Consider the following 72,089-nt stretch of genomic DNA (forward strand, 5'->3'; position numbering starts at 1 on the left):
TGGGTCCCATATAAACGCGGCCAGAAGTATTTTCAATACTAAAATAAGAAACTAAGAAAAAGATTCCATAATAAAAAAAAATAAATAATTGTTTTATATATGTGGAAATGCTGCAATACGTATTTTTTTAAATTCTGCACTTCATTTACGTAGAATAACGACTATTTTAGTTAGAAATTTTGAAGAGAAACCACACATTTCTTATAAGCTAAGTAGAGCAAGCAACAGTCTTCTTGATTTTCTTTCGCAGTAATGTAATTTAGTATACTAAGGTCCAAATATCCTTACTAGTGTAAGAGGTTTTCTGTTATATTTATTTATATAAAAAATATGTTTTTTTTTTCTATATTAACAACAAAACACAAAAAAAACAACAACGCTTTATTGTACAAAAAGCCAAAACAGCTTCATCGACAAAGCAAAATAAAAAAAGCACAAAAACAAATATACAAATAATACAAAAAATGTCATACAATACAAATCAATTAAAAAAAAATTACGTCATAAAATTACAAATAAAACATATATGGACATTGCAGAACACAGGCGTATCTAGAAAATTTTACAAAAGGAAAACTGTAAATGGATAAAATCATGTTATATATCATAAAATCAAGAGTTATAAAATATTAAATATTAAATACTAGACCTTTAACCAGTGTGTGAGACGATCAAAATTTTAAAATTCAAAATTGTTCATGAATAAACATCAACAAAAAAGTCGTTTACCGCATATAGGGCTCTCTCCAGTAAGTATGATTTTAGAGTTTTTCGAAATGCGGGAAAGAATGAAAGTGACTTGATATTCAAAGGCAAATGATTGTACATTTTCTTCAGATTGTACAGTATTGAGCCCTTAACTAGTTCTGAGCTCGGGGTTGGCAGATAAATATCGTGCTCCGCATTCCTAAGTGGATAGTTGTGAGAAGGCCTTTCCGGAATGGAGAATATGTGCTTGCGGATTAAGCAAACGGATTCAAAAATGAATAAGGAAGGAAGAGTCAGTATTTTGAAATTTTTAAAGAAATTCTGGCAGTGAGTTCTACTGTTTAGTCCCAATAACTATCGAACTGTTCTTTTTTGAAGTTTGAAAATACGATCAAATTTTGTCTCGCAGCAAGTACCCCGGAATGGAAGGGCATAACGAAGATGCGACTTAAAAAGGGCATAATAGACCATTCTAGAGGTTGATGAGTTTTTTAGAAACTGATCTTAGCGCAAAACAGGCAGAGCTTAGTTTCTTTGATAAGGCTTCGATGTGCCAGTTCCATTTTAACCAGTTGTCTACAACAAGTCCTAAGAATCTCACAGAGTCCACGACGTCAATAGTGGTGTTATTAAGTACAAAAGGTTGTATAGTACTTTTATATGACAAAACTTTAGTTTTTTGAAGGTTGAGGCATAGGAGATTAGAATCGCACCAATATTTAATGGTGTAGTCACTGGATATAGTATTATATAGTGCCGTAACATCTCGGCCGCTTCAAGTGAAACTAGTATCGTCCGCAAAGAGGCAGATTTTACCGCTAATGTCTAGATTTACAATGTCGTTGATGTGGGCAGGAGAGCAATTGGGCGATAGTTCGAAGCTTGATCTTTATCTCCTCCTTTATGCAGAGGAATAATTATTGCTGTCTTAAGGCAGTTTGGAAAAACTCCTTTTTGGAATGACTCATTAATTAAAGTAGTAAGATAGATTAATGTGCATTCCGGAAGTTCAGAGAACATTTTGAAAGTAAGCCCATCAGTCCCAGATGAGAATTTATTTTTAATACTTTTGATTGTACTACGGAGCTCATCTAATGCTACGGGCGTGAAGAAGAAACTGTGTAAATTCTCATTTGCTTTAGGGAGATATGAAAATGAATCATGAGAAGGAGTTATGGTGTTCACTAAATTTTTAGCCACATTAACAAAGTAAGCGTTTAAATCTTCAGGTGAATTAAAGACTGTGCCAGACGAAGAAATCTTATTCCTTAAGTCATTTACAATAGCCCAAGTCTCTTTAGCAACATTATCGGATTTGGCTAGCCTCCCATTATAATAAATATTGTTGTTGTTTTGTTTCTGTTATATTTATTTATATAAAAATATGTTTTTTTTTCTATATTATTAATAAATAAAATGGGTGATGGTTTTTGGGTATACACATTTAATATTTCTAGTGCCTATGCCTTTGGTTTATATAAATAATGAGGTAACTTAATATTTAAATGTTATTCGTCATGTATGAATGCGATATTTATTTTTTTTAAATCGGCATAGGTACTGGCAATTTCTAGCCACAATTACATCACAATCCGACCGCAGCAATTGAAATTATATAGTTCTTCCCTTTTGCGTTTCCACATACGGCTGTGCGTTCCGATAATTGGACTTTAAACCGCTTATTTAAGCCAGCCGAATCGGTCATTTTCTCTGCACAAGTCCCGATTTCGCTATAGGGAATACCGCCCAATCGATGTTAAAGTTTCTGGAGTTTTCTATGCGGTGGAAAAAGGCGAAACTATTATATGTGAACCTGCAGTATATTCGTGTCCGATTGGTTATCGGTATAATTGCTTTTTCAGTAATATACCGTTAATAATATCTAAGTCCTTATCACGAAAAATGTGGTTGAAGTTTTTTAAAACGAGGCCATTATTTTAAGGAAACGTTGAAAGAAAGTCGTAAGAATAACATTAAAAGCACTACATTATTGGGCTAAAAATTATTCGAGATTAGATTGTAGCGTTTTTATTTCTTTTCTAAAAAATGAAATTTAAATATTTAGTTTTTTAGGATTTTTTCTAGTGCCATCTATTCGCTACATGTCGAACTTGCTAAACTTCATAATATATTACAGTTTACTTTTCTCGGTGATGTCACTTGTCATTGTATCTTCCATTTTCGTTTCATAAATACGAGAAGGGAAAGAAGTAGGAAAGACAAGAGAAAAACAAGAAGTAGGCTTTTCTTTCCTTTTGCTGAGAGATCGGATCTGTGAGAGACGCGTTGTTCGGCGTCCATACGATTCCTTCAGTAAAGAGCACTGTGAATCCGCTTTTTAACTGTAATTGCATTGGTATCCGATCTGGAGATTTGAAGACCTTTTTAAAGTATGCAGTTCAGAGTATAGTTCGTATTTTGTTGGGTTTTTCTTGGAATATATCACCGTAAGTGTATCCGCCATTTTGCATCACCATAACTAACTAAATTTTATTTCAGTTATTCCCGTTTTTTGATTTGTTTTGAAGGTTTTGATTAATATTTAATTACTGGTTTGGATCAGCATATGGTTTGAATATATTTTGGTTTATGTAAAGCTGTATTTCAGACCGTAAGCACAAATTACCTATAACAGATGCGAAAGAAAGCGACTGCATCGGAAACCGCTCGGCAAACTCCACACGCCTATTGAGTGGTGTAAATACACCAGTCATTTAGTCCGGAAACCTATGCTGTGTCGTATTCGCTTGCTGGAATGACATAGTGCGTGGTTATATGTTTCTTTTTAAAAACGGGTGTAGGATTTTTGTTGAACTTTTGAACTGTTATTTCTAAGTTTTGGTAATTTGTATACCTTATTTAAAATGGGATACAAATGTGTTTATTTATAAGGAAAAAAAATATATTTATAGTATAAAAAATTAATTTATTTAACAAAATTTAATTAAAAATGTGACAAAATAGTACCTTTCTATTGGTTCTATCGGACTTTTTTCGACTGTATAAATTTTTATTTGTAAACTTTAATACATCAAATATTTTCAATCTAATAAACCATTTAATGATGTAAATAAGAGGAAATTTCTCACATGGGTGGTCAAATTCTATAGTTTTCATTATATCAAACAGCCTCTGAGAAATGTTTTCAACTCAAAATGCCTTTAATTATGTTTGACTACATCATTAAAAAGGGTCTTCACATACATCAATGTGATATTTGTCTAAAATTTGCAAAAGAATCCGAATCTCTGGATAACTCGAAATTATTTACCCATTTAAAAGCCTTTGATCATGAAAGTGGAAAAATTTGTTCATTTTATTTACTGGAAATGGAAAAGTTATTTATATTAAATTTTGATGAGTTTTGCACTGAAGAAAACATTCAGAGGCTGTTTGATATAATGAAAACTATAGAATTTGACCACCCATGTGAGAAATTTCCTCTTATTTACATCATTAAATTATTTATTAGATTGAAAATATTTTATGCAATAAAGTTTACAAAAAATAAAGATTTATATAGTCGAAAAAAGTCCGATAGAACCAATAGAAAAGTAACTGTTTTGTCACATCTTTAATTAAATTTTGTTAAATAAATTAATTTTTTATACTATAAATATCTTTTTTTTCCCTAATCTCCTACGAACTGATATAATATGACGAGCAATCTATTAAATTACTGTGAGATTATATGCCTCGATAACATATTGGTGCAGATTATTTTCACCCAAACTATACATTGATGCGGATTGTCTATGAACTCTTTCTGAAGGTCACAGAAACCTGAACGCGTAATTGGGTGTTCTTTCGCATCTGTTATAGGTAATTTGTGCCATAAGTATCTGTTCTGAGAGCTATCTTTTATTTATAGAGTAATTATAGGGATTTAAGTAATTATACGGACATAAGTAATTATTATATGGACCAAAGTAATTGTATGGATATAAGTAATTACATGACCACAGTAATCCTATGAACACAGTAATTGTATGCCGCTTAAATTTCACCCACTTTCATTTTGTATGGACCTACGTAGACCTTAAGACAGCATTCATGACCTTACGTTTCTTCTACTGATATCGAAGATTTCTGCTGCCATAATCATCTGCTTTCACTTCTGTTAGTCTGAAGACTACCTATCTACATGTTTACAACATCATAAGGAACTATACAGATAAGTCCTAATTTCGATACACAAGGTACTCCTTTATTTTACAATTTTTGAGACAACAGTTTAATATCTCTAAATTATTACTATTTATCCCATATATTATAGTCAAAATTACCTTTCAGTTAACGTTATAAGTTATAATTTGGTTCAAACAGTATACTTTTACTTTGTTATGATATTTTATATGAAAATTACTACACGTATTCATTCATAAAGGTTTTTATACACGACATGTTTCGAAACATCATCGTATTGATACATATATAAATTTCACCTGTTTTTATATTAAGTAGGATAGTTACAGTTACTACAAAGAAGAATACAGTTACTAAATTCAAATTTATTTAAAATAACTTACAGTTTTATTGGGATAATTGAAACTAACTGGTACCTGTGTTCGTTTTTTTTTAAATAAATGTTTAAAGTAGGACAGTTATCTCTGACTTTTATTGTTGATGAACATAATAGACCCTTATTGCTGTTGATTACTTTAGTCTAGCTATTTTGTGTTAAAATATTTTTCATTTTGGTTTCTTACTTTACCTTTTTCATAAACAAAGTAAGTGGCGCCCTTTTTACTGTCTTTGACCTAACTAACTTTGAAACTTTACCCCTCTCCATCATCCATCTAACAGTTCTTTTTCTTTTTTTCGGCATATTGCAGTCGTTTTACCATATTTCTTTATCCATAAAAAACTTTGCTCATTTTTTATTCCTTTTTATTTTGGGGATACATTTTTTATCTTCTTGTCCTTAATTTGATTAATTTTAAATATAATTTTCTCTTCTATACTTTTCTATACAAATATTTAACATCAATATTAAAATCTTTGTTTTAGTTTTTTTGTTTAGTTTAATTATTGTTTCAGGTTATTTTACTTTTTTCCATAGCTACTGTTAAAATTGCCTTATATCTATCAAAAATAGCAGATAGAATAGTACTTTAACCTCAAGGGTACAATAAATGATACTTTAACAGCGAGGATAGGTTCAAAACATTATTTCTTCTCGCACGTTTTTAAATTGCTTCCATTTTGAAAATTTTGAAAATTTTTATATTCCTTTTCATAAGTTATTCAAGATTTAAGTGGAAGTAGTTTGGATATGGCGTTTGTCGCCTCAGCCTGAATATCTGTTGGTAATTTACTTATTTTGTTTTAAGCCATTTCTGGCTCCAACTCAATCAGCAATCGACACGAAAGAGAATTAAAAAATATTGACTCAAAACTGACAACTAAAGAGACAGCTTTATTTATTTGGCAATTTACATAGAAACCAACACCAACCCAGCACAATACTTTTTCTACTCCTAATAAATTCCTTGAAATAATAATTTCTGAATATTTTTTAAAACGTAACTCGTTATGGAAAAAAATATTGTTTTATACACGGCGATAAAATTGCATTATCGTCTCCCGAAATTAATTCACTCGCGAATTAATCTTTCCGGTCGACGATAAAATACCATTTTATCGTCTTGTATAAAAAAATAACTATTATTTCAAGACAAAGAGAAGAAATAAAATAAAAACATTTTCTATAAACTTGAAGGCGCATGTCTTGATGCACTCTGCGGAGCCTCTGAATGTGTGTATAATTAAAATACAACTTCTAAAACATAATTAAATCGTCTTGTAGCAAACGAAGAAAATAAACAGAAGAAACAGCGTCGAAAAACCTCTACAAGTACCCGAAACAGACGAGAATCGCCTAGAGCGACCCCTGTTTGCAAAACATACTTTCGATGAGGCTAGTGAAACACGCCATCTCGATTAGGTTGGGAAACTTTGAAACTTTACCCCTCTTCATCATCCATCTAACAGTTCTTTTTCTTTTTTTCGGCATATTGCAGTCGTTTTACCATATTTCTTTATCCATAAAAAACTTTGCTCATTTTTTATTCCTTTTTATTTTGGGGATACGTTTTTTATCTTCTTGTCCTTAATTTGATTAATTTGAAATATAATTTTCTCTTCTACACTTTACATTTCTATTTGAAACTTTGTATGTCTTTCTATTAACGGTATTAACTCACAGGTATAAAAATGGTAATACCATTTACCTGCTACTTCCTTAATATGGTCCACCGAATCTTTTCGTAGTCCTACACACTTTGTATGAGAGGAATATAGGGTGAGTCTTAAATAAGTGTGAATATTTTTAAGGCTGGTATATGTCGACCTCTTAACGATTATCTTAATCTTAACCATCTAAGATTCGCTGATGACATAGTCCTAATTGCCAATAGTCCTGAAGAACTACAATTGATGAACTAAATACAGCCAGCAATAAAGCGTGTCTCAAAATTAACTAGCAAAAATTAAAGTAATGTACAACGAATTAGTGGGTAGATAATCTAATAAGTAACACAACACTGGAAATAGTAGAAGAATATAATATTTGGGACAACTAATACAGCTCGGGATCTCTACTACCAGAAATCAACAGAAGAATTAAGTTAGCATGGAATACTTATGGAAGAAACTCAATCATATTCAAATCTAGAATGCCACTTTATTTAAAGAAGAAAACATTCGACGAAGAAAACACTCATGACCTATGCATGCGAAATCTGGACACTTAAAACGGACATCATAAGGAAACTGCAGGTCGCACAACGCTCAATGGAACGAAATATGCTGGGAATAACTAAGAGAGACCACAGTTGAGGGTTGGAACCTTTGACAATTACATCCAGTCAATATACAAAACACTAAAGACAGGGATGTGTGCTGTCTCCTTCGTTATTTAGTGTTTATTCTGAGGCGATTTTTCCGGAAGCTTTCTCTTCAAGAGATTGCGGTATTAAAGGACGCGCGTTTCGCTCACCATGTTAGCATCATCAGCAGATGATTATAAACTAAAGTACAATCTACAAGTTGAGCGTTTATATTCTCGCTCAGTGGGCACCGAGTGGGCGTGGCAAAATCCAGCCAACCGAGTCAGAGCCCACTGAGCGTAACAGTTAGATTTCTGATCTCCAGAGTTTAGTGGAACGAAAGAACCTGAAGGAATTGGACCGTTGGATCTGTTTATACTATCTTTACATTTATTAATTCTGATGCTTTCATATTAAATTGTTTAATTAATTTTAAATTATTAAGATCTATACAATGGTTTATCAACAAAATGTTTGGGATCCTGGAAGATTTATCCGGTCTACAATATCTTATCTGAGCTAAATGTTCTTTAAATCTAGTTAATATTGATCTTCTAGTTTGCCCAACATATTTCTGATTACAATCTCTACAAGAAATTTCATAAATACCATCCAATCCCTCATTACCAAAATTGTTATGTTTGGTCAAAATTATTAAACCGGACAAGTCTATGGACACTGAAAGTTCAAGAGATGAATCGCCTCGAATCGTTCGAAACATGGATATATCGAAGAATGCTTAAAATTCCATGGACAGCCCATATCACAAATACCGAAGTCTGCAGTAGGTTAAGGACTTATAATTTGGAAAATGGTTATCAAGGGAGGAAGAAAATTTACCTGATCATGAACCTCTTTCTCAGTTAAAAATAATATTGAATTCATTAACAAAATTAAAGATATAACATTGAACGATTTTGAAATTTGATCTCCTTTGATGTATCTTCGTTGTTCCGTAAAGTGTTTCAAGAAGAACCATCTTTAGATTACTGATGAGGAATTACTGAACGCAAATGGTCTCGACAACAAAACTACAATTGATTGAATATATTGAGCTTACATCGTTATGTATGAAACAAAATTGTTTTCAATTTAATAACAACTTTTGAACAACGGGAAGGAACAGCAATGGGTAATTCATTAACTCCATTTTTGGCTAATTTATTCATGATATATTATTTGAAGTGGATACTAAGAATCAGTTTGAGTATTTACAAGAGTATGGTTTAGGTATGTGGATGATATATCATTGCTATTTTTGACATACATTCAGATACCATAGATAATTTCTAAGTTAAATAATCGTTTTCCTTCCATTAAATTTACATGCGAAATTCTGAACAACGACAGATTACCATTTCTAGATGTATTAGTTATTAGAAATACTTATAATTGCCTCAATTTGATATCTATAGAAAAATACGACCACACGCAGATATATTCCTAATGAATCACATCATAGTGTTGAACATAAAATGGCCAGTTTAAATTTGTTACTTCACATATTCTTAGTTTCCCACTTTCCAACGAAAGATATGAAATAGAAAGAGATTACATTAGGAATGTAGCTGAGTGTAAAAATGGATATCTCCTTCACTAGTTGATAAATTAATTAGAAACGTAGGTAAAGGTTAATGATTTGAGAATGGGACTTTTCAATTGGAGAAAGATACGTCTAAATATTTTTCGATACCTTTTGATAGAGATTTATCCCGTGGTACAAAAAGGAATTTTAAGAATGTTAATTATAAACTTGTGTATAGTTAATAATAAATTACTGACAATTATGGTAATCCAAAGGATAAAACACCTCCACTGGAAAGGTCGGGTATTTATGAAATTTCTTGTAAAAGTGTAAAATAAATACGTTGGGCACAACTAGCAAAGATCAATTTAAAAGATTTAAAGAACATTTAATCTTCAGATATGACACCATAAAAGACCGGATAAAACTTTGTAGTAACCGAACAGGTTGTTGATAAAGAACATTGCCACCATAATGCCTCTTAATAATTTAAAATTAATTAAACAAGTTCAAATTACAGGCAATTAGATGCATAAGACAGCATCAGAATTAATAAATGTATAGATAGCATTGAACAGTAGACAACGGTCCACTGCTTCAAGTTCTTTGTTCTACTACTCTAGTGGCGGAAATCTCCAACACTAAAAAGTCAGTGGGCTCTGAACGGTTACTTTAGATTTTGCCACGCCCAATCGGTGCCCACTGAGCGAGTATATAAACGCTCAACTTGTAGATTGTACTTTAGTTTATAATCATCTGCTGATGATGCTAACATGGTTAGCGAAATGCGCGTCCAGTGCAAAAGTAAAAGTGTTTTGGTGTATTGTGGCGGTTTAGTGTTTTTAAGAGAGACCGAAAAAGAATAGAGTGGATACGACAAAAGACCCAGGTAATAAATGTCATCCACAGAGTCAAATCCCTCAAATAGCAATGGGCAGGACATCTGTCAAGAAGAACGGATAACAGGTGGACCACAAAAAATACAGCATGGTACCCACGAGGAATTAAGAGACCTACAGGAAGACCGAATGGGTGAGATGGGACCATGATATTAGGAAATTAGCAGGGATAACTTAGGTCCGCATAGCCAACAATAGACAACAATGGGCCCAAGTACAAAAGGAGTATGTGAGGCAGGCTACACCATAATTGGAAATAGTTGATTAAGCTGAAAATGATGATCACAAATATCATGAACTGGTGCGTGCCTCAATGTGAAATAATTAAAATGAGAAAACCGCCTACCTAGGGTATATAATGCGAAATCCAAAATATAAATTAATGCATCTGTTGATCGGAGGTAAGATCGAAGACCGGAGACATATAAGAAGGAAAAAAATGTCTTGCCTGGGGAATATCAGACAGTTGACAGAGCTACCCCCTGTATATGATGTATAGACTTCTCTTAGATCAAAATAAATTTTAGTTGGGTCAATAGTATTCGCTATTGGTTTAAGAAAAGTATCTCTTTAATCAAGAAATGTCCCTTTTCAATCAAGATTTTTTGCATGAATCAAAGAAACTATTGTTCTTATAGCAAGAACTTCTTTGCATATTCATTTTGGGTCAAGAATGAATTAATTTTGAACAGATAGATTTTCTATTCTCTAAAGCAATTTTTTGAAAGCTTATGAAAAGATAGTTAAAAATTTTGTTAAATAAACGTCGTTCTTGGCCCATTAAAGTTGAATCTTTTGGGTCAAAGTCATAATCATTTCGACTGAGAGATCCTTTTTTTCAGTGATACAGCAAAATAAAACACTAAATCACCACACTTGTATAGTCTATAAAATGAATAACATTTTGACATTATTTTTACCAACATGGCAAATATGAAAATCCTCTGTCGAAAAAGTTACTGATATTCTTTAAATTGGATGCCTGAACCAGCCGGGATCGAATCAGATAGGTACGCTCTTTTACTTTCGTGAAATAGTGAAAGGGGAATAATAAAACAAGTGACAATCACTTCCTATTCTTCTAAAAATCGTTGACGAAATGTCATAGTTGACAAAAGTAAAATGTCATCAGTCGCCTTTGACATTTCTAAATATTAGATCAATGCCGTCTCTATTAGAACAGGTAGGGTTGGCCGAGATTTATGACGTCACGCTAGTTGTGGATAATATGGAATTAATAAATATATTGGAGAATACATGGCCATAATTATTCCTCGAATTTTTGGTTTGTATTTTAAAATAATATAGTTTACATGAAATATACATTATACAGTTAATAAATACAGATTAAAAGCTATATACCTATTTATTGTAATAAATACTGTGGACTAATATTTTAAAGTTATGCAGCAAATGTTATACAATGTACAAATAATGAATAGGTGGTACATAAGATAATGGGTAAAATGTAAAATATATTTTAAATTTTGTGGTTTTGAAAATCGATCTAATTTAACAAAAACATTCAATATCTACTAATAGTGATGTATTATTATTTGCATTCACAAAATTTATTTATATATTATAATGTTTACTGCAATTAATAAACTAATATAAACTTGTCAATAATGACCACATATTTTTTCATTATTATTCTTAATGAAAAAACTATCTACATTGAAGAGGGAGCTGCGATTTCAGTTCATATTGTAAAACATTTGCTGCATTTGTATGGTTCATAGTTTATCTGCCAAAATATTTATTAATATAAATAGGTATATATATTGTATTCACCATTAACTGTATATTATGTATTTCATCATAGTAACTCATTTTTAGTGGCACAAACCAACAAATCTACCCGGAATAATTATTTCCCATGTATTCTACAACATAGTTATTAATCTGTAGTATGAAGGAAAAAAATGTCCGGGGCTACCCGATGTGACGTCATAAATCGCTCCACTGCTGTTCTATTAGAGACGGCATTACGTCAGCATGGCCGCAAGTTGCTAACCAAGTGCTAACCTAATAAAATTAACACTAGAAAAGCCCGCGGGAACTGTCAAATTCAAAGTTATTCGTTTCACAGACTATAACACCAAAGTTTCCAACCCTGAACTGTAATTTACTTGGACAGCAAAGAACAAGGTAGCTCTAGTTTTTTTACCAAAATAGGAAAATAGAACTCAAACCGGTTAATTTTCAGAACACTCACCTTGATATTGTCTAAAAAAACAATTTAAATGCACTTTGAAATGTTAAATCCTGCAAAAAGGTAACAGCGATAAAGAGAGAAAGATATATTTAGCAACGTGATTTCTTGGTCTGATTCGACGTATTTCCATTCTTTCTTTCTAGCTCTCTGTTTTGATGGCATGTCACGAATCCATCACAGGGCTTAAAATACCAATAAAGCCGCAATTTCGTTAAGCATCGAGCCATTACCGCCGACCATTTTACATTCGATAAAAATCGAGTACGGAATTTATGCCGCTTTCAACGTCGCCATTACCATCCCCACCTTGCGCGACGTTGCCGGCGTTGTCGCTAATTTTTCCACACTAAAAACAGCTGGAAAAGTTTTAAAATTCGACCGTTTTGACAAACAGTGTAATAAACAACCTCTTAAATCGAAACAGCTAAAGACGCGTTATTTTCACGAGTCGATTTTGGTTAAGAGGACTTGTTTTCATAGCAACTGTTAAAATTACCTTATATCTATCAAAAATAGTAGATAAAATAGTATTTTAACCGCAAGGGTAGATTAAATGATACTTTAACAGCGAGGATAGGTTACAAACTTTATTTCTTCTCGCACGTTTTTTAATTGCTTCCATTTTTGAAAATTTTTGTATTCCTTTTCATAAGTTATTCGGGATTTAAATGGAAGTAGTTTGGATATGGCGCTTGTCGCCTCAGCCTGAATATCTGTTGGTAATTTACTTATTTCGCTTTGAACCATTTCTGGCTCCAATTCAATCAGCAATCGATACGAAAGAGAATTAAAAAATATTAACTCAAAACTGACAACTAAAAAGACAGCTTTATTTATTTGTCAAATTACATAGAAACTAACGCCAACCCAGCACAATATTTTTTCTGCTCGTAATAAATTCCTTGAAATAATAATTTCTGAATATTTTTTACAACGTAACTCGCTAAAATTGCATTATCGTCTCCCGGAATTAATCTTTTCTTTTTTAATTTTTATCGTCTTGTATAAAAAATAACTATTATTTGTGAACCATGTTTTCAATTTAAGTTGATCAATTTCAGTTAAACCGAAAAATGTTTGATCCATTCAAAGCTTATCGATCAAAATGCTTCATAGGCAAATTTACGGACGAATTTCGACAAGCTGTAATGCATTTTGGCCCCATCAGTCTTACCTATGTGTTCACGTAGTCAGTCGAATTCTGTGTTCAATGTGTTCTGTGTTCTGTGAATCTTTGGTGTGTGTTTTGCGTTATCAAAAAGACGACAAAATGAGTATGAAGTGGCCTGAAACTATTCTATACATTGTATATGGAATACCAAACTCGAAAATTGTCGAAACAAAGTTGCTCAAGATAACGCTTTAGCCATCATCATAAAAGAAATGGAGAAAGTAGAAGAATTGTTCTTTAGACATTCTCAAATGATTTTTGCAGACATCCTTGTCCTGTAAAGCCAGTTTCTTGAGCAGAGTTCCTGAAACGCATAGTTTATTTCTTCGCGGTATCCAATTTCTGACCAAAAACCGACGTTTTCTAGAATTTCTGATAAATTTTGACAAAATATCTCTCACATATTCGATTAATAATTTTCAAATAGCTGCTAGACCTGCTTTAACAACCCTTGATCCCTTCAAAGTTATTATGGGCAACAACAACCTCCCCGGTCCTGTTTGAATAGTTGTTGTACGATTTTTGTGTCTCTTATACCGGGTCCAGACCAAGTCGACAAAAAGTAAACACGATTTTGAGACAAAAACAAGACAAACTTGCGACAAAAAATGGGGAATTCTGACAAGACAAACTTGAAACAAATTGTCCACACCGCAAGGACAAAAGTACAACAAAGTCAAAAGTTTAGTTGTTGCGAATTTGCGAGTTTTAATAACCATGTGTGATTTCACTGGTCTCCTACTGTTGGCAGCACACGCCATCCACACTGCGCCGACAACTTGTCGCAAAATATTATACGAACAAAACATAGACACTTTGATCTTTACCGACTCGAGACGGGACATTGAAAAGTGTCCGAATTTTGAAACAAAACAAAAATGAGACAAAAATGTCGCAGAAATGTATTGGATTTGTCGCAATTTTGTCGTAAAACATGAATGTTTCTGTCCTGTCATTTTTGTCTGCTTGGTCTGGACCCGGCATTATATTTCGAAGCCATAATCATTCAATCTCCAATTTTATCATGAGCTGAAGAAATCAAAAACAAGAAACTGTGATAAAGGATAAGGTTAACTGTGATAAAGGATAAGGAATACGATTTTTATATACATGCATTAAATATAATATGAAAACGAGGTCATCAGACACCATTTTTCGATAGACTATTTTTGACATTTCACATTTTGACATTGACACATTTGAATGTGATTTGAATTTTAGCAGATTTGTTGGGGTTTTCTGAATTTATTTTATGCCATTTCTTGTTTAATTTATAATTCTATTGAGGCAAAGTACATACATACATATACATACAGCCGCTACTCGCTGACGAGTATTCGACGCACATAAAGAAGATGGTCACGCAAGGCGTTTTCTTTCATGAGCTTTTCTGTGACTGAAAAGCCCGATACGTGATGTTATCTGCCTACCGCACTCCGGACATTCAAAAATCTCATTGCTTTGTTGCCTCTTTACTTTTTGGTTGTCGCTGTTAACTGAGTTTACAACTCTACTCCATTGAGTTCTATTGTGAGCTGCTTTTTCCCACTCATTCTGCATGTTAAGCCCCTTTAAGTTTTCGTGGAAAATCTCCTTGTACCTTTTCAGTTGTCCACCTGGCCTCCTCTTACCGTCTACAAGCTCACCGTAAAGCAGAGATTTTGGTATGCGGTTTTCTTGCATTCTGCATACGTGACCAGCCCATCTTAAGGGGGATGTTGTAACCATGACTTCAATACTCTTGCAGTTGGCTTTTTCAAGGACCGATACGTTTGAGACATGGTGGAACCACCGGATTCTTAAGAGTTGTCTAAGGTGTTGCAACTTGTTTCATGCCTTCATGTGTCGGCGGTACGGCATCCAGGTTTCACTCCCATATAACAATGTGGGGATTATAATTGCTCGGTACACTGCAAGTTTTGCTTTTGTACTCAAGTCATGATTGTAGAAAACCCTGTCTTTTAATTTCCAGAATGCTCTTGAGGCAAAGTGCACTATAAAAAGACATTATGTCAGGACTTGAATTACAGTAAGAATATTGTAAGCCTTACAATGGGGGGGGGGGCTTTAAAGACGAGATAAAGAGTAATTATACAGGGTGTCCCAAAAATAACTGCAAATATTTTGACTGGTAGTATAGTTCAACCCCAGAAACACGCCTATGAGATTTTTTTCGCCAAAAATTTTTTTTGAAAATTCGAAATTTTTGGAAATTTTTTTTTAGTTTTTAGTTAAAAAACATAATGTCTTGATAATATGGCAACATAGGTATTAGATAAAATTTACAAGAAGGAAAATCCAGAAAAGATCCAGTGGTTCTCAAAAGTTTAGCAAAAAATCATTTTTTTTGGAAATTTTTTTTTAGTTTTTAGTTAAAAAACATAATGTCTTGATAATATGGCAACATAGGTATTAGATTAAATTTACAAGAAGGAAAATCCAGAAAAGATCCAGTGGTTCTCAAAAGTTTAGCAAAAAATCATTTTTTTTGGAAATTTTCAAAGTAAAATAATTCCGATATTTTGGATTTATTTGAAAAACGATAAAGAGAAAATATGTTTCTTTGCACTTATTTCTGGGACATCCTGTATAGTATATGTTGCGTGTACTACTTAATTAATTTAGAATGAACTAATTGTGTTTTTATTGACACATTTTCTCATATGTTTGCTACATGTCAAATATAATTAGAATACATCAATTTGACATGGTTGTTTTAGCAGTGTACCTACCTGTAGTTCTGTTATTGAATAATTATAATAACTTATTTATTTCTTTTAGAAATATACTTTTTGATTATTTTAATAACTATATATAATAACATTTATTGACCCAACGCCAAACAAAACCAGTAAATTATTGTGAAATACCCCAGTATTTGCTTTTTCTTTGGTCATTTTGTTGTTGTTATAAAAATGTAGACTTTTTAGAGCCTTTTTATCAAATCTGGCAACGTCACGCTTATCTTGATGGTATTTTTATGAAAATATGTCCGAAGCACGGCGATAACGCCCGGCACTTAGAGATATGAAAATGAAATAAACACGGTAGAACTGGCGAGATAAAAGATAAAGTAGATCGCACAAGCTGCTGCAGCGCTTTGTATCGGTCAACGATGTTAAAAATGCAGCAATGTGCATCTTTAACAAATCGCTGTAATTTTTTTGCTATAGAGAATTTTGTATTTTTGTGAAAACATTTCCAAAGCACCTTTTTACGTAGATTTTAATGGTTTAAGTATAATTTTTTTAAATTAATAATTTAAGAATTATCAACAGAAAATTTGATTTTTTATATAAGACACCCTGTATTTTGAATTCATTGAAAATAATTTAAAATTACCTTTCCAAAAATATATCATACTTGATATTTTGCTCGATTCCTCTTCGAGATATAGAGTTTTTAATGAAAGCAAACCAAGACATGAGATTTTCAGGTTTTCAGGTGTTATGTACAGGGTGTTCCATTTTGGTTGAAATAATACGGTATCTCCGTTATTCGTGAAGATAGAAGGGTGCGGTTTTTACAAACCTGTGCCACTTTTTCGTCAAATGGAAGATGCTGTCAACAAAATTTTTATAACCCTTTTCGTTTCTGAGCTACAGGATCTTTTCGAAAATTTTGCAATTTGGGACCGCCCCCGTATCTCCGTTATTATGTATGATATCGAAAAGGTGAAAACTGATTCTTGTAGAACTTTTTACGTAGAATACAGTGGCGTAGTATGTTTTTCTACGAAAAAAATATTTTAAAAAATATGAACTAAAGTTATGTTTTTTCAAATGGAACACCCTGTATATTCATAAATCATATGAACCGTCTTGATATGAGCTTCTCAAAAATATATAACACTCTATATTTATTTTCACTATTAACTGCACTATTTAAAAGATACTATATGAACTAAAGTTATGTTTTTTCAAATGGAACACCCTGTATATTTATAAATCATATGATCCGCTTTGATATGAGCTTCTCAAATATAATATATATATATATATATATATATATATATATATATATATATATATATATATATATATATATATATATATATATATATATATATATTATTGCCTTAATATATATCACTCTATATTTATTTTCACTATTTACTGCAATGTTTAAAATATATCATTTTCTTATTATGATAAATGCCGTGATAAATAACAAAATCAAAATGGTATTTACTAAAATAGACATGCACATATTAAAAATTTATTTGGAATTGATATATTTTACTTTTGAACTGTTACCACTGAACCTCTAAATATATTTTTCTCTTTTCTATAACGGAATTTATTATAATGGGATGGGTTTGCAAAAATATTAAAAGCCTGCATTATTGAAGCATTTTTCAGGTGTTCAACATAGTATTAGTTGCCACGATATATTTCATATTTCAAAAATCCCCAAAATCAGAGATCGAGAACAGACAAATCCGGGAATCAGGGAGGCCTTCATATGGGTACATTGGTTCCAATTCATTGATTTGAGAAATAATAATTTAATAAAATTCTAATATTTTCGTTGTAAGTTAAGTTGTGAGGGGGAGCCCCATCTTGCTGAAAGTATATTTCACGTAAATTAGCTAAAGGAATATTTAAAAGTTCCGATACGATAGCTTCCAAGATTTACAAATAGCGGTAGAGATTTAAGTTTCCCTAATATACAAAGAATTAATTAGTGGCTCTCAAAATAAAACAAGAGACAGATAGCAGTATTACTCTTAATAATTCTTTAGTTTCTTTTATTATCAATCATGGCCTACTAAAAAAATGATCTTTTAATATATTTTTTTTTAAATATTGCCTTAAATAATGAAAACAAATATAGAGTGTTATATATTTTTGAGAAGCTTATAACAAGCCAGATCATATAATTCATAAATTTACAGGGTGTTCCATTTAATAAAACATAACTTTAGTTCATATTTTTAAAAATATTATTTTCGTAGAATACCACACTACACCACTGTATTCTACGTAAAAAGTTCTACAATAAACAGTTTTCACCGTCTCAATATTTTTAACAATAACAGAGATACGGGGGGTGTCACAAATTGCAAAATTTTCAAAAAGACCCTGTAGCTCAGAAACGAAGAGAGCAATGAAAATTTTGTTTACGGCATCTTCCATTTGACAAAAAAGTGGCACAGCTATGTGCAAACCGCACCCTTCTATCTTCATGAATAACGGAGATACCGTATGATTTCAACCACAATGGGACACCCTGTACATGTCGACCGTCTTCTGTTATGGACAGCCGGGATCGTTTTTGAACATTTCTCGCAGAATTTATTAACTCAATGGGGGTGAAAGATACCCTCGCATAACCTCTAAGTACTTCTAATTCTTGTCTAGATTATACGGTAAATTTAAAAACAAGAACTTTTATTCTTCCGCAAAGATAAAATCCACAGGCACTAAGTCCGGCGGCCAACGGCTGGGATCTTGGTTAGATATTCAATTATTATTCTCGAAATTGGCAGCAAAAATTTGCTAATAACTTCAGCGTTCTGAGGCGGTGCCTCGTCTTGCTGGAAGAATATGTTTTCGAGTTCCATTAGGAGCAGATCATCAGTAAGGGGTCCAAAATTCTGCATTTTGAAGGAGACTATAACAAAATATCAAGTGTGGTATATTTTTGGAAAGGTAATTTTGCATTCTTCAAGTAATTAAGAATATACAGGTTGTCCAAAATAAAAAATAAATATTTCTGTTGATAACTCTTAAATTACGAATTTAAAAAAATTATACTTAAACCATTAAATTCTATGTAAAAAGGTGCTTTGGAAACGTTTTCATAAAAAAGTTTAATTTTAAAATATACGTAAAAGTTAGTTTTCATCTATCTCCTATAGAAGAGGGTGTTTCCCTTGAAAAGTGTCCAATTTGACCCACCCTGTACAGTGAGGATTACCTATTTATATTATTTGTATGATCTGTCTACTACTATCGTTTTTAAATATTTCTATCAATATATTTGTTATACTCCTAGATCATATATACTTACGTGGATAAGTAAATCACTATGGAAACTGTCCCAAACATATCAACGACTTACAATTTATCTTCTTCTTTTGTTGCACACGAGGTGCTGCTACTCTATCTATCCTTGTCGAGGACCTATCGTCTGTGCGCCAAATTTGAACATTAATTTTATAAATTTAATTTGCAAAATGCTTATATTTGAACAATAAATTGAATGTTTACTGTCACAAAAATTAAATTATATAAAAAAAATACATTTAGCCAATCCGTACGAATATCAATTTTCTAGGAAATCTAACCAGAAAGTATGCACGTGGTTTAATATAAATAATAGAACTGAATCATAGACTTAAAATAAAATATAGACTACACTATTTACATCTCAACGCGGACAAACAACCTTTTTTGTACACATGTTTACTTCTGGGTACAGTCGACCGAGCCTTCCTCATCCAGCCTATGTTGTCACGTCTTTAATATTATCAATATTTTTTTTTCTTGTTATACACATATATTGAGATATTAATACTACAGTTTAATAAAGTAGGTTTTAATATTCCATAGATGTATTAAATAGTCCTTATACTACTAAATTATAAGTCGGATACTGTTTAATAAGGATAAGTTCTTTACAATATGACAACACCGATTAGAGGCGAGGGAGCGTATTCATTCATTTATTACCTTGTAGTACGTGTCGCACGTGTGCGGTAAAGCTTTGTTGCCGCTATCTCCACGGCTGTATTAACGCATTTTCTTAGCTTGTAGTCCTTAAGTGTTTATTTTATTGACTTTTTCTGTTCAAAAACTATAAAATATGGTTCGCCAGTGCCAAATTTGCAAGAAATTTGACTTAAATAATCCATTTAAGTCTTGAAATGACTTTTGACCGGTAGGCAACTCTCAATTTACCCATTGGCAGTCAGTGGCGTTGTTGTAGAAAGGCGCTTATTTAGATAATATTTTAGTAAAATGTAAAATCTGAATTTTTTCTTTTACATTACATTATTTACTTACTTACATTGTAACAAAGTCATAATTATAACCCTGTTAATAATTAATAATGTTTTTATTAAAAATATATTCCGGTTTATTCTAAAATTATAAGAATTTTAAAATGATATTACATTATGAAACAATATTTTTTAATATACCGGGTCGTCTCAAAAGTGGCTCAACCCTATAACTTTTTTATTTTTTCAGATAAAAAAACAGATTTGTATGTTAGTAGGTATATGACATAAATTGATTTATTGACGTATTCAATTGTTTTTGGTCTCTTCCTGTTTCACCGAAATGATTACATCTTTTGATTTTTAAAGGCACCCTCGGTATATTGCTACTTTATTCGATAAAAAATGACACTCTGAATAGAATGACATATCATATGTCAACTTTTGACATTGTCGCTTAAAAACATATCCTATTTTAAATTTCAATCCAGTTCTTTTCAATCCACTAAGTTTTAATCAAGGAGCCTTGGAAAAATAGTTTTGATCGTCTAATAGGTTTTGTGTCTTGTCTAGGCCGGTTAAAAGATGTACAAATCGTATTTTTAATCATACATATGTCAATTTTTTCAAATGGAACAAGGGTGACTCATTAGCATATTTGGAAAAAGCATTTTTTTATGAATATATTGATACCACATACTTGGTATTTCGAGTCAAATTGTCGTTATGAACCGCGTGTTACAATTACAATTAAACCATATGCGAAAATGTCAAAAGTTGACATATGATATGTCATTCTATTCAGAGTGTCATTTTCTATCGAATAAAGTAGAAATATACCGAGGGTGCCGTTTAAAAATTAAAAGTTATAGTCATTTCCGGTGACACAGGAAGTGACCAAAAACAATTGAATGCGTCAATCAATCCTAATTTATTTCATATCTAACATACTAAATCTTGTTTTTTTATTTGAAAATATAAAAAAATTATGGGGATGAGCCACTTTTGGGACGCACCCGGTATAATAAAGACAGTACCGAGTTAAATAAATGTAGTTTTTATTTTATCCACTTCCTATCACCTTCCTTGCTTTAATGGAACAGATTTATGTTTTCTCTAATTTACATAATAAGACATCACTTAACTAGAAAAAAAATTACAACAATCATTTTTTTTTCTCTCCCTGTCGCCGATTCTATTATATCTGTGGAATAGATCCGGTTTTGATTAATATTAGGGGTTGTAAATGTTTGACTAAAATTAATAATTTATTATTAATTTCAAAAATTACGTAATTTCGATTATAAAATTTCTTCTATAACGTGTATTTTATTATGTTTATCCTTTTCGGACTCTAAGACGTTTTTTCTAAACTTTTATGTAAAAAACCTGTCCTAAATCTTAATAAAATATAAAAACGTTTAAATACGATATATTTTTAATTTAATTATAGCTTCATTAAAATAAAAAAATTACCCGGCTATGATACGGAGAGTTCAGGTGTACTTGAGAAACGAAAGACAGTGTTGTGTTTCTCGGCAGAGTCGTTAGGGAACGACCGTTACGACAGAGACAACCTATCTATCGCTCGTGTCGCACTCGTTATAACCTAAAACAATAACACAACAATAACAAGACAGTGTCTGACCGCATGTTCCAGCTATTTATGAATGAGATGCTCAGTCTATATTTTATTTTAAGTCTATGAACTGAATACTTTACTTGCCTACGAAAAGATAATTCGGGGACCTTTATATTAGAACTTTCACACATTAAACACTTTGTAGTAATTTTTAGGAGTATTTAGAAAGTCCAACGAAAAACAAATAGAAATATAATAATTGCACAAACTTAAAATTAATTTCTCACTGAACACACTTACATCCTTGGCTATATAAAAGAGGTCGATAAAAGAGTAATTAATACAATTTTTAAAATAAAAACGCAAAAAATAAGCTGTATAAAATTGTGATTATTTTGGGAATACGTGCAACTTTTAATGCGCATGCGCAAAGTAAGGTCCTCGACAAAAACAAACCTATTGAACGTTTCATAAGTGCAATAAAGAAGGTTTGAAAATGGCATGTCGTGATGTTGGAGACATATTTTTTAATGCTAAACTTATGGCGTTGATTTATCCACGTAAGTATAAATCTAGGGTTATACTCCTAAGGCCGTGCCACAAAAATTCGACCACCTTGTATAGATCCACAGCGAGCTAACAAACTTCCGTGACTCATTCATTCTAATGTCGCCTTAATAATTGAAGGGTGTATGTAGCTGACGCACGTACATGGATATGCCGTATCGGTGAATACTTCTATTTAGGTTTTTTTTGCCTCTGTGGTAACGTGAAAAGCATTACCAATATTACGGTGCGGCAGATAATGCGGAGCTAATATGCATTTTTGTAGCGATGAACGAGGAATATTTGATTAAATTTTCTAGGTAATTGCGTCGGACGTTATCAGGCGACAGTCCAATGACAGTCGACGTCACGATAAAGTCAAAACATGCCACATTCTTTTATCTTTATACAGTATCGGAGGATTTTAGCATAACGCCGCTAATGAATAGTGTGTTTTGAAGATAATTTTATGAACTCTGACAAAAAAATGTCATCAATGTCTGAATGTCATATAATAATAGCCGCAGCTGTCAAGGAATTGAGCGATAATGAAATTATGACAAATAATTTTTAGCCGATCATACCCAGGGGGGTGACAGTGAAATAGGAAAATTGGAAACAGTCATTAGTGTCATTCCTGTCATCTCCTGACGACAAGTATGGCCGCCTAGACAAGGACAGCAATGTTTCTGTCTAACTATTGTCTAACTTCACAGTTTAGAATTGACAGATTTGTTCTAGAACAAATTTCGACGCCATTTTAATTCTCTCCGTTTAGTTTTGTTTTGTAAATTCAATTTGATATTTCGGCTGAAATTTATAAATATAAAGGTAATAAAGCATATAAAATATATGTTACATGAAAAATCCTGGAGAAAAAGACACGTTTCTGCAGTACTAGGTATGTCCCATGTATATTAAAAATAGGTAGTAAATAAACACTACTTCTATAGTTTTTAGATGCAAGAAAAATTTGTTATATGTTTATGATCGTCGATTTTTTTGAAAATGGTAACAATTTACAGCAAGATAAGATCATTTTTAGCTATAGCCAACATTAGTTATCCCCAGTATGTGCGATTTATTGTCAATAATACAATAAATCTGACTGATACAATCTTACGATTATTATCCGACTAAAAGTCTCTTTTTGCTTCTTTTGGATTTATAAACCAGGTTTCTCTGGGAATAATGGAGCTTTTTTTAAATAGTTTATACCTATATTGATATTTTTACATTGTTAATTTTAGTATAAAAAAATTGTTTTTCTGTTTTCAGGTTTGGTTTGGTTTGGTATAAGGCTCCCGTTGTCATGTTCCTGCCCCCGTTTTCTGTTTCTGAAGGCTGTGAATACGTGTATTTATTTACAAATTACTATAAGTCATGCTTATACCTTACTAATTTACGTTAAAACTGCATATAATTAAGTAATTGATATAGAAATCATTCAATTCTTTATTTTTTATATTTATTTAGTCACGTTGTCTCATATTTCAAATAAATATGTTTGAATACATTTTTATTTTGTTTTATTTATGATAAGAAAGAGTACAAAATACATTTAAATTGAAAGGGGTGCCCGCCATTGAATAACCGGAAACGGAAATAAAAATGAAGCCATCATGTCAACCTGTCAATTGAAAATTAGTTCTCCAGACGACAACGAAGGCTTTCGGTGGCGTATCGTGTTTCCGCGATTTAACACAGAGTTGACACTTCTTTCTAGTTAATTATTTTATGATCATACCAATAGGTAGGCTGTTAAGATCGGCAAAAAAAAGTTTGTTTTAATTTCACTCAAAATGAGTTATTTGGGTCATAAATGACCTAAATACAAAAAATTTTCATGGTGTCTGTCTGTCCGTCTGTAACACGATAACTCAAAAACCGCTCAACCGAATTAACCAAATTTGGCACAAAAATACTGTGGCACCCGAGAATATGGCCATTAGTTTTTGGTGGGGGTGGGGGGTTGGTAAGGGGGTATGGGAGCGGGTTAAACATTTTTAAAAATCGTAACTCCAAAATTACAAAATTTAAAGAAGGCGTCCATTCTTCTCAAAGAGACCTGAATTAAATTAAAAAAGTAGAAAAGTAGACAAGCCTTTGAGTCTTTTTTATACTTTTTTAATCCAAAATTACAGTAGCTAGCGAAACGCGGTTTTCAATTTAAGATTAGGAATAGTATAATTTGTAAATAAAAATAGTATAATTTGTCAACTAAACGACTCTTGCTAAAAAGCGTAATATATTGTATTAGTTTGTTTTGGTTTGGAAGCTATAAATAGACATCAAGGTGTTTTGTGGTGAATTCATTGAAGGATCAGGTATGAAATAAAAAAAAATTGTGAATGAACTTAAGGAGAAAAATAAATTGTCTCTATCACGGGGTTGTAACAATAAAAATACCAAACAATAGCATTATAAAAAATATTCCAGTAATGCGGACACCTCCGTTAATTCGGTGCTAGCTGTTTCGATATGTACCCAAGTTCTCATCATCATCATCATCATGTAGCCATCGTTGTCCACTGCTGAACGTAGGCCTCCTCCATATTTCTCCATGTCTCTCGATTTTGGGCCGTCATCATCCAATTTCCAGCAATCCTCTTTACATCATCGGTCCAGCGTGTCGGTGGTCTGCCTCTGCTACGTTTATCTGCTCGAGGTCGCCATTCTAACAATCTTCTAGTCCACCTGTCTTTAGATGTTCTCCCCACATAACCTACCCATCTCCATTTCATTCGAGTTACGTGTTCCACTATGTCTTTAATTTTGGTTTTTTGTCTGATAGTGTTATTAGGAATTTTGTCTCTTTTAGTTATTCCAAGCGTGGCCCTCTCCATGGCTCTCTGGGCTACTCTTAAATTTTCTGCTGACTTTTTCGTTAATGTTAGAGTTTCCGTTCCATATGTAATTACCGGCAAGACGCATTGTTCATAAACTTTCCTCTTCAAGCATATGGGTATAACATTTTTAAAGGTCTTCCGCAGTTTACCAAAAGCAGCCCAACCCAAACCTATTCTGCGCTGTATCTCGTGTGTTTGGTTGTTCTTTCCGATTTTTGTATTTCGTGCCCGAGATATTTGTATATATGTGTTTCTTTTATGTCGGCGTCACCTATTCTGATGTTCTGTGTCAGCACTAAGTTTGTCATTATTTGAGTTTTACTCGTATTTATCCGGAGACCGACTTTTAATGAGGCCTGCACTAATTCTTCGAGCATCTGCTTTGAATCTCCGATGTTATCTGAGACAAGGACGATGTCATCTGTGAATCTGAGGTGTGTCAACCATTCACCATCGATATTTATGCCCCTATTCTTCCAAGAGAGTGATTTCATTGCGTATTCCAGGACAGCTGTAAAAAGTTTAGGCGAAATAGTATCCCCTTGTCGAACTCCTCTGCCTACCTCAATTTTACCTGTTGTTTCGTGAAGTTTTACAGTTGTGGTGGCATTACTATATATGTATTCTATAAGCCTTGTATACCTATAATCTACTCTTCCCTGCTCCAATGCTGCTATTTCCCAAGTTCTACTGTAATATAAATGCAGAAAAAGAACGTACAAAAGTTATAGAGGAAAGTAACCAAATATGGAGTACCATTTAGTTTTTGTGTTATATAAAATTAAAAGTATTCGTAAAAAAATGTTTTTTCCAAATATGCTAATGAGCCACCGTTGTTCCATTTGAAAAAATTGAGATATGATTAAAAATACGATGTGGGCATATTTTAACCGGCCAGAACAAGACACGAAAAACATTAATATCAAATATAATTTTCCAAGGCTTCTTGATTACAAATTAGGGTTTTTAACACAGCCATGGCACTCTATATAGAAATTTAAAATACGATTTTTTTTAAAACGAAAATGTCAAAAGTTTACATATACAGGGTCCGGCAATAGTGCGTCAGGCATCTGTAGCTCCTAGAATAAAAAACTTGAGAATTTTGTTTAAGTGCAAACCTAAAGTATGTACCAGGATGTATTTCAGGAAAATATTTTAACTTTTATAGGGTGGCTCAAAAAAGTGTGAGTGGACCTGAATGATTTTTTTTTTAAATGGAACACCCTGTATATAATTGCATATAGTTTCAGAGATATTAAAAGTAAAATAAAATATGTATTTTTCAGCCCATCTTAAAAAAATTATTAAAAATACAAGAACTGTTCTGAAATCAAAAATAAATATTAGGTATTTACATTAGATAGTCTGTTCTTACATTGTTATAAATATGGTAATCGTATATCATACAGGATGTTCAATATTCTACATACAAACTTTCTAAAATATAAAATAATTTTTATTTGTTATTTTAAATGGAACACCCTGTATATTATTTTTTTATTAGATGGAGAGTTAAAAATGAACATTTTTGTATTTAGAGTATTTCAAAATTTTGAAAGGTTTCGCAGATACGCGCAGTATTATTTCATATGGCGCTTTCAATAGTAAAATACGAGAGAAAATCAATGGGTGGCTTTGATAAAAATTTACTGTGGAAAATGGCATATGAAATATAAAACCGCAAATATCTGCGAAATTTTGAAATACTCTAAATACAAAAATGTTCATTTTTAATTCTCCGTCTATTGAAAAAAAATAATATACAGGGTGTTCCATTTAAAAATCGAGGAAAAATTATTTTATATTTTAAAAGTTGTAGCAAATATTTGAACATTCTGTATAATTTACGATTTTCATATTTATAGCAAAAGTAAGTACAGACTATCTAAAGTAAATACCTAATATAGTTTTGATTTCAGGACAGTTCTTGTATTTTTAATAATTTTTCCGAAGGGCTGAAAAATTCATATTTTTTATTTTATTTTAATATCTCTCAAACTATCAAAATATGGAGTATTCATATCTTAGGTGTTATATAAAATGATCTGAATTCGTAAAAAATGCAATAAATATGCTAGTATTCCATTTAAAAAAATCATCAAGGTCCACTATATGTCATTTTATTCAGAGTTTCATTTTCTATCGAATAGAGTAGAAACATACCGAAGGTACCATTTAAAAATCAAAAGTTGTAGTAATTTCCGGTGAAACAGGAAGTAACCAAAAAATAATTGAATAGGTCATTTGGGAAAGGTGGCATGTCCACTTTTTCAAATTTTACAGGAGAGACATTTTATTTTTCAGAAAAATGTTGTTTTAAATTTCTTTTATGATAATAGGGGGTAAGAGTTACTAGATTAACCTAAACATTTTAGTTTGTGATATACAGGGTGTTTGAAATTTATCCTTTTTTAGTTTTGAGATGACCCGTTTCCAAAATGAACCAACGAAAAAAACCCACAAACCAAACAAAACTGACATATTTTAACAAAAATATTATTGCTTTGTTAATGATACAAAAACTTAAACTACAAAAAACACTGAACAAAAAAATCCTTCGGAAACACATTAATATCCTTCCTCTGGTGACTCTCATCGTGGTGGATCTCATCGTAAAATGCTTTAAAGTTTTCTGGGATATATTGAAGAAGTTTTTTCAGGTCATTGAATTTTTTCTCATTGATAGATATTTTTCCTTGATACGCTGGGTTGTTTTGACAGTTAGGAAGGACCAGAGGTGGAGTATCATTCTGCATAGTCTTTGCAAGAAGAAAGCGCTCCTCCAACACGTTATCGATGTACGGTTTTGCGATTACAACGCTGGGTTCTTTACAATCAAAGGTAAACTCATAATACTGATTAACTGCAAAACTCTTTCCTTATTTTCTTTGGGAACCCCCTTGCCAATGCTACGCAAAGAAAGAACTTTTTTGGGACACCTCCCAGAGATGCCCCGTTTTCATAATGATTGTATTATACACTACCTAAAATTATTAGGATACTATATCAAGAGCTGGCTCGTTTTCACACAGAACATGCGTCTAGAGTGTTACATTCGAAAGCCGATAAAAACGGAATTTTGAAAATTTTCGAGTTGACCCTTTTCCCAAATAACCGATTCAATTGAATATGCCAATCAATCCTAATTTATGTCATATACAAACATACCAAATCTTGTTTTTTATCGGAAAAAATAAGAAAAGTTATATGGGTGAGCCATTTTCGAGACGCACCCGGTATAGAAAAATTGCTAAAATTATACCGTTTTTTAACTATAAAACAATCCATAAACCTCCAAAAAACGTCCCTATCAGCAACAAAATGAGCGTTGTTGTGCTTTTTTTCGAAAATTCGTCGGCAACGCGCCAGAGTGATTAATGGTAACAGTTGATGAAAATTTTATTTTAAAAGATTTTCGCCCAGTCACCTTCCCTTATTAGAACGCACCGAAATGAGCCAAAGTAATTGCCAGGAAACGCGACAGAGGGGGCCAGGGAGTGGGGAAATGCAAAAAAGGGAGTGGGGGGAACCATAAATCTACAAAAAAAAACTGTTAAGTACACAGACGAAAATAATTCGTAAAAATAATTAATAAATTAATAAATATCGTGTATTATTTGGACTATTTCGGAAGTATAAATATTTTTTTCCCGTATATACCTACAGGGTGTTTCATGTGCTATCTCTCGTGGGGAGATTCCTCACGTAAAAAAATAAAAATAAATTTTATTTTTCATATCAACATATTACCGATTCTGCTTTGTTTCGTATCTAGAGGGTGTTAAAATCTTAATAATGTTTCGATTTATTATAATTTTCTTCCAAGTACTTTTAGTGATTCGAATGAATTTTTGAGGGTAAAAGTTACTATAAGTGCTACATATTTTAATACTAAAAGTGTCGATAAATTCATCAGGGGCGTGCAAATGGGTTATCACTGGAATATTTTTGAAAAAAAAAACATGTGCGCCACTGACTTTTTTCTTTTGATATCAAAATCGTGTAGGCCGATTAATGCTAATTAAAAAATATTTCTGGGTATTTTGTCGAATTTCTCCTTGATGAGATAAAAAATATTTCTGGGTATTTTGTCGAATTTCTCCTTGATGAGATAAACGGAATTTTATTAATCACAATTATTAATAAAAATAAAATTAATAAATCATATATTTTACCTAATTCATTATTAAATCTTATTTCTATTAGTTGTAATTACTATTAGTCCAACCTACAGCAATTTTGAATTAAAAAATAATGGTATTTAAGATAATTACAAAAAAACATTATAAAAAATTTAAAAAAAAATTAACATCCTGTGTCTCTAAAACTATGCTTTCCTAACCCATGTTTATAGGAACTTTTTTCATATTTTTTGATAAGGAATCAATGAGTGCTTATTTAAAAGGTTCACAAGTTAATGATATTAAAAATTTTTAAAGGTTCCTATTAGACTTCGATAAAAAAATTAATAAGATTGTGTTTATCTCATCAAGGAGGACGAAATCGACAAAATATGCATGCTTTTTTAGAGAAATATTCCTGTGATAACCCATATGTACGTCCCTGGTGAATATATAAACACACATTTTAGCTTTAAAATATGTCCCATTTATAGTAACTTTTACCCCCAAAATTTTTTTTGGAGGAAAATTATATTACATCGAAAAAATATTAAGACTGTAACACCCTGTAGCCACGAAACGAAGCAGAAACGGATCTATGTTGATATGAAAAATAAATCTTATTTTTACGTGAGCAATTTCCCCATGAAAGATGGCACATGTTTTTTAAACCACCCTGTATACATCGAAAATCAGACAAGTGTAACAGGAAAGGGTGATGCCATTATAATTAACATTTGATTAATAGCCCTCGGCGTGTATACGAGTCGGGACAAAATTTCCCTGCCAAAAGTGACAACAAATCGTCCTGTGCCTGTGTGCGAGCGAGTAGTTAGTGACTGACGAGTCTCCGCCAAAATAATGACATTATTTTGGTTTATAACTATTAAAAGGCCGATGACGGGGGAGCTTTTTTGTTTATCCAGAGTGGGTATTAGGTCTTTTGTGAGGTAGATGTATCGTTTAGGGCCTAATATCTCTTTTGTATTTCATGAATGACAGTGTTTTTACCCATTTGGCGTTTTGATAATGAATAATGTCAGCTATGAACGACATAAATTATCGACTCTTGTTTGAAGTAGTTTCATTTTTATATTCCATCTACAAGACTTTTTAATAAATAACCAACACTAAAAATACTAGAAGAATATACATATTTGGGACAACTAATACACAGCTCGGGATCTTTACTACCAGAAATCAACAGAAAAAGTTAAGTTAGCATGGAGTACTTATAGAAGAAACTCAATCATATTCAAATCTAGAATACTACTGCTATTACTCGCTGACGAGTATTTGACACGCATCAGAAGATGGTTATGCAAGACGTTTTCTTTCATGAGCTTTTCTGCGAATGAAAAGCCCCTATACCTGATGTTATCTCTCTTCCGCACTCCGGACATTCAAAAATCTCATTCCTCTGTTGACTCTTTACTTTTTGGTTGTCGCTGTTAACTGAGTTTCCAATTCTTCTCCATTGCGTTCTATATTGTGCGCTGCTTCTTCCCACTGATTCTGCATGTTTATTCCCTTTAAGTTCTCATGAAAAATATCCTTGTACCTTTTGAGTTGTCTACCCGGTTTCCTCTTACCGTCTACAAGCTCACTGTAAAGCAGAGATGTTGGTAGGCGGTTTTCTTGCATTCTCCACACGTGACCAGCCCATCTTAGGCGGGATTTTGTAACCATTTCTTCAATACTCTCGCAGTTAGCTTTTTCAAGAGCCGATACGGTTTGAGACATGATGGAACCATTTGATTCTTAAGAGTTGTCAAGGCGTCTCTGTTGCAACTTGTTTAAGGCGTTAATGTGTCGGCTGTATACGGCACACAGGTTTCGCTTCCATATAACATGGTGGGGATTATTATTGCTCGGTACACTGCAAGTTTCATTTTTGTGCTCAAGTCATGATTGTAGAAAACTATGTCTTTTAATTTCCAAATGCTCTTGAGGCGCTGCTAATCCTGTGCTGAATTTCAGAGTCGATATTGGTCTTTTCCGAAATCAAACTGCCGCACAGTGCTTCGAACATATGGCTCTAGAGGACAAAAATGCAAAACTTCTCTTTTATTGTAGGCAATTTATTCAAACTAGGTTTATTTGACACAAATGATGAGTACTCTCATTGTACTAAATGATGAGGTTCTTAGTCCCACGTTTATGAAAAAAAATCTTATAAATAATAAAAATGTTGGAACTGTGTTCCATCTAAGGAAATAATAATTTATAGTATGAAAACGGTGTAAGTATTAAATAAATCCCTGTTTTTCTTTAAGAAAAAGAAAAATTAATGTTATATTTAATTAAAAAAAAATTAAGATACTATATTTACTTTAGGACAACAAAATGCATAGATCGTAACTACTCTGATTCAGAAGAATCACTGCTGACAGAATCTTCCAAATTTATAGTATCCAAATCATAGGTAGATGAAGTATCCTCACATATAAGATATTTCTGTACATAATTTTCTAATATGTTACTTTTTCGCGTTGTTACTGTCCTTTTTGTTGGTATGAAGGGTTCGGATGTTAATAGTTACCTCTTTAATAGATCACATCCATATATTATTTTTTCGTTTTCTTGGGTATGCGGTTTTATAATAAATTGAAAGATGGAAACTTTTTTTATGCGACGTTTCGCTCCAACATGTGGGCTTTTTCAGGCACAAGTGGTGTCTCATTTGACTGGAAGGTTCATCAATATCTAATAAAGAACGCATTTTTTGAAATACAAATAATTTTGAGTTCCTGTCCTTATGATCAAGCCACGTATTAACCAGATCGGCATTGCTTATCAATTTTACTCCATCTGAAAAGTTTTATAAAATAAAGTTCGTCGCAAGCAGACGCAGGTGAACTATACAAAAATTAAAAGTGTATGAATATGACAACAAAAATATTCAATAAATACGATATGTTTTGATATGTTTTTTTTAAATACTTCTTTGAAGTTTGAAAACGTAAAATTTTTATACCCATTTAAGAATCATCTTAAAAAATAAATAAAAACTAAACAATCACGAACTTATTTAGAAATAAATTTAAAGTACATACCTTGTTTAACAATTTCCATAGTGGCTTTCAATTAAGTACGTACCGTTTAACTCCATAATATACAGAACTACTATGAATGTTATTCTTTTCACTGATAAGACAATGATCGCAAAATTTATTTTTAGTGAAAATATTTGCTAACAAAAAATGCGCTGTTTATGAAAAATAATATACAGGATGGTTGAACATTGCTATAAGTATAAAATTACATATTCAGGTATTAGTAAATTTTAATTTTTTTCTCGATTTTTGTCCATGGGACGAAGCACTGTGTGCCGAGGTAATTGAATTCCGCTACATATTCCAATAGTTCTTTATTAGAATGCCACTTTATCTAAAGAAAAAAACATTCGACCAATGTGTACATTCGGCCAATGTGTACTACCAGTCATGACCGAAAGTCATACGAAACATGGACACTTAAAACGGACATGCAGGAATGCAGGTCGCACAAGGCTCAGTGGTACGAAATATGCCGGGAATAACCAAGAAAGACCGTAAAAGAATAGAGTAGATACGTCAAAAGACCCAGGTAATAGATGTCATCCACAGAATCAAATCCCTTAAATGGCAATGGACAGGGCGCTTGGCAAGATGATCAGACAACTCATGGACCACTAAAATTACAGCATTTTACAGGTTAGCCTTAACATCAAAAAGGAGACGCTCGCTAACTGAGGCGTTAATACTACCAAGTCGAGTTTACTCAAAATTGGATCAAAAATTAATGTTTCCTATATAAATGTTGCCACTCCTTTTTACCCCATATTCATTTGGCTAAATAAATTACAGCCTATATCCTGACCGTCATATTAAGCTTTTAAACTAATATTCTGACATACAAACATTTTTTTTAACATTCATTTTATATCTGTCGATCATTCAGAGTCAACTAAGTAAGAATTATTTTTGTTTTTTTAAATTTTCTTATTAGCATTATTTTAATTAAAACTTCAGAAAAACTTGAAATAACGTACTTGCCACTCGTAAATAATTCTAAAGTGGAAACGAGTCAATTAAAAAGTTAGTTATGCATTCGCCGAAACCATAAAATAGAGCTATTAAACCCACATAGTACCGCAGGATACAATTTAAGATCTATCTAAAACCTCTGAAGAGAGACACAAGAGCACCAAGAGCTTTCATACAAGGTTAGTAAAACAGTTAAGAATTCAATGTAGGCAATAATGGTTGCTTTGTATCGCATTTCGAAAAATTATTTCATTAGGAGTAAAAATTATACTTTTTGTAGCGAAGCTGTATTATCTAACAAACACATAACAGCGTAGCGGAAGGAATTCAAGTAAAAAAAAACAATGTCACGTTTAATAATAGAAAAGCAAAATTGAATATATATATATATATATATATATATATATATATATATATATATATATATATATATATATATATATATATATATATATATATATATATATATATATATATATATATATATATATATATATATATATATATATATATATATATATATATATATATATATATATATATCCTTAGTATCTTAAAGAAGTTCTTATTGTTAGGCTTATATTTATCTAATTGATTTGCTTCATTCTGGATATTATAAACGGTCAATATGTCCTATAAATATATACACCAGCTGTCTAAGGAGAAAACATATCAACCGCAAGATTGGAATAGCGCCAACATAATTCTAATTCATAAGAAAGGCAGCAAAGAAGACATCAGAAACTATAGACCAATAAGCCTACTACAAGCAGCATACAAGATATTCACAAAAATAATAAACAACAGAATACAAAACATGCTAGACGCTGGACAACCACGAGAACAAGCAGGTTTTCGAACAAAAGAATACGAACTTCCACCAGCCATGGCCTTTTTAGACTTTGAAAAGGCTATATCCTAAGGCAATAATAGAAACCCTAGCGAAACAAGGTATTGACAGGCCTTCTATAAAAAGTCTCGCCAATATATACAAAGAAGTCAAAGCAAGAGTAATAATATATAAAACAACCCCAGAATTCCCAACTAGCAAAGGGGTGTGACAGGGAGACGCGGTATCCCCAAAGCTGTTTACAGCAACACTAGAAGAAGTCTTCAACTGGACTGGACCAACAAAGGATTAAAAATAGATGAAGAATATCTTAACCATCTAAGATTCGCTGATGACATAGTCCTAATTGCCAATAATAGCCCTGAAGAAGTATAAGAACAAATTAACGAACTAAATACAGCCAGCAATAAAGTAGGCCTCAAAATGAATTTAGCAAAAACTAAAGGAATGTAAAACGACTAGTAGACAGAAAAGACATTCTAATAAATATCACAACACTGGAAATAGTGGAAGAATATACCATGCTATTATTTTAACTGAAATAGCGCCAAACTTAACTGAAATGCTACCGTATAATCGAAAAAAACTGGCGTCAGCGATGGCTATGAAATGAAGACGGATGTCGTTTTATATATAAATTTATATAGGAAATGTTGTCGATTGTCATTTCCCAACCAACTGGACGCCGTTTTTTTTTCGATCATACGATATTTTGCTAAACATGTTCATTTTTAAAGTGGAAAAGTCAATGCATTGGATTTGAGTGAATAGTATGCAACCAATACTCACATAACAAATAATATTTTTTGGTTTAAAATACTTTTTATTTTTGTTTATTATTGTTACATGCAGAACGTCAAAATTAGTGGTAGACATTTTCAATTAGCAGAAAAAAGTTATCAAACTTTTAACTTTTCCATTAATTATACTTCAAAATTTGCGACAAATGTCACTTTCGCCTTTGATTATCTTCCGTCAAGAGAAATTGTGGTTATAAATCAAAAGTTGATTGTTTTATAAGCTAAATAATAGGCTTTCTCTATGGATACAACTGACTAACGCAAGCTATTGCTAGGATATTCTATTCAATTCACACACAGTGTTCACACAACACAATTCAATTTCAATTGTGTTTTTTGAACATTGTGAATGATTGTAAATTAAAAAGTATAAGCTGTAATGGAAACCACTAATTGCGAGGTTCTGAATGAAGCTTAAGATTTGTTGCTAACAATACTTTTTACATTGATATAAAAAATATAAAAATATAAACCAGCTCCAATATCAGGCAATATCCTAATCCCTCACGATAAATGGCACTCATTTCTTAAACAACAGGAGGTCTTCACCAATCAATTCCATATTAACTCCCTTAGGAGCATATCTCCCGCCATCTGTCATTTCGGAAACCATCAGAAAAAAACATCGAGACAAAAACCAACGGTGAAATATCGGATTTGATTAGAAAGCTAATGCGAAGGGCCCCGAATAGAACACGCGGACCTTGGCAACGAAGGAAGGGCTGGCAACTTGGAGAGGGGTGGCAAAAAATCAATCGAAACGCATGTAGGGACAGCCCATATAGGCCCATAAGGGTTAGAAGGAACGGATGCTGTGTTTCCGACCCTTTGGAATGTACGGAGTCCGATACTAAGGGTTTTAAAATGCGTGCGGGACCGGAGTTTTTGGGACTTGTTTTGCGGGCGAAGCTCATGAATAAGGGATTAGTGTGTGCTTTTTTTGGTGTGGACATGTAAAGAATTTTAATAAACTTATATAACACTTAGTGGTAAGGGTGTGCATGTATACCATATGATTAACATAAAAATCTCTTTACAATGAACATTGAAATTATTTTTACCTCCAGACTCTTATATGTATCATTGTGATATATTTGAGATCATTATCATTCAGCACTTCGATCTGTTAGTTGTAACGTTGCCTCTGTAGGAGTTCTTGGGAGATGGTCTTCCCGGCTGTCTTTTACCAACGGGTTTCCCTTCAAGAACTAGGCGTGGTAGCCAGTTTTCTTATATACGTTTTACGTCTGCGAACCATTGTCTTTTTCTTTGTCTATCCCATCTCACTAGGTCCTGTATTCCACATTCAAAATTTGGTTCCTTATGCAAAAATCCAAATTTTCAAAAAAATCACCTGTTCTCCATAAACAATTAACGTCTCATGGCTGTAAATTACCCTGTATATTCTTAACTAAACCTAATCAAAACCATCTCTGGACCCCCCACGCTTAGATTCTTCCACTTTGATGTCTCCAACTCTATCCATACAACGACACTCACTGCTCCTAAATAAGTTTTATCTGGTCTAAACTCGATCCATCGCTTCTAACACGATAAGGAAGAATAAATCAGGGCCGGAGTAAGGGGAAGGAGGCAGTTTTGTGGAGGAGGAGGGCCATTATCGTAACTTATTAACCTCCCCCTAATCGGGAGACCGGAAACTTGCGTCGGGGACGCCGACAATACGTCGTACGGGTAGTGATTCTCTTTTTTATGGCTACCGTGTAGATTTGTTCGAATCTATTTCCATGGATTTTAGGGGTAATAAAATAAAGGTGTAGAAAATGGAAAGAAAGTAAAAATTCCAGGACAATCTAACGAAAATAATTTTTAAATTTTGATTAATGTTATGAATAATTAATTATTATTGATGCCAAAAAAAAAACATTATGCAGTGTGCTGCATCGCCGACCTGGACATAGGAAATCCCATGTAAATTTTAAAAATAATGAATAAGTTTTGCCCATTTTATTTTACAGAAAAATGTATTTGAAAGTTTTTAAAGAACTCCTTAAAATGAAGCAAATTGTTCATTTTGAATGATTTATACGAATTTGTTCTGGAGTTATGAGAAATAGAAAAATACTAAATTAGTCAAAAAAATAATATGGTTCTGATTAGAATAACAAACATTCTACCTTCAAATTCAATATTTAATGTCAAATTGACGTTATTGTTGCCAATAATAATTTTGACGCTATATACGTGTTTTGACGGTTATACGTGTCAAAAATAGTTTCGGCTCAAGTTTCGTTTAGACGAAATCAGTTACATAGAATATCGATTTATCGGATGATTCTATACAAGAAAACTAGCACTGCATAATTTGATTTTTGCCGCGGAAATTCATTGTTTTTGAGAGAACTCGTATTTTTAAGTTTTCTATTATTAACTAAAAATTAAAACTTTACGGTGTTTTTAATAGTTTTTTTTTTCATTATAGAATAACGTAAAAACATTTACCTAATATAACGATGTGAACTAATTTTTATTCGAAAATATACTTTTATCACAATCATTTTCATTGATTTTTCCGCGTTTAAAAGGGCCGAAATGTGATAGGAAGATAAAAACTACATATTTTTGTTTGATTAATAATTTGCATAACATTTCTTTATAATTTTTTCCGCGGAAATTTATCATAAGGGCGGTGTAATGGAAAACCTTCAATATTTCGAAGTTTTCCATAATATTCTCAACTTTTTATATACTTTTGGTTTGGTTTGGTTATTTTTTTAGGGTTTGGTTTGGTTTAGTGGTCGTTTTTATGCTTTATTGACATTTTTTTTTAATTTTCGAATTCATTGACCATAACGATATTAAGTTCATAAGAATAGATATTATTCATTGATCTGTGTCAAAGGTCGGGAAGAAGATCACTGCATAGTGGTGAAACAACGCATTTCCGCATAATAATTATAATAGTACACATACATTTTTCCCTGCTGAATGTCACCATAGAAATCTGGTCGATATGCCCACATCACAGCGAGGCATCATCAGGACCTTTTCCCACAATCTTCGGGTTTCACTTACTTAAAAGCTTTATTACTCCCCATTTTACCTAGCGTTTCCATGAAACTGTCGCGTATCGCCGAAGGGATCCCAGATTTAAGGGATCCAAAGGGACAAAAGTAAAATGTGACGTGACTCACGACCATTATCGTACGCATGCCAGCTTGATATTCAGCTGGTTTTTCGAATTTGTTATTTACACTGCGGAAGAAATGCGTAAGTTTAATAGTAGGAATTGTAACATATTTGTTGGTAACACTGTCTTTTTTATTTAAAATTGTAATATTGGCACAGAAATATATTGGATGGACTACAGAAATATATTGGATCGTTAATGAATTATAATTCTTGTAGAATTTTAGGATTTTAGATTAATATACTTATTGATGACAAAATTAATGAGGTTATTATAATATACGTTAGTGTCCCTCTCTGTTGGTAAGATTATACTGCTAATAACAAGAAGGATTTGTTTTGTGGCGTAAACGTCATTTTCGTTTAAGCCTGATTCATGTTTGCAGCTTCAATAGGGTGTTTTTTTTCAATTTCACGCACGGTGGTTATTTTGAATAGGTTGTTATTGAGTTTTGTGTGACTCTGTTTCGGTCTGGTGCTTACCTACAGCTTAATGAATAATGAAATACAAAAGAATACAATAATAATTAGTTCCAAAAAATACTATAAATAAGCAAACATTAGTGAAAATTGGAGATAACAAAGATACACAAACTCACTGCAATCTAAACAAAAAAATCTTAGGTTGCCACTTATTTATTAAACAAAGTTTATTAGCGAAGTTCAGACGTATATGATGATATACCGACTGTAGCATCGATAACCGGAACATAGAAAATCCCATGTACATTTTAAGAACAAATAAAAGTTCCCGGTTATATTTTATATAAAAATTTATTTGAAACTTTTTAAGGAACTTATTAAAATTGATAACTTATTCTTAACCAAATTTGGCACAAAAATACTGTGGCACCCGAGAATCTGGCCATTAGTTTTTGGTGGGGATGGGGGGTTGGTAAGGGGGTATGGGAAGGGGTTAAAAATTTTAAAAAATCGTTACTCCAAAATTACAGTAGCTAGCGAAACGCGGTTCTCAATTTAAAATTAGAAATAATATTTGCAACAAAATTTGTAATAACATCAAAATCAGTCAAAGTCGCAGTTTTTGAAATAATTTTTTTTTAATTCCTTTACATTGAAACGCCTACCAAAAACCTACTAAAAGAATTGCCTACCAACTTTTTATTAACATATTTTAGTATTGGTAAATGGGCGGCTATACGTGCCTCCCGGCGCCAATTTTTAATATATTATATTATTAAACTGACATAAAGTGTGTAATTCAACGAGCGTAACTATAGTTTGTCAATATACAGTCTTAAATAAATGCAAACATATTAGGGATAGTATATTTCGACCCCAGAAACACGATTATGAGGTTTTTTCGCGAAAAAAATTGAAAATTTGGATTTTTTTTTAGTTTTTAGTTAAAAAATATAATTTGTTGATAATATGGTACTTAGTAAATTAAATTTACAAGAAAGAAAATCCAGAAAAGATCCAGTGGTTCTCAAAATTTTAGCGGTTGGAAATTAGCTTCGGAAAAACATTTTTTTCTCAAAAAGTATGCGCGGTGGCGTTTTTTTACAAGAGAGAAAAATACACTAAATACTAGATGGACCATTTGCGAAGAAAAAAAATCGGTGAGTGGAGTTATTTTACAGTATGTCCCCAGATTGTCTTTACAAGAGGAAAAGCTTTTTTATTATTAACACATTTTTAGAAAAATGCATTCTTCATAAAAATTTTTGCTTCTTCTGTAATGGTTAATCCCGTTTATACTTTTTCAAATTTCCATACCGTTTTTGAGAAAATTACAAAAAATATGAAAATTAGCTTGAATTTTTTCATATTTTTTGAATTTTTTCAAATTTTGGAATTTGAAAATTTGGTTGAAAGTCCAAAAAATTAACAGATGTTTCTATGGTAATACAATTTCTATTTCGTTCTTTGATAGATGGTTATTATTTATTTTGATTGACGTCATATTTTTGCTGTTGTTAAAGTATCACATTTTCCGATTACCATTATTACCCTTTACATTGTACAGGAACTTTTTTACTTATTTGTATCTACAGAATATTCTACCAAGGTTTCCCGAATACAACTCGAACCACCCTCTATAATAAATATTTTCAGTCTTTCTTAATTTTATGTCATAAATTTGACTTTTTTACTGGCAAAAGCGATTTTTTGTCTCCTCATCTCTTTATTTTTCTTGTAATCCTTTGTTATATTTACGTAATTTATTCGTAGTGCTATTTACCAGTCTGTCTTGAAGCGTCGCTCGCTCTAAAATTTTCATAAAACTCTCAAACGTCGCCGTATAGCTCTATACAGCTCTATTTTCTAGGACTGTTTATACAACTGCCTTTTCCTCCTCCCTCTACGGTAGTTTTCGCTCATTTTTCAGCCGGTTTTTACGAGCAGCGCGCGTTTTGCATGAGCATATTTTGTATATATTTTTAATGAAACGAACTGGGTGTTTGCGTTTTTTATGGTGCATAGGAAAATATTATTTTTGTCGGTATAAATTAAATATAAATTAGTTCTAAATTAGGAAAATGTTTCATCAGGTTCAAGCAGTCCAATTTGTCTAATAATATACAGGGTGGTCCGAACTGTATTCCGGAGAATTCGACAGACAAAAATAAGTAAAAAAGTTCGTATAAATGTATGTCCTAAAATGATTGGTTTCGGAGATTACATAACATAACAGCCGTTACTCGCTGACGAGTATTCGACACACATAAAGAAGATGGTCACGCAAGGCGTTTTCTTTCATGAGCTTTTCTGTGACTGAAAAGCCCGGTACGTGATGTTATCTGCTTACCGCACTCCGGACATTCAAAAAACATTGCTTTGTTGCCTCGTTACTTTTTGGTTGTCACTGTTAACTGAGTTTACAACTCTTCTCCATTGAGTTCTATTGTGAGCTGGTTTTTCCCACTCATTCTGCATGTTAAGCCCTTTTAAGTTTTCGTGGAAAATGTCCTTGTACCTTTTCAGTTGTCCACCCGGCCTCCTCTTACCGTCTACCAAGCTCACCGTAAAGTAGAGGTTTTGGTATGCGGTTTTCTTACATTCTGCATACGTGACCAGTCCATATTAAGCGGGATTTTGTAACCATGACTTCAATACTCTCGCAGTTAGTTTTTTCAAGGACCGATACGTTTGAGACATGCAACTTGTTCAATGCGTTAATGTGTCGGCGGTACGGCACCCAGGTTTCACTCCCATATAACATAGTGGGGATTATAATTGCTTGGTACACTGCAAGTTTTGTTTTTGTACTCAAGTCATGATTGTAGAAAACCCTGTCTTTTAATTTCCAGAATGCTTTTGAGGCGCTACTAATCCTGTGTTGAATTTCGGAGTCAATATTGGCCTTTTCCGAAATCAAACTGCCAAGGTAATTGAATTCCGCCACATATTCCAATAGTTCTTCTCCGATTTTTATAGCATTGTTGTGATCTTCCGGGGGAGTACACATGATTTTAGTTTTGTCGATGTTTAGCTTAAGGCCAAAAGCCTCGTATGCCCAGGTATATGTGTTCAACATTTCTTGTAATTGTTGTACCGTGTTTGCAACTAGAGCGCAGTCGTCAGCGTATTGAAGTTCTGTGATGAATTTTGTACATATTTTTGCCCTGAGTCTTTTTATGTTGAACAGACCGCCGTCGTATCTGTATCTAATGCCCAATCCTCTCTCCTGCAGTTTGATGTCCACTATAATGGAGAGCGCTGCCATGAAAGACACATCCCTGCCTAACTCCTGTATTTGTTAGGAATGAGTCACTCAGTGATCCATGATGTGACACTCTTGACTTGTTGTTGTTATGGAGGCTTTTACACACTGTAAGAAATTTGTTGGGTACTCCGAACTTTTTCATAATTGCCCAAAGCGCAACTCTGTTCACAGAGTCGAAGGCTTTTGTTAGATCGATGAATAAATGCAACATAAAGTTTAGACTGCTGCTCTTTTACTTTTTCCTGTAGTTGACGGATGGAAAATATGGAATCGACGGTGCCGCGGTTGGTACGAAAACCCGTTTGCGATTCTGGAAGGATTTTTTCTATATATGGGTGCAGGCGGTTTGACATTATTTTTGCAAGAATTTTTCCGCCGATAGCCAATAGTGAAATTCCCCGGTAATTTCTGCAGTCTGATGCACTTCTTTTGTTCTTAAATATATTCACTATATTCGCGTTGCGAAAGTCCTGAGGTACCTCTCCACTTTCCCATACGACATCGAAGAGAGCCTTAAGATGACCAATAAGTTCTTTAATTACACACTTATAAATTTCCGCCGGAATCGCGTCACAGCCAGCTGATTTGTTGTTTTTAAGCAGTTTTGGGGAGGTCTTTATTTCCTGTTCTGTTATTGGGATGTTTAACACATCGAGGCTGTTATACTGAGGTATTGTGTTTAGTGCTTCTATATTGGGGTTATTTTCTTGGTTAAGGATATGGCTGTAATGTTCTTTCCAGCGATTTCTGATTTGTTCTTCCTCTTTTAGAAGTTCGACATTTTGTGCTATGATTGGACAGCTTACCTTCTTAGTTGGACCGTATACTTCTTTTACAGCCTCGAAGAATTTACGATAATCGTGATGCGTGGCGTACTCTTGAATCTGATTCGCTTTTTGTGACCACCAGTCATCCTTTACTTGGCGCAGTTCTCTTCGATGCGTGTTGTTGCTTGCTTAAAAGTTGTCTACCAGTCTTGAATTATGCGGATTTGCAGTGACTGCTTGATGTGCTCTATGCTTTTGTTCCAACAAAGCCTGTATATGCGGTTGATTTTCGTTAAACCAGTCTGGTTGTTTCTTTTTGTTCGACTTTCCCAGTACAGCTTCGCTGGTTTTATGAATCGCATCCCTTAATTGTGTCCAGCCTTGTTCAGCTTCCAAGATTGAGATTGAAGTTATCGGTGGAAGTGATTCCTTGATGGCTTCCCGGAGGGCATAGGCGGTATTGTTGTTCTCTAGACCCCGTACGTTCAATCTGGTCATGTTGTTTTGCTTCTTACAGTGTGAATGTTTGGGTTTTAACTGGATTTTCATTTTTGGAATTACACGTCGGTGGTCAGTGCCGCATTCGGCTTTTGTGAGCCTAACATCTTTTAGATGCGTCCTTCGAACGATTATGTGGTCCAATTGATGCCAGTGGCCTGATCTAGGATGTTTCCAGGTACCTTTAAACTTGTCCTTCAACATGAACCACGTGTTGGTGATGCAAAGATTATACTCTGCGCATGTTGTTAATAAGCGTTCACTATTGCTATTTACGTTTCCCATTCCATATTTTCCCCATACGTCAGACCATATTTCCTGTTGTTTGCCAACGCGGGCAACGGATACAGGATGTAGAAGTTTCATTTTTATTTCGATTTTTTTCAAATAATTTCTGAAGTAACGTCAATGCTTGAATGAAAATTGGTGTCTGGTAGTTTTTTGACATGAGAAATTTGATTTTGATGTCAATATAACTCCTACTGGTAGAGGGCGCCACCTACATATTTTTAACTGGTTTTAAGAATAATAACTTTTCGTCCGCACCTGTATAAAATTACTCGGTAAAAAAATATACATTTACGGCGTTTTTGTCTTAGGATATATCGAGTCAAGAGCCTTCACAAAGTCTAAAACTCATATAATTCAATATATATCAAGAACTATAATCGAAATCAAATTTTACCAAGGGAATTCATATAAAAATCCCAGATGATGCGGGCTATAAGTGTTACACGGAATATACAAATTGCTATGTCAATTAAGAAGTCTCTTTCCTTCACTCGTGAAATCTTAACGTGATATGCCTCCGAAAAGCCATAAAATCTTAAATAGAGAAAAACCGACAAGACGAATACCACATGCAGATTTCTCCTTTTTCGTATCTCTCGCTACGATTCGCGGCGTTGCCATATCTCTCTGGCGCTTTGAAGTTGGCCGCAGATGTGCCTGCATGCAGCCGACCAGAAATTCATACATATCTCGGTTGGCTGAGCCCCAGGGCTTATCTGAAAGAATTATTTATTTTTTCCGCCGGCCGGGGTAATACAGTTTCCTGTTTCTCTTCTTTTTTTTCAGTATTTTGTGAATTTATTTTTTTTTACAAAAATACTCGCAAAAGAATTTTAAGCTAAGGTCTCCTTTTTGACTACAACTTTTGGTTTTTAAATGGCACCCTCGGTATTTTTTAACTTTATTTGATAGAAAATGACACTCTGAATAGAATGGCATATCATATGCCAACTTTATACGTTAAAAATAAATCGTATTTTAAATTTCAATCTGAGTGCCATGGCTGTGTTAAACTACTAATTTTTAATCAATGAGCCTTGAAAAAATAGATTTGATCTTCTAATGTTTTTCGTGTCTTGCGGTCGGTTAAAAAAATGACAAATATTTTTAATCATATCTCATTTTTTGAAATGGAACAAGGGTGGCTCATTAGCACCTTCGAAAAAGGCATTTTTTACGAACAATTGGATACCACCCACTTAGTATTTCGATTCAAATTGTCATTATGACCCGCATGTTACAATTTATCATATAGATCATAGCGAAACTGTCAAAAGTTGCCATATGATACGTCATTCTATTCAGAGTGTCATTTTTTGTCAGAGCTGCAACAGGTCGTCAGTATTAAAAAGGACTTGAGTCTTAAGTCATTTCTAAAATCCAAATTTAATGCAAATATTTTTTTCTCTCGATCTTGTTCTCTCGAAAAATACACTAGGAAGTACTTCATTCGAGAAACATGGCCATTTTTCCAATAGCTTAATACTCTTTTGATGAAAAATAATAACGACACGCAAAGACGATGACAAAGGACCGTATATACAATCAGTCGGCAGTCCGATTAGTCGTACGTCACATTTCATAGGTCGCACATCATAGCACGCACGGGTTTTGTTGCTTGGAACTTTTCACTTGGAATTTTGTATAATTTGCTTTTGTAAACGCATATCGTATAACAAATTAGTGATCGTTATTAACATGCATTTCTCATTTTTTATGGACAAATTTTAGGATATATGGATTCTTTAAAGGAGTTTCTGAAAAAATGGAAATTAGAGCATTTATTTGCTATATTTGAAGGTAAGAGACATTTGCCTAATGCACCTGTTTAGATAATGCATGCGTGACTATAGATAGAATAATAATATAGGTATCGATTTTTTTATGCAAATAATTACAAAAATTTTAGAATTTCAAATCGTCGTATTAAAAAATTAATAATTTATTTGCTTTACTTTGATCAATCGTGATGTAACATTTCTTTGTAATTTGTAGAGTGATGAACCACCCCAAAAACTACCAAGGAGTGAAGAAGCAGAAATAACTACTATCGAGGAAAATAATATCACTTTACTTACTACAGACCAGGAAAACCTAAATTTATCCAAAAATATTATACCTCGTAATATGCCTGTATATGATGTATAGACTTTTCTTAGATCAAAATAAATTTTAGTTGAGTCAATAGTATTCGCTATTGGTTTAAGAAAAGTGTCTCTTTAATCAAGAAATGTCCCTTTTCAATCAAGAATTTTTGCATGAATCAAAGAGGCTATTGTTCTTGTAGCAAGAACTTCTTTGCATATTCATTTTGGGTTAAGAGTGAAATACTTTGGACAGATAGATTCTTCTATTCTCTAAAGTAATTTTTTAAAGCTAATGAAAAGATAGTTAATGCTTTGGGCAAAGAAACGTCGTTCTTGGACCTATTGAAAAGCGCCAATCTTTTGCGTCAAAGTCATATTCATTTCGACTGAGAGATCCTTTTTCTCAGTGTAGCCACGACAATCACATATTCATTACAGAATTAAACGCTCTACAAAAAGATCTCTTACAATTTTTCGATAAACCTACTCCTTCAAAAATTATTCACGGTTAAAGTTAACCACTTGTTAAATTCCTAAATTCTTCAACTTTTTTGACGATCAAAATACGTAGACTGTATTTTCAGAATGGATATCATAAATTTAGTGCGCGAACAAACTCAAGGGGCCGCTTCTTTTACTTTCATTTCATGACATATAAGTCAAAATTCTAAAGAGGGATTTTGTGCTTTTCCCTGATCCACAGTTTTATTGATAACAGTTAGTGATAGGTTTCTTGTAAATTTTCAAAATTAAGGACAATGTCAGTTGAAGAAGATACCATTATTTAGTTCATTTTTTATCCTCTCCCCTACCTTCAGAATCAAATGACATGATCGCTTATATATTCATCCGTCTCCAAACTCCCCCCTGTTTATAAACACCGAAAAGGAAAAAATACTTCCCCTGACTCTTAACTGAATAAAATAAACTCCGAAGAAATCCAATTACCGATCGCAGAAAACACTTTCTCCCATTCGGGGCTTTGGGCTTATCTTAACGAACGTTATCCCTACGACTTCACGGACCCTTTCCACGATGCCGATGGAAGAAACGTATTCATTACAACGACCTGTCTACTTTGGGGTGCAAAGCCGGTGCAACTACCCAAATGTCAACCCTTATCGTTCAACTACCGCCCTTCCTAAACAACATCTGATTTGCCTTCAAGTGTGTCGGTGTTCGAGAAAGTGAATACATTGTGCCTTGGATGGGTGCATAAGTAAATAAGATTGGAAAGGTGATATTTAGTTGGTAGAATCCCTAAACATATTTAAAAATCAAATTAACCATATACAGAGTGGCGCACCTTATTCAGCTAGGTTGCTTATACGAAAACCCTGTACATTTGAAAATAATTTTAAATTATGCACATTGCCTCTCTACATATAACCATAAAAAAGTGTTTCTACATCTTTGCGTTTTCGTATAATCATGAGGGTGAATGAGGTGCGCCACCCTGTATATACAAAATTGATTTGTTGTTAATCAAAATATAATAAAAACCGTTTGTGTACAGTTGGATTTGAGCACAGATTTACTAGAATCCATTTTTCAATAGTTGACTACATTATGGGATTCGTTATCTTTATCACAACCGAAAAAAGAGTTAAACAATATAAATATCTTTATTTATGCCAAATGCATTTTGTGGCTCGGGAACTGCATAAATTGAAGTTAAATTACATAATATCGTACAATTATACAAAAAAAAAATAGACAGAACAGTATATCAAATCAAATCAAATCTTTCTTATTAGGCTAAATATACAAAATACTTTAGCCTCGACTTTAGCTGACTAATAGCCTAATAAGGTGTGCACCGTGATGTTTACACCGATTCACTGATTCCCAAATGTATCAATGTGACACACTCTCTGAACAAACTAATAGAAATATATTTTTAATACAACAATAACATACAACAAACAAACTAGTAAGAAAAACAGAGGATTACACAGAACAATGCGTCTGCAAGACAATTTCTAAGCATACACAAATATCTTCCAAAATTGGCCCTGTTCTCAGAAGAATCCCTGACTAGTCAGCGTGTTTCTTATTGGTTGAAATGTGTAGAAACCAGACTAACAATCAGGTTTCTATGCATTTTAACCAATGAGAAACGTGCTGACTGGTCAGGGATTCTGCTGAGAACAGACCTATTATAAAGTTTAGCAGTGAACCAGTCAAGACCAAATCAAATCAAAGGTCCGTTCGCAACATTTTGCCAAAATGAAAAAAGAGTCAGAAAAGCTAAAATTAGAAATAAGTTCTACACTGAATTAATAAAGTAAATGAAAAGTAATTTTACAAAAAAAATATTGATACTTACATTAAAGTGTTTTTAATAAGAATCTTGTAAAAATAAGATATTTTTGCATAGTTTCACAAAAAATGTAATTTTGCAAAACAGTTTATTAATATTAAATGATTGTTACAAAACGATATTATTTTTACAATGAGTTTTGTGAGTTTACAAATTAAATTTACATCAGAAATACAATCTTTTAGGTTTAAAACCATCGGTTATGTTTGAAATTGGACGAGAGAATAAAATACAGGGTGGGCCACTGAAAACTTACAATGGCTATAATTTTTAAACTAAAAAAGATATCAAAAAAATAAAAAATACCGTTTCTATAATATCGAGGGGGAATACATATGACGTATTTTTTGAACCACCCCGACCTACCTCTAAGGCGGCACCACTACTCACTTGAAAATCTTAAATGGCAACACCCCACTTGTGGCGCCTTTTTGGAAAGCCCATGAAAAATGCTAAACGATGATCATAAAGTTTTTAGGGTGAAATTGAAAAACTACGCCTTACACGAAAAATTAGGTGGACATTAATGAGAAAAGTGATTTTTTCCGCATAAGTTACAAATTGGGACCTAGCTAAATGAGGTTTTTTTCCAACTACCCCGACCCACCCCTAGGTGCCACCCCTTCATTTCTAAACTCAAGATAGCGATACCCCACTTGTGACACCTCTTTGGAAAGCGTATAAGAAACGCTGAACGACTGCCATAAAAAAGAACGAAAAAAATAGAGCCTAAAAATAAAACAAAAATGTCAAAACGTCAAAATCTCTAGAATGAATTATTTTTGTATCCATGAAGCATTGCGAGAAAAAAAACTGGTACAAAGAAACTTATTATAACTCTTAATGAAGACCTCATACACTTTCAGCAAGATGGAGCCCCTTCGCATTATTCTATTGACACAAGGCGGTGGTTGGATAAATATTATCCAAGGCAATGGATTGGCAGAAGGGGTCTAATCAAGTGGCCGCCAAGGTCACCTGATCTCACTCCTTTAGACTTTTCCTTGTGGGGTTACACTAAATCCATAGTCTATAAGACAAAACCAGGTTCGTTGCAAGAATTGCGGCAGAGGAGAACTGAAGCATGTCGAAATATTCCGAGAGAGACTTTCCAAAAAGTGAGAGAAGAATTTGAAAATCGTTTGTATTTTTGTATGGAACAAAACGGCTGTCATTTTGAGCAATTATTAAAATAAATTATCATTTTAAATTTCTTTCAAATTGTCACACCTACATTTCTTGTCACTAACCAGTAATTAAGTTGAAGTCTGTATGACCATCGTTTAGCAATTTCAATTAGCTTTCCAAAGAAGTGTCACAAGTGGGGTATCGCTATCTTGAGATTAGAAGTGAAGGGGTGCCACCTAGGGGTAGGTTGGGGTGGTTTGAAAAATACTTGATTTGTGTCATTTCGCTGGGCCCCAATTTGTAACTTTTGCTGAAAAAATCACCTTTTTCATTAATGTCCACCTAATTGTTCGTGTAAGGGTAGTTTTTCAATTTCACCCTAAAAACTTTATGATCATCATTTAGCATTTTTCATGAGCTTTCCAAAAAGATGCCACAAGTGGGGTGTTGCCATTTAAGATTTTCAAGTGAGTAGTGGTGCCTCATAAGGGGTAGGTCGGGGTGGTTCAAAAAATACGTCATATGTATTCCCCCCCGATATTATAGAAACGGTATTTTTTATTTTTTTGATATCTTTTTTGGTTTAAAAATTATAGCCATTGTTAGTTTTCAGTGGCCCACCCTGTATATAAGTTATTATTAACTTTCTGACCGCCTTTTGTTCATTTTTATTTCGCTCAGGTAAAACCTCACAACCGTACATTTAAAACTGTTTACAATCTCTATTAGGCAAGTCTGCAGCTATTATCACACTAAAAACCTGTAAAAATTTTAAGTTTATTCATTATATCATTGGCTGGAGCAGTTAAATATGAAAAAGATATGTAGTTCTAATACAATATAATTTAGCACAGTTTAATAACCTTTAAATTTTAAATAATTCCATGTTTATATTATTAATTTACATTATGTTGCCGGTTAACGACTTGTTCATGATCATTCTAAATTATTACTAATCACCCCGAGATTCCTAGAATGGCATAATTTAGAACAATGAATGTGAAGAGTATGTGTGGTATGAGAGTAACAACAAATTTGTATATCTTGATTATCGCAGTTCTATAAATAAATGGCGAATAGATAAATTAATTTATGTTTATTTTAGCAGATTAGATTTCTGAAGTATGTTATAAATATATTTATTTTGATAACATTTATGAACCTATATAAAATTATTTTTTCTTTAAATTTTTAGATAGATAGATATTCATTTATTTGTTCCGATTAACTAAAAATTACAAAAACCGGCAGGTATGGGACATTGTGAAAATAGAAAAAAACAAAACTTAAGACTTAATATAAAACACAAATAAATACACTTAAATAAGGGAAATAAACGAGAATAACACTTGACAACAAAAAAATATAAAATGTATGATTCGAAAATTATTGTTCAGTTTAAATAAATAGTTTTTCTAACCGCACTATATGAGTACACTACATTACAATTGCTACAAACAAAAAACATGCTCACTAAAAAGTGAGATATGCGAATCGGAAAAAAAACCGTCAAACTATAGTATACCTTTTTGGTTAAATAATCCTTTAGTATAGGTTTTATCTTTAATACACTTAAATAAGGGAAATAAACGAGAATAACACTTGACAACAAAAAAATATAAAATGTATGATTCGAAAATTATTGTTCAGTTTAAATAAATAGTTTTAATATATGGCCTGCAACCTTCGGAGAAACTGTTAAATATTTTTATAATCGAATACTCAGCATTCTTTTGTATATAAGAAAAAATGCATTTCCGGTAGGTATAAGATTATATTTATTTCTGGTATCATACCGTGATCACTAACAAAGCCTGCAAAGAGATCTCTATTACTGATCACAAACATGTAGGTATCGTTTACATCGTTACGAGGCTTTCGGCCTTAAGCTAAACATCGACAAAACCAAAATTATGTGCACTCCCCCGGCAGATCACAACAAGGCTATAAAAATCTGAGAACTACTGGAATATGTAGCGGGATTCAATTACAGAAAAGCTCATGAAAGAAAACGCCTTGCGTGACCATCTTCAGATGCGTGTCAAATACTCGTCAGCGAGTAATGGCAGTATGTATGTATGTAGGCATCGTAAACATACATGCCTGTCAGCATCAATATAGCCCTCTCCACAAAAACATTCTTACAGCTTTCTAAACGGCTCATCCTAAATATATTTCGAATACATCTTTTTTTGTAGCAGAAAAATTCTACCTATATCAGTACAATTTCCCCAAATTACCAAGCCATATCTCATTTTAGATCGCACAAAAGCATAATAAGCTGTCAATGCAGCTTCTTACAATGTACCTTCTTCGAGATAATCCTCAAAGCAAAGCCATGTTTTGGTACCCCCTTTGCAACACTCTCAACATGCGCTTTCCGATACAATCTGCTGTCAATGAGCCAATTAGTTTCATTATAAATAGCAATAGACCTTTCCCGTTAATCGGATTTTTAGCGGTCATAATGCGCGGACAGATTTGGCGCCGTTCAAATCTGGTGATAAATCGACCCTGGAAGTGCTAGGGATAAAAAGAAATGTTTCTAAAGAATTGACGGACCACGGATGTCGTAACTTACGTCTGTAGTATTTATGGTATACATAACCTTACTTATTTTGTTTTTATTTGCCATAGTTTTTGTTATTCATATAAAATTTATTGAAAATTGTTTTCTTTGTCACTCTGCCCATACCGTTACCCGTAAATTATTGTATTAGTTAGGGCATAGGGTAAGTGTTAGTTCAGAATGCGTTGTTGTATAGTCGGTTGTCCCAATTCAACTCAGCGAGTTACGGACATTAGTTTATTTTCCATTCCAAAAGGAACTCAGAGAAATATATGGACTAACATTTTGAAAATAGATCCACAGGCGATAAGCAACAAGACAAGAGTAAATATTTCCCAGAATGTATAGTATACTTGTAACTTAATCAAGAAAACTTTTAGGTTTGCAGGCGTCATTTTAGAGAAGATGATTTATTTCATTTTTCAACAAGGATAAAACTAAAACCCCATTGTATACCAAGTTTATATCTGTACAATCACGCAGAAGCTGACGAAGGTATACAAAATATAGAGACCAGTATAACACCAAAAAAACAAATTACAAAACGAAAAATAGTGATTAAAAGACGAAACATAAATAAATCTCAATTTTTAATTGAGAACTTTAAACACGATGATAATAAGATAAATTATTATACAGGTGTTAGGACGTATAAAATATTTTTAATAATATTTAGGTATACTTTCAAATCAGAAAAAGGTCCAATTGGTGCAGTGCACCAGTATATTTTGAAGGGAAAGTGGAAAAAATATCACAAGCTAACCCCAATAAATGAACTGTTTTTAACTTTAATGAAATTGCGACGTGGTTTTGACTACCAGACATTGGGGGACATGTTCTGCATTTCAAAGTCTGCTGTAGGAAGAATTTTTATTTCTTGGATCAATTTATTATATGTGAAACTTTCAAAAATGAACATTTTTCCTCATCGAGATACTATTCTTCAACATGCCTCACCTCAGTTTTTAAAAAAATATGTGAATGTAATAGGGAGTATTGACTGCACTGAATTTGCTATTCAACAACCATCATCTTTAGTTCGCCAATCACAATGTTATTCACAGTATAAAGGAACCAATACACTGAAAGGACTAATTATGATTAATCCAAATGGAGCAATAATATTTATATCCACATTATTTACTGGTATGTTATTAGGTTTGATGATGTTTATGTTTTTGATTAGTTTATTACTTTTAGGATCTATATCGGATAAAAAGATCATTGAAGAAAGTGGTTTTTTATATTTATTAAAAATGAAGATTGAAAAAGACGAATTAAATGCAGGGGACATTATTTTGGCTGATAAAGGTTTTGAAATAAAAAATATTTTAGAGGATATTGGTATCGAGCTCAACATTCCAACATTCAAAGTCACTGGTATGCAGTTTCAAGATAATGAGGTGGAATATATCAGAAAAATTGCACATGAGAGAATACATGTGGAAAGAGCCATTAGAAGAATTAAGACATTCAAAATTTTATCTTCTAGAATACCAATAATCTTGTTAGGTTCTATTAATCAAATTTATACTGTGTGTGCTCTTTTAACAAACTTTATGCCACCATTAAGAAACTGAAACTGTCTGTTCATGTATATATCAACTACTACCTTTTATTGAATTTTAATGAAATTAATGAAAAATAGTATTGTTTTCTATAGTTATAAGATTTTAATGTAATTTTTAAGTATTGTACTATTTTTATTTTTTCTTTGTTCCGGCATATGTAATATTATCTTTGATTTTTTTGACATGAAATAAATATGTATCGATATCGTATATGTATAAATATGTAGTAGTATTGTCTTTTTTCCCCAATCATTATAAAAAGTAATAACGAACGAGCAAGAATATTAATGAAGAATATATTTTTCTCAAAATGTATATAATAAAAAATGTTCCTCCTGTAAAGACAATCAGGGGACATACTGTATACTATAATAAAAGTAAATAATATATACTATATAAAATAAAACAATTTTATCAAAAGTCTAAATATATATTATACAAATTGGTTAATTTTTCGTACATAGCTTGACAAAACTCAGCATCAAATTTTATATTTACTATCACTATTTCATGACTTTTTTTTAAATATACACAAAAATCACACCACTGGGCTCCAGTTAATAGCATCTGGCCTTGTATTTGGTAATAATAATTATGATTTGTATCAAGAGAGATTTCCCCATTTTCATTTTTTTTTAAATAAAATGATTTAATTTTAAATAACCCATTTAAATGATCAACCTTCTCATTATAAGGGCATTTAAATTCTATAAGTCCTACATTTGTAGGACTTATCACTATTACACCATCAGGACTTGTTTCTAAATGTGGTGCATATGGATGAATTACTAATCCACATGTGTAGACTTTATGGTTTGTCTTCTCTCTATACAAATGTTTTGCGTTTTCCTCTTCTTTCCTTCCATGTTTAATGGCTTTTAAATGATCCAAATTCTTTTCCCACATTTTTTTAAAAAAGTCTGCATCTATAGCCTTCTGCCTTTTACATAACAGACCAAAATTTGATGATGTAAAGATATTCTTTCTTTTTTCGTGCCATATTTGGCTATCTCCCTGTACCCGAGTGCACCTTTCCAATTGTACAGCTTCCTCCAATGAAAATTCGTGAAAATGATTCACTTGTGGCAAAGGGCAGCTTATTAAAATATTTGTACTCGTGGTATTTAATATGGGCAGATCAACTGGCATATTATCATCATTCGCACTATCTCTCCCTCTATTTTGTTGACCAAAAATGGTCATTTCTGGATCTGAAAATATAAATATTATTACTCATCACATATATATTATAACATAACTTCAACTGTAATATCATTAGCATAATTTATAAAATGATATATAAGTACCCTATGATCGAATAAAAACGGTATCAGCGATGGCTATGAAATGAAGATCGCTGTCATTTTATATGGGAAATGTCATTGATGTTCATTTCATAGCCATCGCTGACGCCGTTTTTATTCGATCATATGGTATAATTTTGAAAGGTCAAAAGTGAAATATAAAAACCTGCAAGTACTTACTGGTATTCTCTGTAGAAATCAAAAAAGATAAAGGTATGCCCTTATCAATCTTTTGTAAAGATTCTTTCAATTTTTGTAATTTTGTGGGCGAATCATCGGCTTGTTCATTGGACATCACAGAAGTGCTAGGAATAGCAATTTTTGAAACAACGGGAGCCTTCCTTCTCAAAAGATTTGTAGGCTTTTGGAACGTGAGATACCTTGTATCTTCAGGAATTACTTTTGTTCCACGTGGCTTATTCCATAACATGGCTTGGGATGTTGAAGCAATGTGCTCGGGAATATTGTATTCTCCTCTTAATATGATGTCTTGTAAATAAAATGCTAAACCCAGCAAATGATGGCAAGACTGGGATAAGCTAAAAGAATTATATTATTCATTTTAGTATTAACTTCAAAAAACAATAGCCAAATACTCACCCAACTTCACAAGAACAATGGCATTCTTGTATGCATAAATGAGGATTTGTCATAAAAACCATACGTAAAGTATGAGGTTTTTCGTTTCTCCTCTGGCTATGGTAACATTTGGCTTGTAAAACCAAATCCACGTTTTCAAACCAAACATCGTGTATGTAAGCCTCCACGAAAAATTTATAACCTATAAAAATAAAGTTAAATTACTGCCAAACCAGAAAAAATTTAATAAACAACGGGCCAAACAAATTAAGAAAAAAACATACCTTTAGATTTCTGTGCTGGTAAGACTCCATGACACTTAAAAAAATCAGAAACCATTTCGAAACTAAATTCTTTTAATAAAGAAATGTTTTTGGTCCACATTTTGAATGCAGTAATACAAAACAAATATAAGATAATGCTGGGCAAAATGCACAATAAAATAAACGTACTATAATAATAAAAATGCCAAGAAAACTAACCAAACTATCTGGCACGAGGCAAGAGACACGAATGACAAGACAAAATTGACAATTGACAAGCACCACAAATGCAACTAGCTCGGACCTAGGATCTTTCAGTCTGGCAAACCTATGTTTCTGCGCGCGCATTATGACCGCTGTTTTCGATTAACGGGAAAGGTCTATTGATTTCTCAAACTATTTAAAAAAATATTTTTTATGCAGAAGAAAAATAAATCGGATTTATCCAAATTCCTTACTCTCTCTTTTGGTCCATATTTTGCATACGGTATTGGGGCCTAAAAAGGAAGTTTTAACAAGGATAAATATATTTTATATTTCTTATAACTCCTGATGAGAGGGGGAACACTTCTCAGGAAGAATAAGTTACGGGAAGGAAATATTTCTTTCCAGATTATCCAGGACAAAGGCGCACAAGAAAAATGAGAAAATGGAACAGAAACCTGGATTTTTCTTTGCATTTTTTCATTTTCCTCTTTCCGTAATTTTACTTTTTTCATGTTCTCATTATTTAAAACAATTGGTGGGTTTGTGTATTTAAAATTAACTCTAACATTTTAGGGCAAAGCGTAGGTCCGACTAATATCGGAGAGTCGATTAGAAGCTTTTGAAAACCCTGTAATATAGTTTTCTCTCTTTTAAAATGGTTCATTTTTTATTTTAAAATCTCTGAAACAAACAGCATTAACAGTCTTTTTTAAGAGTCCCACTGAAAAAATTTAACTGACGGGAAAACAAGACGAGATGGGCACGTCTATTGGCCATTTTGCTGACTCGGAACAGAGAATGGGTCCCTTAAGAGTCCCGGAATACGAAGTAAAGAGCTCCATTACCAGGAAATATCCCGATAAAAAGAATATTTATTCCTGTTTCACCTGCACGTTCAAAATGGCAGCTACATATTCAAGTTTCTCTCTCATTTTAGTCAAAAATTCTGTAACTTGACTTTTGATTAGAGTCGTATTTAAGTATTTATTGTTTTACCAAAGAATATTATAGTTTTAAGAACTCTCGCGTGGAAGCTTTAGTGATTTGTCACACGGTGGCGCTTTTGAAGATAATCGAAGCCTGAAAATGCTAATATTTTAAATTGTGAGGACTACGCGCGGCGATATTTCGTACGGTGTTGCCAAAACATATTTTATTTCTCGATATTTAAAGAAATATGTATTGAAATATTTCGTATTCGTTAGTACATGAGACATCCTAAGGCTCTGAAAAAAAACGTAGCTATGAAAATAAAATTTTAGATTTTTAATTTTTTTGTACCTTCTAATAAAAATTACTTCTATTCCAATAAAAAATTAACTAGTATGATTATGTGTTATCTGTGCTAGTATTAGGAAACTGGAGTAAATACGGAGAATATTAATTCGTTCTCTAAGATGAGCACTATTAAGTAATTTTTTAAAATTCGACCCATAAGGGGGTGTAATTAAATAAAGGGGTGTAATTATACAAAAAAAATCTGTACCTACTAGGAGTATGAACTTTTGCACAGATGTGGCGCAATTGAACATTGATAAGCGATTTTTGGAAATGTCTAGCCTAAGGGTAGTGAAACTGGGGGGTGAAATTTTGTACAAAAAATGTTAGTTCTAGGAGTATGAAATTTTGTATAGAGTTTCCTTAAGCGACGAAACTTATGTAACGTAATTTAGCACTAAGTAGCACTTTTTGGAAATTCGCCCTCTAAGGGTATGAAATGAGGGGTGAACGTTCTGAAACAATTCGGTTGAAGGAATATGAAAATTTGCACAGAGGTTCCTTATGTAGCGTAATTGAATAATTATAGTGATTTTTGGAATTCACTCCTTATGAGGGTAAAACTAGAGGTGAAAATTTGTATAATTTTTTATGTAAAATCCGTTCTAGAACTAGGAGTATGAAATTCTGTTCAGAGGTCCCTTAAATGATGAAAGTGAGTACCTAGAAGCGAATTTTAGGCATGCATCCCCTAAAAAATAAGGGATGAAAATTTGTACAAAAATTTGTTAAAATCGGTTTTACAAATATGAATTTTGCAGACGTTCCTTATGTAACGTAATTTAGCACTAAGAAGCAATTTTTGGAAATTCGCCCTCTAAGGGTGTGAAATGAGGGGTTGAACGTTCTGGAACAATAAATTCTGTTCAAGGAATATGAGAATTTGCAGAGAGGTTTATTATGTAGCGTAATTGAATAATTAGAGCGATTTTTGGAATTCATTCAAGGGATAAAACTAAGGGTAAAAATTTGTATAATTTTTATGTAAAATCCGTTCTGGGACTAGGAGTATGCAATTTTGTACAGAGGTCCCTTAAGTGATGAAACTGAGTACCCAGAAGAAAATTTTGGACATGCACCCCCTAAAAAATAAGCACTCCCTATAAAACAATTAAAATAAAAAAAAAGTTGGGGTGGACCACTCTTATCACTTAGGGGTATAAAAAATAGATAACAACCTAGGAATAGGTTGTGACCAAACCAAACCAAACCAAACCTACTGAATATACATATAACATTTTATCAAAATCGGGCAAGCCGTTTCGGGGATGGCAACAAAAAATAAAAAAACAACCCCTATTAAAAAATAGGGGGATGATGGTAGAACGGTAAAAATTTAGTTGTTAAAAACACGAAGTTGGGGCCTCGCTCGCCAAAGCGAGGCTTCATCGACAGGTCAGATTTTGATGCGAGACGCGACTTCTAGGGTATTAAGATATTCTTTAGTTTTACTGTTTTTTTTAAATGCTTTTTTTTACTTTTATGTTATTTATACATTTACCTTTTTTTTCGTTTTTTTTTGAAAAAACACTGTATGCTGAGGTTATTATTATATATTTCGCCCACCAAAGCCCAACAAACCAGAAACCAAATTAGCCAGAACTAAGAAAGAGTGAGGCCGAGGTCGAAGATTGGCCATTACTGTTGGCACCTGTATTACCGCAGTAATAAATCTATTACAATACTTGTAATATATTCATCATCATCATTTTCAGCTTATCCAACCATTTCCAATTATGGTGTAGCCTCCATCACATATTTAGATTCTCTCTTTGTAGTTGAGTCCATTGGTTGTCTATTGTCTATTGGAGTCCATTGGTTGTCCATCTGTTGTCTGTTCTTCTTGCCAGGTGTCCTGCCCATTGCCATTTGAGGGATTTGACTCTGTGGACGACATCTATTACCTGGGTCTTTTGTCGTATCCACTCTATTCGTTTACGGTCTCTCTTAGTTATTTTGTAAAAATAATGTTTTGTATAACCAAAAATAACGTAGAGATAATATTTCTATAACGCTATTAAAATATTCATCATTTTTGTTAATGTTTGGAAGGAATTAAGGGAAATATTTGAAAATAGTATTCAAGGCCTTATGCGGCCTGTTATAATTATTTGTTTTTACTGTTGTAGTATGAACATGTGTTTTTGCATGTTCATACAATGCGTTCTGTTGCTGTTCCTACACAACAATTAGACGCACATTGTGAATAATTTAGGATTTACCATTTTTAATTATTTTATTGCACATTATCATACAAAAAAAGAATGAACCCTGAAAAAGGAAATGCACAACAATCCAAACATACCTTGGAGGAAGGAAAAGCACAAGAAGGAGAGCTGGAAAATATTAAAATCATTGCGCCAGGAGAAAAAGACAGATATAATATCCCCAATTCCATTACAAAATTGGGACAAAAACTTCAGTGATCTGCTACAAGAAGACGGAGACGAATTTAAGGAACCCATACGAAATAACACAAACATATCAATTTCCACCTCATCCGTTAGAAAATCTATAAAAGAAGTAAAAGATGTATGCAACGGTTTAAAAACCAGAAAATCTCCCGGCCCTAATAACATCCCAGCAGAATTAATAAAGTTTGGAACCCAAAAATTATACGAACACCTAGCAGAACTATTCCAAACTTGATGATTACCGGAAAGATTCCAGGGAAAGAATCGTATTTTACCCCAATATTCGGCTCAAAATAAAAGATATTTATTTTTTTCTGCTAGTGCTGGTAAATACAGAAAAACTCGCAAAAAAACTGTAATTCCGTGTATTATATTACCGACTACCGGTAATATAACAAGCCGGCAAATTTCCAATCCAGAATCAGTTCTTTTATTATAATTTGTCCTGTAACTCTACTGTATCCTTTTCGATAATGACATTATAAATAAAATAACAACAGATATCAGGTAAATCTCATCATTAAGAGAATTTGAAGCAATTCTACCGGCATTCTAAGGCCACTCTGACCTTGGATCCGTTCGGGCCGGCCTGCAAGAGTGCGTTCACACGGAAAATGTACGGAATCTCGACCGCCAGTCCGGTAACTTTATACTGCCGACTACGTTAAATAAACTGGTTTCAGTGCCTTTTCTGAACACAATGCTTCTTACTACTCGATTCTTGTCTAGATATTTTTTTTCTCTTAGTTGGGTTTATATTAAAGACGGTTTCCCGAGATAATTTTGTGGATGTTGACTCGGCGGGAGGTGACTTGACGAGAATATCTCTATTAGTTGTTAATTTATCGCTTCTCGGTTATTGCAATCGATGAAATATCTTAATTTTTAAGCGGCGTTTTCAAGGTCTATAACTGGTTGAAAGAAGAACGTTGTTTAATTTTTTATTTCATTGAGATTTCGGTTAAATTCAAGTCGAAAATACCACTTTTTATATATTGTAAGGACGGCAGCTATATAGGGTGAATATGCCAGTAGTCGGACTTACTTCCTTACTTGCTGACGAGTATTTGACACACATCAGAAGATGGTTACGCAAGGCGTTTTCTTTCATCAATTTTTTTGTGACTGAAAAGCCCGATGCGTGATGTTGTCTCTCTTCCGCACTCCGGACATTCAAAAATCTCATTACTTTGTTGCCTCTTTACTTCTTGGTTGTCGTTGTTAACTGAGTTAACAATTCTCCTCCCTTTAAGTTTTCGTGGAAAATATATTTGTATCTTTTGAGTTGTCCACACGGTTTCCTCTTACCCTCTACAAGCTCACCGTAAAGAAGAGATTGGTAGGTGGTTTGGTTTGGTTTGGCATCCTGCATACGTGGCCAGCCCATCTTAAGCGGGATTTAGTAAAAATGACTTCAGCGCTCTCACAGCTTGCTTTTTCAAGGACTGATACATTTGAGACATGGTGGTACCATTTGATTCTTAACAGTTGTCTAAGTTATCTCTATTGCAACTTGTTTAATGCGCTCGTATGTCGGCAGTACGACACCCAGGTTTCGCTTCCATATAACATGGTGGGGATTATTATTGCTCGGTACACTGCAAGTTTCGTTTTTGTGCTCAAGTCATGATTGTAGAAAACTCTGTCTTTTAATTTACAGAATGCTCTTGAGGCGTTGCTAATTCTGTGCTGAATTTCAGAGTCGATATTGGCCTTTTCTTCGATTTTTATAGCACTGTTATAATTTTCTGGGGGAGTGCACATTATTTTAGTTTTATCGATGTTCAGCTTAAGGCCCAAAGTCTCGTATGCCCAGGTCGGACATGCACCAGTGGTCCGACAAAACGTATTTATTGGGAGATAAGTTAAAAATATGTATTGTATATTGTATATGAGTATATTGCTTCAAATAATTAAAAACCCAGTTCTGCAAATTCTTCCGCTTTGTAACATAACATTTTCTTTGCCTAAATTGTCACCCTAAAACCGTCAAAAAGTAACCACATGTTTGTGCTCACTAATTTTTGCCTGTTAAAGATGGAGGTGTGATAGTTTGTATTTCAAATAACAAAAAATGGTACGTTTTAATACTTTAATGTTAAATTTAGAGTGTCCGATAAACTCGTATATAATTTTGTTTTAAGTCCAGTAATTAGAAAAATAACTCTTTTGATTTAGTCTTTTTCTTGATAATTGATATGTAATATCTACTGCCTTTTTCGTTTGAAATACAATGAAACGTGAGTTTTTGGTAGTGTTTAGTGGTCGGACAGCAAAAACTCAACATAAACGCAGATCTTCTTCTTCTTCCTGTGCCTTGTGCTTAGCCGCACGTTGGCGATTGTCTGTACTCTTCATACAATGTGTAGACTGCCGTTTTCGGCTCTTCGAAATATGTTGGCTGCGTCGCTGATGTTACACTAATCCCGTACGTTTCTTAGCCAGGAATGTTGTTTTCTTCTTGGGCCTCGCCGTCCCTCTATTTCTCCTTGTAGAATCAGCTTAGGAATGTAATATTTGTCTCCTCTAAGGATATGGCCGAGGTATGAGACTTTCCTTTCTTTAACTATGTTAAGCATTTCTCGTTCATAGCCTGCAGTTCTTAAAACTTCTTCGTTGGTGGCATGTGCGGTCCATGGCACACGTAAGAGTCTCCGGAGAGTCCACATTTCGAAAGCCTCGATGCGGTTCAGGGTTCTAGCCTTGAGAGACCAGGTTTCTGCGCCGTATAGTAAGATAGGCCATATGTAGCATTTTACTACCCGTAGTCTAAGTGTTAGCGGGAGACTGCGTGCTAATAAGAAGTTTTTAAGTTTAAAAAATGTTGACTTTGCATAATTCGTTCTAAGTTTAACTTCCTCATCGCAGTCCCATCGTTCATTGATCATGGCCAGATATTTAAATCGTGGTACTCGCTCTATAATATTTCCATCCACGGTCAATGCGGTGTTGATTGTAGGCTGGCGTCCTATTACCATAAGTTTGGTCTTGGCAGCGTTGATTTTAAGACCGAAACGATTTCCCATGTCCCCTATCTTATTTATTATTTTCTGGAGATCCTCTAAAGTTGGTGCTAGTATTGCCGTAGCAGATCAAAGGAAATAAAAAAAAACGCAGATCAAAGGAAATAAAAGTTGTCCGACCACTGGTCAACGCTAAATTTCATATATTTGACAAGTCGGACAGTAGCTCCCTTTCGACGTCATATTGCATAGCTCAGACTAAGTTTTTATGATATTTTGGTTATTTTCAAGCATGAAGCATTAAGTAAAAGGGAGTTTTTATCAATACAATAAAGATGCATTAGAAAAAACAGTCCAAACTGTCCGAGAAGAAGGAAAATCGCGTAAAACATGCAGTCAGTTCAGGGTTCGAAGTCAACGGTACAGGATCGTATTAAAGACAAATAAGCGACGTTTACAAACGAATGGAATCAGAACTTGTTTTAAGCAGAGAGTTTTAAAAAAATGTTACCTGGATTGAAAACTTTGCCGTTTGCGAATTTCCAATAAAAAAAGGTGTTACTAAATACAGTTGAAAAAGCATGGTTTATGGACCGCGTTGGTATCGTTTAAAGATGATTTTTTTTCATATACATAGATAACATACAACAATAAACGGTATATAATGTTCAAGATTAAATTTGCTTTAAAATTATATATACAGGGTGGCCCATCGAAAACGTTCCGCAAGGCATAACGGCCAGGGTAATTTTTTTTTCTGAAAATTCAAAAACACATCAATTTTGTTTTTGACAACTTTTGCCCCAAAAATTATTGCAAAATCTTCAACCCTCTAAGTGGGGGTGTCATCCTCCGATTTTTTTCAAATGGGAAGGGGGGTCAAGTGGTACCGCAGTGAAAAGGGCTTTCTACTCTCTATACTTTCCTGCTTGGTTTTTGAAGATCGGTCGAGGCCTTGGGAAAATATGAAGGATTGAAATTTGAAAAGTTTTTTAAACATTTATCAGAGTAAATGATAAGGATAAATTCCTTCGACCAATTTGCTGTTTTCTTATTATTTCTAGATGTTTGCAATCGGGTTGCGCAGATATTCAATGAACGCCATCCTGACAAACACCTTTATGGCAAAATTGTTCGCCAGTTAGTAGCAAAATTTCGCGAAACTGGTTCCGTTATGAATAAAAAGAGGCAGAGGGAAAATCCTGTAGTAAATGAAGCTATGGAGGTAAATGAAGCTATGAAGCTATTGAGCCAAGAACTCAACGAAGACGATTTTGATCGTTGCTTGCAATTTTGTGAAACTATGAGTGAACGAGTGGCGAATGATAATAATTTCCTATTTAATGTGTGTTTTTCAGATGAGTGTACTTTCTTTTTGAACGGTGTAGTTAATCGGCACAACTGTCGGTACTTTAGGGGTTTTCACGAGGTGCACACACAAAACCCTCAGAAATTGAATGTGTGGGCTGGTATTTTTGTAAATTCTATTGTGGGTCAGTTTAACGATATTGAGAAGAACTTCAACGTACAAGTTACAAAACAGCTATCTAGCAACTACCCTCGCAACTACCGCACCTGGTCGTTCAACGTTGTGGCAATTGAAAAAATGCTTAAACATCTAGAAATAATAAGAAAAATCAGCAAATTGGTCGAATTTATCCTTAATTATAATTTACTCTGATAAATGCTTAAATAAACTTTTCAAATTTCAATCCTTCATATTTTCTCAATGACTCGACCGATTTTCAAAAACGAAGCGGGGAAATATAGAGAATAGAAAGCTCTTTTCATTGCGGCGCCACTTGACCCCCTCTTTCCATTTGAAAAAAGTTGGGAGATGACACCCCCGCTTAGAGGGTTGAATATTTTCCAATCATTTTTGGGGCAAAAGTTGTCCCCCTCACAAACAAAATTGACGTGTTTTTGGATTTTTTGAAAAAATAAATACCCTGGCCGTTATGCCTTGCGGAACGTTTTCGATGGGCCACCCTGTATATAAAAAACGGTATTGTGCAGAATCAGCCAATCACAAAGTGTCCAACTTATGGTAACTACCCGGCCGGACACTAGCAAGTACTGTCCGTCTACTGACAAAACATCACTTTTATCACTTAAAATTGAATCACTTATATTTAACGTGAAGTCGATTAACCACACTATCTATTTCATAAAATTTAATGTCCATGCCAATCAATAAAAAAAATTTAATCAACAATCGTTCAACAATTTAAACTCAGCTTTTTCTAAACTGTCCGACCACTGACATATTCACCCTATTTCTTGAGTTAATATTCCATGCCTAACTAGAAGTACCGAGAACCCAATGTCACTTGCTAATCGCGTTTAAGAAGATCGCAAAGAAAAACATTAAATATTTCAAATAACTTTATTTCTACAGAGTAATTATTTACATAATTAATAATAAATACAGAATTTAGACACCTATCAGTCAGAAACCCCATTAAATCAAACACAATATCCTGTGTAAATACCACAAATAAATAGAAACCTGATAAAATAATCAAACACTTTGGGTGTAAGTAGATAATAAAATCCGATAGTTAAAAACCTTAAAATAACTAAATACAAGAGTATTTAATGAGTCAAATGATTGAAACTCGTGTTTTTTTAGTCTTCAGGCAGCCCATTGTTAGATTACTTAAATACATTTCATTAAACATTTTTGTTAAATTAAATGGAGTAACATGACTAATATAATTGTTAATTCACTCTTTAAAATCTGTACAATCATATTTGTGTTTCTTATTTAGTGAATAAACACAATTAGCTAAAATTTCCATTCTACTACAGTTTATAGGACACAATCTTCCCACTGTTCTTATCTACAATGTTAACTAGCCACAATAATAATACCATCTTTAATGTTTAATTTATGTAGTTCATAGTTGTTAATTCAGTCAATTATTTGGAATTTATTAGCAATGGTATTAATCAGGGAACATCTGCTATATTGTGGCAAAATTCAAAGATTATTCATTATTGTTTCCATTGGTTAGACCGCATACAACTAAAATTAGCATGGTTGGTTAAAAAACAGACAGGAATATAGCCATTAAAATAACATTAGAGTAAACCGGGGTAACTTTGGTACAATTTTCAGGGTTTTTCGTACCAAATTATGCTACAATCACAAAGATACAGTAGTTTACGGTGTCCCAAGACTTGAAGAACGGAAAATGAAGATATAAATTGGTTGATAAGTACCTCTGTGATGTCTGACGTGATGATTGGTGCTGCCGGAACAACACGGCTGCTCCAAATACATAGTCCAGCTGTTCTCGAAATCGGCCCCTACGTTCACCATCAGTGCTAACTGCACTAAAACGCTCAAAATCAGCCCAATACCTGCCATCTTGAACTTGGCTGAGAAGCACGTGGTAATATGTCACACAAACAAAAATATAAACAACAAAACTAAACACTCTGCGAAGTTTTAATACGAATCTGTAGTTGATTTATTGTTTTACAGATGCGAATATTGTCTGGGTTTGTTCGAATGTAAAGAAAAGAACCAAAATAAAACACGGCGAACTAAGAAAGTAAGTTTATTACAACGAAACACAAAGTTATAGCAGTGAATAATATTTATAATGGCGGATTATCACAACAAAACACAGTTTTCATTCAGGAATTTCGCGTTTTCACCGATAAAATTCATTGTTTACTTCACGAACCCGTCGCAATCAACTGATTTTCGAGTCGCGAGATTAACAACCATCCGCAAGCGATGGCGGCGTCAAACTGAAACAGCCGCCTGAAACACAAACGGATTTCAGAGTCTCATGGCGTTGCACTCGGCAACATCCGCCCCTGCTCGGGTCGCGTTCGGGGTGAATTTATTCGACAATTTCGAGAAAAGTGTGCGGCTTTAAAGGGCATGGTACAAAGAATACAAGGTATGATCGATAGCGGCTCCAATTTCGTTCAGTTCGCGCATACCACCTGTGACGTCACTATGAAAATAATGAATAAATAAAAAATAAAGAAAGTTGACAGGAGATCTGCATTTTTTGGGGTTATGGTTAAGAATTGTTTATTTTTAAGACTTTCTAGTTCATTTAATTTAATAATTACTAAAAGCAGCAGTTCCAAAAATATATTTAAAAATAATAATTACCTATTAACATGGATTTGGTCGATAATAGCCTTAGGTAAGAATACTAAATTTATTTCTATATTCGGTATAAAATTGTTTATTAGGTTTTTAGTTTGCGATGTTTATGGTAAATAATTTTCATGTTCATTGCCTCTGAATTCACATGAGGACAGAGATGAGGTTATCTATGGAAAAGTAACCACAAGAGGAATTATTACATCATTTAAAAAATGCTGGGAAGTTTATTGTTTCCCATCGAAAAGTAGAAAATGCCAATGCAGATGAACGTATTGTAATTGTGATAGAAGTAATTCCAAGGGTGAAGTTTATTATAATTAGTGACCTGTGCTTTTTTTTATATGTAGATGTTTCAGGTTTTGAGAATAAATTGGTTGAACGACACCCAAAATTTAGATGAAGTATTTGCATACCCAGAATATGCCCATCGAGGATTATATTATAGCTCAAATTTCCTTTAATGGTAGACAATTATTCAATGCAAATTAACTTTTTAAGTGACTGAAATATTAAATAGTTTACAATATGGTATATCACTAAAAATATATTACTTTTAGGTACAATTAGGACCCGATACATTTCAAAAAGTAGAATATTATTTTATATTAAATGAGGTATTGTACCAACAATCAATTTATATTAATAACGGAGATTAAAAAATGACAGAATAAATAGTTCTTTTTTTTATACTACAAAAATAAACTATAGAATACAACAGTATTTAAAAAAAAAAAAGTTATGTCCCGGCCGCGTTTCGAACTCCGGTCTCTTGCTTTCTAACCCGACTCCTTACGCACTACTCCATAGTAACTTGCTTAGCGATAATTCAATGACGGTATATAAACAAAAAAACAGGTTTATAAGAATATCTTGACGATTTGAACTGGCGCGCGGAGCGTGCTGACCAATAGCGCCTGTTATCACCTGTGACGTAGCGACCAACCTGCGCAATATCATACCTTGTATTCTTTGTACCATGTTTAAAGGGGACCAGAGGGTGTCCAGGTACGAAAGTGTCGAAATTTCACGTTTTTTGCTTCAGTTTTTGGGTTTATTAGGGGGGTCTAAATATTTAATCTGTTGTAAAGTCGGCAGGGTGATTTTGGCCGATTTCCGGGCGAAAAGGTAGAGGGTTTTGAGGTTGTTTCAATTGAATTTGTGTAGAGAAAGGTGAATGGTGAGGTGAACCACACATCTTTGTATAAATAAACGGAAAAGTTGTGCGTAGGTTAAAGAAATGAATTATGAGCAATAAGAAACTCCATTTTACCATTATTAACTATTTGAAAAAAAGTATCCAAAGTAGACCATAAACTACCAATTATTAAGTAAATTATTTTCATTGTTAAAAGATATTTATTATTAAAAAAAATATATTTGCAAACATCTCTATCCCACAGAATTTTTAATAAATGCCCATCCACTAGTAGTGTTTCTCAATCTGTGGGTCGCGAAGCCTTATCGGAGGGTAGCCGGCTGAAAGAAAAAGTCAAGGTTCTTACACAACAAAAACACAATTTTAGTGAGAAGGATGTGCTTGTTTATTTTTTGAAAGTTTATCAAATTGTGGTGCTATTTTTGAAACGTTAATAATCAAATCGTTTTCTAATTGCAGTCTATTTCTCTTTTTAGTTTTAATGTCTACCATTGAAGAAAATGTCAATTCACACAAGTATGAAGTGGCGAAAGGCACTAATAATTTAAGAGCTTCCCTTGCCAGCTCTGGATATTCGTATTTTCTTTTTATCCAAAATATGTCGACACTTTGTGAATAAAATTCCATGTTAAGCATGCTATCAGCGGCTAAATCTAGAAGATATTCTTTCATTTTTGTGGTGACAATACCCAGATCTATTGATTTGTCCAAAAAAAGGGTTTAAAATCCATCTACGCCCAGTGTCAGCTTCAGAGTGCAAGTCTGGAAAGTGCCAAAAGTTTCTCTTGCAAATTATGCAAGTTCTGTATCATGCAAGGAATGTGAGCTGATACTGCTAAACTTTGGTCTGTTGCATTTTCTTCAATAATCTTCTGAACACTGATAGGTACACTACCTACTGATAGGTACACTACTTTTCTTCAATAATCTTCTACTACTGATAGGTACAATTGGAACGTATAGCAAGAAATTAATATACAGGGTGTTTCAAAAAACATGTGCCATCTCTCGTGAGAAGATTCCTCACGTAAAAATAACATTAATTTGTCATATCGACATATTATAGATTGTAGTTGTTGTTTCATAGCTACAGGGTGTTAAAGTCTTATTTTTCCATTATTATAAGCTCTTTAAGCGTTTTGCATAAAATTTTGAGTTGCATTTGACGTGCATATAAGTTATCACTGGAATAATTTTCTTAAAAAAAGCATGTACGCCACTGACTTTTTTTCTCTTGTTAACGAAATAGTGTAAGCTGTTTAATGCCGATTAAAAGTTGTCTCTTGATATTTTGTCGATTTCGGCTTCCTTGATGAGTTTAACGCAATTTTATTAATTTGCCTTAATCCAAATCTAAACAACCTTTAAAAAAAATTAATATCATTAACTTGCAAAAGTTTTAAATAAGTACTCATTGATTCTTCATCAAAAAATATGAAAAAAAGTTCCTATAAACGTGGGTATGAAAATACCGAGGGAAATACATAGTTTTAGACTTACAGGATGTTAAAATTTTTAAAATTAGGTTTTCTGTAAATATCTTAAATACCATTACTTTTTTATTTGAAATTTCTGTAGGTTGAACTAACAGTAATAATATCTGTTAATAAATTAGGTAAAATATATAATTTATTAATTTTATTAATAGTGATTAATAAAATTTCGTTTATCTCATCAAGGAGACCGAATTCGACAAAATATCAAGAAATAACTTTTAATTGGCATTAAACTGCCTACACAATTTTGATATCAAAAGAAAAAAGTCAGTGGCGCACATGATTTTTTTTGAAAAATATTCCAGTGATAACCCATATGCACGTCCCTGATGAATTTATGGACACTTTTTTAGCATTAAAATATGTAGCGCTTATAGTAATAACTTTTACCCTCAATTTTCATTCAAACCATTCAAAATTTCATTCGAATCACTAAAAGTACTTGGAAGAAAATTATAATAAATTGGAAGAATATTAAGACTCTAACACCCTGTAGCTACGAAACAAAGCAGAATCGGACCTATGTTGATATGAAAAATAAATCTTATTTTTACCTGAGGAATCTCCCCACGAGAGATGGTATGTTTTTTGAAACACCCTGTATATAAACTCATCGATAGTTAACTTAACATTATAAACTTTTTTAGTGGAATAAGTGGATTGGTATGGACGTCATCTGCTTTTTTCTGTCAAAATATCACCTGAGAAAATAAAACAGAGTATATTGTGTGCAATAGTATGCAATAGTATGCCAGTATGCAATTATTTTATATGAACGAACAGCGGTATCATGAGCCACCACTTTATGAAAATGAACAGACTCTGTATCTCCTAAACGAAGCATTTTAGAACATAAATTTATACCAACTTTTTTACCTATTTTTATCTGCAGAAAGTGCTGCCGAAGTGTCGAAATTTTCCGAATACAATCCGGACCACCCTGTTTAACGCATACCATTTTTATTACGCTTAGAAACCTCGCGTGAAAAATTTTAATTACCCGAACCTTACGCTTCCACCGTGCTTCCCCCATTGTTCCGGCGGCGAAACAAGGAACTAAATCTGTCCCTATTCCGGCTGCTAAACCGGTTTAGCGACGATTAAGGGCGCATATATCATCGCGAAGGCCCTCTGGCGACGACGACTGCGACCAGCTTTATTTTAGCCCGCCGCCGCCGGCAAATAGATTTACATAAAATCCGTTAAGCCGCCCCCTTGGCCCCGGCTGGGGGGTGGTGAGCGGTTCTAGAGAGGCGGGAGTAGCCACTGCAAATGTTTATGAGGTTGCAGTAAAGTAAAGTGTTTTAATTAGCGAGGATTATGAATCGGTGGTCACTGAAAAGCTACATAAATCCTATAGAATGTTCTGTCTTAAATCTCTTATTATCTTATAAGTTATTGTCGGAGTACAGTAATAAAATTGTATATTATTTGATTAGAGGAATAAAAATGGTCATTTTTGTGGCGAGGATGTACAGGGTGGGTCAAATTCGACGCTTTTAAATGGAAACACCCTTTTCTATAGGAGATAGACAAAAACTAATATCGGTGTCTGGAGCTCAATTTTTGTCAAAAACATGATGGTGAAAACCGCATATCGATATCTGTTACCGTTTCGAAGTTACGGGGTGTTTTTCAAAAATACGCATTTTTAAGAAATCGCTATAACTTTTTTGCTATGGAAAATTTTGTATTTTTATGAAAACATTTCCAAAGCACCTTTTTACGTAGAATTTAATGGTTTAAGTATAATTTTTTTTAAATTAATAATTTAAGAATTATCAACAGAAAATTTGACTTTTTATATGGGACACCCTGTACATTTTTAATTTATTGAAAAGAGTTTAAAATTACCTTTCCAAAAATATGACACACTTGATATTTCGTTCGATTCCTCTTCGAGATATAGAGTATATATAAATTCGCCCGCTTTAAATAAGTTGTGTGTAATGCAAAAAAAAATTCTAGCTGTGAGCATCAATTAAAACGAAAATAATATTTGCTATGAGAGATGCAGAATTTTATAACAATTTAAAATATATTTAACCAACATCAACACATTTAAACTATATCTAATAACAATAAAAATAAATAACAAACCAGGACATGAGATTTTACTATAGTTGTTCGATATATCGACCGTCTTCTGTTATGGACAGACGGGGCAGTTTTTGAACATTTCTCGCGGAATTCATTAGCTCAGTGGGGGTGAAAGATATCCCCTCATAACTGCTAAGTATTTATAATTCTTGTCTAGATTATACGGAAGAATAAGAAACCTTTATTCTTCCGCAAATATATCCATAGGATTAGATCCATGGGCACTAAGTCAGGCGGCCTCGACGGCCAACGGCTGGGATTTTGATTAGCTATCCAATTATTCTTGAAATCGGCTGCAAAAACTTGCTGATAACTTCAGCGTTCAGAGGCGGTGCGTCGTCTCGCTGGAAAAATAAAATAATATGTTTTCGAGTTCCATTAAGGGTATATCATCAATTAGGGGTCCAAAGCCTACTAGTTAAGTGGCGAACTTTTAAAAATTCTGTATTTCGTAGGGAACTATAACAAAATATCAAGTGTGTTATATTTTTGGAAAGGTAATTTTAAATTATTTTCAATAAATTAAAAATATACAGGGTGTCCCATATAAAAAATCAAATTTTCTGTTGATAATTCTTAAATTATTAATTTTAAAAAAATTATACTTAAACCATTAAATTCTACGTAAAAAGGTGATTTGGAAATGTTTTCTTAAAAATACAAAATTTTTCATAGCAAAAAAGTTACAGCGATTTTTTAAAAATGCATATTTTTGTAAAACACCCCGTAACTCCGAAACGGTAACAGATATTGATGTGCGGTTTTCACCATCATGTTTTTGATGTAAATTGAGCTCCAGACACCCATTTTAGTTTTCGTCTATCTCCTATAGAAAAGGGTGTTTCCATTTAAAAGCGTCGAATTTGACCCACCCTGTACGTTTTCCAATTCTTTCAATCGACGAGAACACGTTATGATAAATCACCCACCTATGATTTTTAAACGCAGATATATATTTCTTCAGATTTAATAAGGGTACAAAGGATCCAAAAAAGGCCAAAAAGTATAAAAAAAACAGAGTTGACGCTCCGCAGAGATAAAAG

At 33.1% G+C, this 72,089-nt stretch overlaps 1 protein-coding gene across 1 annotated transcript; it reads right to left on the bottom strand.

The window, feature by feature from the left end:
• Positions 1-25,444: 25,444 nt before the first annotated feature.
• On the bottom strand, positions 25,445-55,178 carry LOC115886027. Its single transcript, XM_030905057.1, has 4 exons — positions 55,056-55,178; positions 54,636-54,994; positions 53,816-54,362; positions 25,445-25,964 (listed from the first exon to the last, which is right to left on the bottom strand). The coding sequence occupies exons 1-4, from the start codon at positions 55,115-55,117 to the stop codon at positions 25,445-25,447; spliced, it is 1,488 nt and encodes a 495-aa protein (XP_030760917.1). The 5' UTR covers positions 55,118-55,178.
• Between the last annotated feature and the right edge of the window lie 16,911 nt (positions 55,179-72,089).

Source organism: Sitophilus oryzae, unplaced genomic scaffold, assembly GCF_002938485.1.
Source record: "Sitophilus oryzae breed Bouriz unplaced genomic scaffold, Soryzae_2.0 scaffold_466_pilon_pilon, whole genome shotgun sequence".
In the NCBI taxonomy this organism is placed as follows: Eukaryota; Metazoa; Arthropoda; class Insecta; order Coleoptera; family Curculionidae; genus Sitophilus; species Sitophilus oryzae.

Bases quoted from the DNA above. Each gene is read 5' to 3' on its own strand.
- LOC115886027 (XM_030905057.1), bottom strand. From the start codon at position 55,117: ATGGTTTTTATGACAAATCCTCATTTATGCATACAAGAATGCCATTGT. The intron at 54,363-54,635 runs GTAAGTACTTGC...TTATATTTTCAG, and splicing joins GATTTCTACAGAGAATACCA to ATCCAGAAATGACCATTTTT. The intron at 25,965-53,815 runs GTTATTTAAAAT...TTTATATTACAG, and splicing joins AAGGTTGATCATTTAAATGG to TAGAACTTGGGAAATAGCAG.